Source organism: Phyllobates terribilis, unplaced genomic scaffold (assembly GCF_046119375.1).
Source record: "Phyllobates terribilis strain yellow unplaced genomic scaffold, ASM4611937v1 Scaffold_211__1_contigs__length_3443825, whole genome shotgun sequence".
Taxonomy (NCBI): Eukaryota; Metazoa; Chordata; class Amphibia; order Anura; family Dendrobatidae; genus Phyllobates; species Phyllobates terribilis.
Genome location: NW_027362971.1, coordinates 2,192,114 through 2,243,710, shown reverse-complemented (window position 1 = coordinate 2,243,710; position 51,597 = coordinate 2,192,114). Strand labels below are relative to the sequence as shown.

General features: G+C 44.9%; 1 protein-coding gene across 3 annotated transcripts; it reads right to left on the bottom strand.

Annotated features, from left to right (window-relative positions):
• Window positions 1-13,371: 13,371 nt before the first annotated feature.
• LOC141213740 (RNA-binding protein 14-like) lies at window positions 13,372-29,696 on the bottom strand. Of its 3 annotated transcripts, XM_073665343.1 has the most exons (3): window positions 29,173-29,696; window positions 20,773-21,730; window positions 14,142-15,567 (listed from the first exon to the last, which is right to left on the bottom strand). In XM_073665343.1, the coding sequence occupies exons 1-3, from the start codon at window positions 29,513-29,515 to the stop codon at window positions 15,363-15,365; spliced, it is 1,506 nt and encodes a 501-aa protein (XP_073521444.1). In that variant the 5' UTR covers window positions 29,516-29,696; the 3' UTR covers window positions 14,142-15,362. The 3 variants fall into 3 exon arrangements, with proteins under 3 accessions (XP_073521446.1, XP_073521444.1, XP_073521445.1); XM_073665345.1 differs by lacking the exons at window positions 14,142-15,567; window positions 20,773-21,730 and adding an exon at window positions 13,372-13,891 and having other exon boundaries at window positions 29,173-29,691; XM_073665344.1 differs by lacking the exon at window positions 20,773-21,730 and having other exon boundaries at window positions 15,386-15,567; window positions 29,173-29,688.
• Window positions 29,697-51,597: the final 21,901 nt, after the last annotated feature.

Here is a 51,597-nt window from a genome sequence, read left to right as displayed (position 1 = left end):
TTTAAAGAGACGGTGCATGAAAACACTAATATTTTTTTTAATAAATCCTTTACACTAAATGACAAGTACAGTAACCAACACTGTCACTGTACTTCATATATATGCGACTGACATGTTTCTATCTATCTAATCTATGTGTGATGCTCTATTCCTTCTTGTCTAAATTGTCGGGTACCGGTATATGCCGCTGCTGAATTGCCGGCCGGCTTTTTTAAAGAGAGCGTCTTCTGAGCAGTTTGTCAGCTTTTGGACACCTTTGAAGGTGTTTTCTATGTGTTTATATGTGTTTTTGTTTGCCTGCCATTGGTTTTAACGGTGTTCGATGGTGTTCTAAGGTGTTCGACGAACAGTTCCTCGAACATCCCGGTGTTCGACGAACCGAACCCGAACACTACGGGGGTGGCTCAACACTAGTGGTGACACCCGCTGACACTGGTCGTGGACCCTGGGGTTCACCCCACAAAGTCGGGTGCTTTGCTGCCATGTGCCTGATCATGCTGGTGGTGGTCAGGCTGGTAGTTTTGTCACCCCTGCTGATGCTGGCATGGCAGGTGGTACAAATGGCCTTTTTGGGGTTATCAGCAGAGTCTTTAAAAAAATTCCAGACTCTGGAAGACCTACAGGTTGTACTGGCAACGTCCCTCGTGTTGGTGTTACGGGGAACTGTTGCCTGCCTTCTGTGTGCGGCCACCACACTGCTTCTTCCTGCTTGTTGGGGTAGACTGCCTCCCTCACCCTGTGTGCTGCTGGCCTCGCTCTGCATGTCCTCCTGCCACGTTGGGTCAGTTACTAGATCATCCACCACCTCCTCCTCTTCCACTTGCGCACCACGATCCTCCTCACTTCCTGGCAATTGTGTCTCGTCATCGTCCACCTCTTGTGACAAATTGCCAGCATCGACGTCCTGTGGCCGTGGCTGTTCAAATATTTGGGCATCGCTACATGGGATCTCCTCTTCCACCACTTCAAGCGGAGCAGGCGAGGGGCACAAATCTGGAAATGGACCAGTGAACAGCTCTTCAGAGTGTCCAAGTGTGGGATCAGTTGCTGTCTAACGACACTCGGCATGGTGGGAGGAAGGAGCATCAGGGTGAGGAGGAGTATGCGGTCGAGACTCACGGCTACTAAGATTTGACCGTGTGGAAGACAGACCAGAGGTGGTGGTGCCCAGGTAACTGGAAGTATTATCTGCTATCCAGTTAATAACCTGTTCACACTGATCAGTTCGTAATACTGGTGTTGTTCTGTGCTTCCTTAGTAATTTGGTCAAGAAGTCCCTTGCCCATTGTAAAGGAAGTAAAATAGCTTACATTCGCACTATCAATGGAAAAAGGGTAAGAAAAAGTAGATTAGAACCGTGGAAGAGGAAAACCACAGTTCTATTTCTCTGGCCTACACCCGACTCTTTTAAACAATCTGAACAATCAGGGAGAAACTAATACTGTTTTTCTTTACGGAAAAAATACCAAAAGCTGAATAATAGAGATTTTTTACCGTGGAATGGCAAAACCACAGTTATTGTTTACTGGGGTATACCAGACAATTTTAAATAGATATATTTGCGGCTGAACAGTGAGCGACACACTCAAACTGTTTTTTTTTAGGTAAAAATGGCCCAAAAGTGGATAATACAGAGGTTTGAACCGTGGAACTGTAAAACCACACTTCTATTTCTCTGGCCTACACCAGACTATTTTCAACAAATATATTTGTGTCTGAACAATCAGGAGACACTATTACTGTTTTTCTTTACGGCAAAAAATGGCAAAAGCAGGATAATACAGAGATTTGACCCGTGGAACTGCAAAACCACAGTTCTATTTCTCGGGCCTACATCAGACTATTTTCAACAGATATATTTGTGTCTGAACAATCAGGAGACACTATTACTGTTTTTCTTTATGGAAAAAATACCAAAAGCTGGATAAAAGAGATTTTTTACCGTGGAATGGCAAAACCACAGTTATAATTTACTGGTGTATACCAGACTTTTTTAAATAGATATATTTGCGGCTGAACAGTGAGCGACACACTCAAACTGTTCTTTTTTAGGTAAAAATGGCCCAAAAGTGGATAATACAGAGGTTTGAACCGTGGAACGGCAAAACCACACTTCTATTTCTCTGGCCTACACCAGACTCTTTTAAAAAAATATATTTGTGTCTGAACTGTCACAGACACACTTTTTTTTTTTTTTTTTGGGGGGGGGGAGGAGGGGACACCAAAAGGTTAATAAGATGGGTATTTGTACAGTGTGAAGGAGGAAAAAAAAAGAGGCTTTAGATGAAAAAAAAAGGATTTTTCCTGGCCCCCCAGACCTGGAGCTAAGTCCAGCAATTTCAGCAACAGGAGCACACAGGACTGTAATGCAGCGTTTGCTGGTATAACCACTGCGTCTCCTATATAGCCTGCCTGCCTGATATCTGGGATGGATAATAGTCCTGAGAAGGACTGTTTGTTTGATCTGGCAGCCTTTACAGACCCTACACTAACTATTTCGCAGTTTATATCTCTCCCTAAATCAGCAGCGCTGTCCCTACACTGTCTGATCCCAGCCGTCTGTGTCCAAGATGGCGGCGCCCGGTTTTAAATACTCGAGGTGACGCTGTGCGGCCAGCCAATCAATGTAATGCCCACAACCAACATGGCTGCGGCATTACAGTGACTGGCTGGCAATCCCTGCATGTTCATTGGCTCTGTAAAGAGCGCCAAACATGCAGGGCGGAGACCAGAGCTCCCGCCCGAGTAACGTGATGCTCGGGCGAGTACCGAGCAGTGTCGAACATTTTCGCTCAACACTATCTAACACCTAATCCGCTGAAGCCATTGTCACCAGTAATAAAACAAAAAAAAAACAACCGTATGCCTCACCTGTCCGCCATGATGAAACAATCCAGAGTGTCCCACGAAGATCTGGTTCACTTCTACAGCGGTAACATCAGCAATCACTGATGTGACTGTTGTAGAGGACAGTACTCTATACACTGACAGGAGTGTAATCACTCCTGTTTAGTGTATAGCGCCGAGTTGCCGGGACTGAGGTCACTTGAGTTCATCAGCTGAAAGCGAAAATTTTCAAGCAACACCGGTGCCGTGAGGTCACTGCAGCGCTCAGCTGATCTTCATTCAGCGATTGCGCTCCCGTCAGTGTATAGAGTGCTGCTGGGTGATTGGATTGCCGTGGGACACTCGTGATGGTGGCGGAGAGGTGAACATAAGGTGTTTTTTATTTTAATATCGATTTATTTTAACTCTTTTTTTTTTAACTCTGCGCACAGACGCCGGCTGAGGAGACTACTTCTCCCCTCAGCTGCGCCTGTTCCCGTTGTTAACAGAGGGAGTAGCTGTAGGATGATGGGAGTAGTCTCCTGCATGCAATTATGTGTGTTTTTGCTGCATTTTTGACTTATTGACTTGAATTGAGTCAGTCAAATACGCTGCAACAATCCGCAGAAAATCCGCAAATATTTTTAAACCTGCATTTTTTAACTGACTCAATTGAAGTCAATCGGTGAAAAACACTGCAAAAACGCAAAAAGAATGGATATGCTGCAGATTTAAACGCAATGACAATCCTGACAGGAAAATTCCTGATCATGTGCACAGCAGGATTCAGGATTGTCATTGCATTAGCTGGCACAAGGATTCCCTAGCGTTTTTGGCCCATTTCTGCACAGAAAAAAACGCCGCGAAATAGCACCAAAAACGCACATAGGCTAAGAGGAAACCAGAGCAAATACGGGGAGAACATAGAAACTCCTAGAGATTGATGCAGTATTTGGAGCGCGTCACATTCCTCATAATCATAACATGCAGATACCCAGGGTCGGTACAAGGGGTAGGAACCCGTCTAGGCTGCTAACTCCTGCATCCCCGAGGGGGGTGTACTTTGGGGAATAAAAAAAAACCTTGACATTGCAGAATACCTTCACCTTCCTTCGGCCGCAGGCATTCAGCACAGTGACGGCCGGGGAGCAGGCACACAGGGGAGCAGTGTAATATAAGTCACTCCCTGCACCCGGCCCTTGCTCCCTCTCTGATCGCTTTTTGTAGCCAGACAAGAGTCTTTCAGTTCTTGTTTGAGATATTTTCATCCATTCTTCCTTGGAAAATTCTCCCAGTTCTGTGAGATTCCTGGGTCGTCTTTTATGTACTGCTATTTTGGGGTCTAGCTACAGATTTTCAAGATGTTCAGATCAGGGGCTGTGAGGGCCATTGTAAAACCTTCAGCTTGCGCCTTTTGAGGAAGTTGTCACGTAAGGTGTGTAAAAGACTAAGTGCAACACAAAGGGAAGGGAGAAAGGGAGCCTAGATTCTAGGAAAATGGGGGAGTGGAGACCTCTTAGGCTGTCTCCACTAACGTCCCTATATTGGTTCCTCACCAATTGCCACACGTGAACCTAAACCCTCTATTTCCCTAGCCCTTAGCCCTGGATAGGGAAGGGGGGGATGAGCACTAGTCGATCCCCACTGACGACTAAAGACAACAAGGGAGACAAACACGGGGAAAGTAGCTTAGCTTTAGCCGACTTCAGAGAGATAACTCCAAGCGTCTTCCTAGCACCACAAAGGAAGATAGCAGTCTGAAAGCTCCAAGAATTCACAAGGAAACATGTGAGTATCACCGGCCCTTTCCTACTGCAAAGTGAAACAATTTAAACACCCAAGCCAGAGTGTCAATTAGCAGGAAGGAGGTAGCCGCTGGGTCCTAGAGTGAAACAGCTAAGGTGTCTGTAATGCCAAACGAATAGATCTTCTGCAACCAACTGCAGGGCGACTGTCTTTCACATCTGACACACCCGTGACATAAGTCTATTGTGGATTTTGATGTGTGTTAAGGATCATTATTAGGGATGAGCGAACATGCTCGGTGATACTCGGATATCACTCGAGTATCTGAGCGCTCGGATGTGCTCGCTACTCGTCAAGAATTGGGCGGTGCTCGATTTCAAACTCGAATCCCTGCCCCGCATGTTTACACCGGTTACAAAGCCAATACGCATGCAAGGATTGCCTGCGAGGCACTGTAATGCTGTAGCCATCTTGGTAGTGGCAGGGATCAGGGATTATAAAAGGACAGGCGCCGCCAGGCTCTGCACCCTGACGCCATTGCACAGATCTGTGACAGTTCATATTGGAAGGAGAGAGTGCTTGTCCAGGCGTGTGTGTGTGAGTATAATGAATCAGAGTCCTGTAGTGTTGATACTGGGGCTGAAGCTGAACCATCATACTAAGAGCCATTGTCAGGGCTAATTCTTTGCTGTTTGTATCACATACATTCTCCATTTAGTCAAGGGAGAGAGAGTTCCAGGTGCAGGGAGAGTGGCAGAATACGGTCTGTAGGCAGGGATTAGAGCTTCGCAAACCCTTGCAAAATATATAGCAGCGGCTTTTCTTTTTTGTGTGTGAAAAAATGTAATGCATCATGATCCATCGAGTAGTACGTGCTTTGTGGTACATTTTGGTACCATATAACATTCCAAAAAAGAGTTTACATTTTTTTCTGGACTAAATTACCCATAAAGTATTCTGTGGTCTGGGGAACATTTCGGTGATATGTAACACTGCAAAAAAAAATTGACATTTTTTTCTGGATTTAATTACCCATAGAATCATAGAATTACCCATAGAATTATTCTAACAGCTGACACCCGATACTATGTGCTAGGAGCTGTCCCGCACCGCTCCCGGGACATTAACCCCCCGAAATGCTGTGAACTAAGTCGATCACAGCATTTCCGGGACAGGCAGAGGTAAGAGCGCCCCTCTTACCTTGGATCGGAGACCCTGTGCTGTGAGCACGGGGTCATGATCGTTACCATGGGTGATCCAATGTCGTCATGATGACATATGGGTCACCAGACATCAGGAAGTTAGATCGTGCTAACTTGTGCCAGTGCAAAGCTGACAGCCTGCATAGCATAAGGATGCTGCTGCATCCCTATGCTATGCAAGCGATTAGCCTGCAAAAAATGAAAGTCCCATAGTAGGACAAAGTATAAAAGTGAAAGAACGTGTCAGAAAGTGAAAAAAAAAGTTATTTAAAAAATAATAATCCAAAAAATGAAAAATATACTGTACCCATAAATAAATATTATGAAAAAAACAAACAAACAATAAAAGTACACATATTTGCTATTGGCGCGTCCGGAACGACCTAACCTATAAAACTGTCCCACTAGTTAACCCCTTTAGTGAACAAGGTAAAAGAAATAAATAAAAAACGAAGCAAAAAAACGATGCTTTATCATCATACGCCAAACAAAAAATGTAATAAAATGCGATCAAAAAGACGAATGTAAATAAAAATGGTACCGCTGAAAACGTCATCTTGTCTCGCAAAAAACAAGCCACCATACAGCGCCATCAGCCAAAAAATAAAGTTACAGCTCTCAGAATAAAGCGATGCAATTTTTTTTTTTATATAAAATATTTTTTGTGTAAAATCGCCAAAACATAAAAAACTATATAAATGTGGTATCGCTGTAAATGTACTGACCCGAAGAATAAAGCTGCCTTATCAATTTTACCACACGCGGAACGGCATAAAAAAAAAAAAAAAAAAAAAACAATTCCTGAATTGTTGTTTTTTGTTTATTCGGACTCTCAAAAATCGGAATAGAAAGAGATCCAAAAATGAAAAATGTAATTTGCCCGAAAATGGTACCAGTAAAAACGTCAACTTGCCCAGCAAAAAACAAGCCTTACGTGACTGTCGGCCGAAATATGGAAAAATGATTGCAAAAACTAGTCTTTGAAATTAAAAGCATCTGTGTGTGACAGCTGCCAAACATAAAAACCAAATATGAATCTGATATCGCTGTAATCGCACCAACCCAAAGAATAAAGTCGTCTAATCACTTGTACTGCATGAGGAACAGCGTAAAAATAAACTTTAGGGTTAGGTTATGTTAGAGTTTTGCTAGGGTTAGGATTGTACTAAAGTTAGGGTTGTGCTAGGGTTGGGGTTGAATTAGGGTTGGGATTTTTTCAAAAGTTATGAAAAAAAAAAAAGATAATATTGCGACTAGTGTTGTGCGCAAGTGCTCACTACTTGAGTTTGCATCGGGTGCTCGAGTATGCACAAAGTATCGCAGGTGCTCGAGTGACATGCTCGAGTCTCCGTCCCATATGTTTTGCGGCTGTTATACAGCCAAACATGCAGGGATTGCCTGCCATACATGAGCAATCTCCGCATGTTTTATCCTGGGTGTCTAACAACCGTGAAACATGCGGGGCGGGGATTCAAGCATGTCACTCGAGCACCCGCGTTACATGGTGCATGCCCAAGTACCCAATGCAAACTCAAGTAGCGATGACTTGCGCTCAAGACTAATGACAACTTATTCAATATGATGACCTAATGTTATCAAATTCTGTGTGGTACCCCTGGGTTCAAAATGTTCACTATACCTCTTGATAAAATCCTTGAGGAGTCTAGTTTCCAAAATGGAGTCACTTGTGGGAAGTTTCCACTGTTTAGGCGCATCAGGGGCTCTCCAAACGCGACATGGCGTCCGCTCTCGATTCCAGCCAATTTTGCATTAAAAAAAGTCACACAGTGCTCTTTCCTCTCTGAACCTTGTCGCGCGCTCAAACAGTGTATTTTCCTCACATATGGGGTATCAGCGTACTCTGGAGAAATTGCACAAGTTTTTGTGGTCCATTTTCTCCTCTTACCCTTGTGAAAATAAAAAAATTGGGGCTAAAAGATTATTTTTGTGGAAAAAGTTTTTTTTTATTTTCACGGCTCAATGTTATAAACTTCTGTGAAGCACCTGGGGGTTCAAGGTGCTCACCACACATCTAGAGAAGTTCCTTGAGGGGTGTAGTTTCCAAAATGGTGTCACTTGGGAGTTTCCACTGTTTAGGCATGTCACGGGCTCCCCAAAAGTGACATGGATCCGCTAATTATTCAAGCAAATTTTACATTCAAAAAGTCAAATTGTGCTTCTTTCCTTCCGAGCCCTGCCGTATGCCCAACAGTGTTTTTCCCCCATATATGGGGTATCGGCGTGCACAGGAGAAATTGCACAACAAATTTTGTGGTCCATTTTTTCCTGTTACCCTTGCGAAAATAAAAACATTGGGTCTAAATTAACATTTTTGTGAAAAAAAAGTTAAATGTTCATTGTTTTCTTCCAAATTCAAAAAAATCCTGTGAAGCACCTGAAGGGTTAAAAAACTTCTTGAATGTGGTTTTGAGCTCCTTGAGGGGTGAAGTTTTTAGAATAATGTCACTTCTGGGTATTTTCTGTCATTAAGGCCCCTCAACGTAACTTCAAATGTGATGTGGTCCCTAAAAAGATAGTTTTGTAAATTTTGTTGGAAAAATGAGAAATCACTGGTCAACTTTTAACCCTTATAATTTCCTAACAAATAAAAATTTGATTCCAAAATTGTGCTGATGTAAAGTAGACATGTGGGAAATATTATTTATTAACTATTTTGTGAAACATATCTCTCTGATTTAAGGGCATGAAAATTCAAAGTTTAAAAATTGAAATTTTTTTGCCAAATTTCCGTTTTTTTTCACAAAGTAACGCATGTCATATTGAAGAAATTTTATCACTATCATGAAGTACAATATGTCACGATAAAAGAATTTCAGAATCAGTGGGATCCGTTGAAACGTTCCAGAGTTATTACTTCATAAAGTGACAGTAGTCAGAATTGTAAAAATTGGCCTGGTCATTAATGTGCAAACCACCTTCAGGGGTAAACTGAATGACTTGGGTGGTTTGGGATATCCTTCCACAAGCTTCTCACAATAGTTGGTCAGAATTTGGCCCATTCCTCCTGACAAAACTGGTGTAACTGATCCAGGTTTGTAGGTCTCCTTGCTCGCAGCCTTTTCAGCTTTGCCCATAAACTTTCAATAGGATTTAGATCAGGGCTTTGTGATGGCCACTTCAAAACATTGACTTTGTTATCCTTAAGCCACTTTGTTAACATTATGGCAGTATCCTTGGGTCATTGTCCATTTGGAAGACCCCTTTCCTCCCAAGCTTTAACTTCCTGGCCGATTGTCTTGAGATGTTGCTTCAATATTGCCACATAATCTACTTTTCTCATGATGCCATCTATTTTGTGAAGTGCACCAGTCCCTCCTGCAGCATAACAACCCCACAACATGATGCTGCCACCCCTGTGTTTAACAGTTGGGATGTTCTTAGGCTTCCAAGATTCTCCCTTTTTCCTCCAAACCTAACGATGGTCATTATGCCCAAAAAGTTAAATTTCAGTGCCATCAGACCACAGGACATATTTCCAAAAATTAAGGTCTTTGTTCCTGTGTGCATTTGCAAACATTAATCAGGCTTTTTTATGTTTCGTTTGGAGTAATGGCTTCTTCCTAGCAGAGTGGTCTTTCAACCCATGTTGATACAGTACTCGTTTCACTGTGGTTATTGACACAATGTTACCATCTTCCCCCATCATCTTCACAAAGTCTGTTGCTTTTGTCCTTGGGTTGATATGCACATGTCGGACCAAAGCACGTTCATCTCTGGGACACAGAACCTTGTCTCCGTATGGAGAGGGGGCAGCATAAAATGGGGGCACAGTATGGAGATTAGCATGGCAGGGAGACAGTGTGGAAATCTAGAGTGTAAAGCCCCCCGTCTCACATAGCGAGATCGCTAGCGAGATCGCTGCTGTGTCACGGTTTTGGTGACGCAACAGCCACCTCACCAGCGATGTCGCTGTGTGACACTTTGCAACGATCAGGCCCCTTCTGTGAGGTCGCTGATCGCTGCAAAGTGTCCTGGACCATTTTTTGGTCGTTGCTCTCCCGCGGGTCAGCACACATCGCTGTGTGTGACCAGCGGGAGCAGCGATCAGGCTGGTAACTATAGTAAACATCGGGTTACTAGGGGCACAAGCGCACCTAGTAACCCGCTGTTTATCATGGTTAAGAGCCTGCTAAAGTGAGAGGTAACCATGATAAACAACGGGTTACTAGGTGCGCGTGTGCCCCTAGTAACCCGATGTTTACCATAGTTACCAGCCTGCTCCTGCTTCAGCAGGCTCGTAACCAGGAGCAGGACATCGTGGAAAGATTCTTTCCACGATGTCGCTGCTCCCCTGATCGTTGGCGAGCCTGCCTGTTTGACAGCTCACCAGCGACCACATAGCGACGCAGCAACGATCCCTGACAGGTCATATCGTTGTCGGGATCGTTGCAGCGTCGCTAAGTGTGACGGGGCCTTAAGGGAAAACAGTGGAGAGGGCACAGCCATGGTATAGACCGTGGTTCATAAAGGCAGACGGTTATATCTGATAATGGTAGACATTGGGGTGGTAGTAGCGGATAATGGCACAGTGGGGTGGTTATAGATCATTAAGGCGGACATTGTGGAGACCATATACCATTGAAGGCTTATTTAGGGCATAGTATAGACAGATATTTTTATGAAGAGTACATTATAATGACACTTATTTTTATGGGCACTGCATCTGGATGTGCTGCAGAAAACTGGAGAAGAGAGAAGAGCGGTAAATGTGAAAAGTCATCATGGTGCCAGGACAAGATGGAGACGAAAAGAAACAACTCAATCAGAAAATGTCACCTATAAAGGTACCTGGATGTACATGATTCCTTGTTAATACTGACTACATCTCATCAGTACTGTGGTTCCTGTATGGTCCACATTTTGATAAAAACAGATAACTCCCAGCATTTCCTTACCATTGTAAAGGACATACTGGAGATTGTAGATTCATGAGATACAAATGTATATGGGCCGGGCTTGACATTAAAATTGATTGCTGTACTAAGCGTGGTTATGTATTCATGTAGTGATAGTGGTTCTGGTGACATATACATGTACTGGTGTATTTATTTACTGAAGGCGATTCTAGTGATGTATTCATGTACTGATAGTGGTTCTAGTAACTTATTTATCTGATAGTTCTGGTGCTGTTTTTATGTACTATTGATAGCTCTGGTGTTCTATTTATGTGCTGATGACTATTTTGGTTTCATATTCATGTACTGATGATAGTTCTGGTGTTGAATATAGCATCAGAACCATCGTCACTACATGAATACATCACCAAAGTCATCAATAGTGTATGAATACAGCACCAGAACAACCATCACTTCATTAATACATCACCAGAACAGGAATACAGCCCCACAACCACCATCAGTGCATGAATATGGCATCAGAACCAGTACCAGTTTTGTTGCAAACTGCATTTGTCGAAGGACAGACATAAAAAAACATATGTATCCCTTTATTTATAATTGGGTTTGTTTGGTTTCCACTAGGGTATCAGCCAAATGCCAGACACCTTAACCCCTCCTGGCCCAGGGCGTATTAGTCCGCCCCAGGCCATCACCCCCGGTTCAGTGAGGGCTCCGGCGCTGAGCCCGCACTGAACCGGGCACATGTCAGCTGATTATTACAGCTTACATGTGCCTGCAACAGCCACAGGTGGAATCGCGATCCACCCGCTGCTGTTAACATGTTAAATGCCGCTGTCAATCTCTGCCAGCGGCATTTAACATAGCCGCGCCGGAAGCGCGGCATTAGTCCTGCCCTTCTGTGACCCCGTCACGTGATCGCGGGTCACCGATGGGTGGTCATGACAACCCTGGGTCTGCGGCAGACCCCAGTGGTTGTCATGTAAAGATTACTATGAGCGCCACCTAGTGGTCGGCGCTCATAGTACAGGAGCATTTCTGCTACATAGAGGTGATCTGCTCATCGCCTCTATGTAGCAGAGGCGATCAGGTAATTGCTGCTTCTAGTCTCCTATGGAGACTATTGAAGCATGCAAAAAGTAAAAAAAAAATGTTTTTAAAAAAATATAAGAGTTTAAATCACCCCCTTTTGCCCCATTCAAAATAAAATAAAAAATAAACCCCACATACACATATTTATCGCTGCGTTCAGAATCGCCCGATTTATCAATATAAAAAAAAAAAAGTTAATCCGATCGGTAAACGGCGTAACGAGAAAAAAAATTCCAAACGCCAGAATTACGTTTTTTTGATTGCCGCTACATTGCAATAAAATGCAATAACGGGCGATCAAAACATCGTATCTACCCCAAAATGGTATTAATAAAGTCAGCTTGGCGCGCAAAAAATAAGCCCTCACCCAGCCCCAGATCCCAAAAAATGAAGACGCTACGGGTCTCGGAAAATGGCGCTATTTTTTTTTTATTTTGGCAAACTTTGGATTTTTTTTTCACCACTTAAATAAAAAAGAACCTACACATGTTTGGTGCCTACGAACTTGTAATGACATGGAGAATAATAATGGCAGGTCAGTTTTAGCATCCAGTGAACGTGGAAAGAAAAAAAAGAACTGTGGAATTGCAGTTTTTTGCAATTTCACCGCACTTGGAATTTTTTTCCTGTACACGATATGGTAAAACCAGTAATGGCGTTTAAAAGTACAACTCGTCCCGCAAAAAATAAGCCCTCACATGGCCACATTGCCCAAAAAATAAAAACGCTATGGCTCTGGGAACAAGGGGAGCAAAAACGGAAAATCCCAAGGTCGCAAAGGGGTTAAATCATACGTGCTAAATCTGGTGTGCAGGGTGGTTATATTTGGCCCACGACACCAGAATCGCCACACCTATGCAGGGCCATTATTCTGTATAGAGGACTATGTGGTGCCCTATACACTGTATACTGGTTGGCCCGTGACTTTGTCCAAGTTTTTCATTTTGTCCCTCTGTGTTTAAGTTTAACATCCCTGCCTAAAATGAAAGCAATTGGCCCCCATTGCAGTTAAGTTATATTAGTTTCCATAACTGTCCTTGGGTCTGACATACAAAATATAGGATGTCAGGGATTAATATCGCTGACAAAACCCCATGTGTCGTGTAAATGATTCCCAAATAATGAATGATTCTACATCTAACTTTGAAAATGCACTCTCTTGAGCCTCAGCCCTAAAGTACATCACTTTTTTTTATTATTACTGTTGATGGTATTATTTGGTGAAAAAGGTAACAATTCCAGTGGTAGCGGTCTTCAAAGATTGTTGCTTGACCCATCAGAATGGGAGGGCGGCTGAGTTATGGCTCCTTGTACTTTAGTCTTCAATCCATTCCTTTACTTAGGGGCTGAGCATTCATAGGAGGGGTGGCCATCTGCTTAATCTGTCTAGGGCACCAAAATACCTTGTCCAGGCCCTGCCTATAACCAATGGGAGTTAAAAACCCTCCATGCCCAGGATCATATTTTGGGCTGTAGATACTTAGGACCTGATTCACACCAAGCTGGAATTCCTATTTCCAGGTACAAAAAACCTTCAGGTCAGTACTTGGTTTTGGTTATATATCTAGCCCATATGCACAGATTCAGTAATTCCATAAAGTAGGTGGTTTTCTTATTATATAATTTTATTAATATAATAAAGATTGATCTCATAATCCAAAAATTGTAATAAAAATAAAACTATTGAACAATTCTCTATATTTTAATGTATGTGAATTTATACTTCTATTGACATGCGTACAATAGCACTCGCTTTTTATTACACAACATACATCTCAGCTAACATTACATGATTTTGATGTTTTTTATATCTGAATTCCTTCAATTCACTTATGTCATGTGATTTTGTAGTGACTACCTATAGATAATGCCTACGTTTTTTTACCCATGATTCACCATATCAGTTACCAGAAGGTCCTGTTATAAAACAGCACACTGTTCCACGCATACTCTTTTCCTAGTGGGTGGAGAAGGGGTACAGAAACTTGGATCAGTGTTTTTGATGATGATTACACAGCTCCAGTCACACAGATATAATGAAAATCCCAGTTCAGCTTCCATGACTGTTTATTTATGGTCTCTTAGCTTATTTGGAAGTATACGATAAACTGTATCATCCCAGGAGGTAGCAGATCATGTGATGCTGTGCTGATAAACAGAGGAAGAAAATCCTGGATGAAATAGAAAATCTAAAGTGAAGCATACAAGGCAAGTACACTTTACAGAACATGCAATACACCAAAGGTAATCAAGTGCCGGAATTTAGGGACCATAAAATGTGTATTTTCTAGACTGCTTCTTAAGTAGTCTGCATGTCACCAGCTTAAACATTAGCAAAGTGGCTGTGATCTGAAGAGAAAAATTGGATGTTAATTTAAGCAAATAATTCTAGAAAAAATAGAAACAAAAACAGGGAAAGTTTAATTGCATTTGTTTAGGAAAAATACAACAAGAGAGCGTCAAATTAAAATATTACCGATAAATGACCAGATAGTCTTGCATTAAAAATACAGTTAGCACTAAAATGATATAAGGATCACAATATGTAGCAATTACATAAAATATATATGATCCTTTGTTGGATGAAGAGAATGGGGCATCAGACTGCGCTGCTCACCTGTCAGAATTATGTACCAGAGGAATCCAAGTCGATGTAATGATGAAATAGACTTTATTTCTACGCGTTTCGTGGTGATCACACCACTTCCTCAGGACATAATTCTGACAGGCGAGCAGCACAGTCTGATGCCCCATTCTCTTTACCCAACAAAGGATCATTGCTTCAAGGTTTGCAGCAGCCGCCAATGCTAAGTACAGTGGTTGTGTCTTACACAACCCTAATAGGTGAATGAATTTGAATTATCTCTCACGAATATTCCTTTTATCTCAGATAAGACCCTATGTGCGCTCAATATTCCTTCTAGTTACCTTATAAAATATATATGCTAAGTTTGTGGCCAACGCAGATAATAAAAATGTGTCTCCTATTGCAGCAGGCAGCCGTTTGGTCTCAAGGGGTCAACAACTTCTTGGTTACATACAAGTTGGCTTTGTCTTGCACCACAAAAGGTGTGTTAAAAAAAAAGAAGTCAAACGTGGATCAAACACTATTTTCTTTTGATCAAAATATTTCATATCACTGGGGAACACTGCATAGTTGTATGCAATTGTTACCTGTTTCATGGTAAACCCTTCCCTCCTTTACACCATGTCAACTAACAGGCACAAGCTTAGAATATATAACTGTGTGAAGTAACATAAAAACACCCAAGCCCCCTAGATCTGACATGTGAAAATAAAGTGAGAGGTTTATTCTCATATAAAAGAAAAAACATTGAGAATTGATCAAGAATTCCTTAATGCCATATCCATACCTAGGTTGTTATGAAACAAAAGGATTTTTGGATTGCAGAAGTTATGTACACAAAGAAAGAAAAAGTCAAAGGGTTGTAACAAAACATGTCAGTGCCCATCAAAACTAATTAGATCACTTGAAACCTGACTGGTGGCAAAAGGCAACAGTGACTTTGTTAGAATATTCCGTACAGTTGAAGGACATTGCTTTAACAGTCACCCTATATTCTAAAAACACTTGTCCAACGTCACACCTGAAATGCTGTTACATATGTCGTGGATAATTGGGTGCTTGTGCCGCTCTTAGATAATCATTGTAAGCTGCATATTGAGGATACTCAGATTGTGTTTCGGCTGTGTGGTGAAAATCCATTTGTGCCTTGGGCGGCGATCGACGGAAGGAATCCTGTGGCTTCTGTGCTAAATGGCGATAATCAGATAGTTCAGAGCAACAGCGGTCAGGAGTGATCCTGCGGTCGAAACAAAGAGTTTTATTTAATACTACAAAAAAAAAAAAACACACACACCGTAAACTACACAAGTAGTAACTAGAAAAGAGGTCTATTAAAAATAAAAATGTGTACACTCCAAGGCCTTGTTTATTATACTTTCAGTATATGGTTAGTATTTTACACAAGTATTTGTAAGCCAAAACCAGGAACGAGTGCAAAATGCAGAAGTGGTGCACGAGTTTCTATTATACTTTTCCTCTGATTGTAAGCCAAAACTAGGAGTGAAACAAATACTGATGTAAAACACTGACCAAATACTGAACATGGCCTAAATATGTTTTCAGCATTGCTCCAGTCGTAATGTTACTACATGTGGCATTGTAACCAGGACAAAGTACAGAATCCAGAGGACTGAAATTACAACCCCTGGCAAAAATTATGAACTCACCGGGCTCGGAGGATGTTCATTCAGTTGTTTAATGTTGTTGAAAAAAAAGCAGATCACAGACATGGCACAAAACTAAAGTCATTTCAAATGGCAACTTTAGGGCTTTAAGAAACACTAAAAGAAATCAAGATTAAAAATGTGGTACTCAGTAAGGGTATTTTTTTTCAGACCAAGCAGAGGGAAAAAATTATGGAAGGTCTATAAAGATCTAAGCAGGCATTGCCTTGAATTAAGTGTGCGACACAGTAAACTTGGGGTCTCCATTGATCAACATTTTCCTGGAGACTGCTGGTGTTTTTATGACTCAGAGTGGAGAGGTTATGTCCTTACACTGCTGCTAATGCTCATTAAAAGCCCTCCTATACCATTGAAGTGTTTTAGCCTTTCGTCGGACACGGCAGTTGACAAACAACTAGTGTTAAGGGGGTTTTTTTTTAGTATAAATATCCGCCTCACATAACCCATTTTATTTAGAAAATAGGTGCAGATTAGTTCCTATATTTTTTGTAAGATGGCAGAGTTCATTTTTTCTACTACAGAGCTCCAAACTCCCAGCATATACAAAGATAATAGTGATGAGCAAACATGCTCGATACTCGAGATTTGGGAGGTTGGGGGTGTTTTCCGAGTATCTTTGGCGTGCTGGAATGTTATGTTAGTCACTGTGTGTGCATGATTTGCGACTGTTTGACAGCTTTAATACATGTGAGAAATGCCGGTTTGTTAGGCATTCCTTACATGTATTAAAGCTGTCAAACAGTCGCAAATCATGCACACACAGTGACTAACATATCATTCCAGCACGAAAGGATTAACAGAACAGGCTAGCTTATCACTAAAAGACAAGACATAATTCTGTCTGCCTGCAGCTACCACTAGGGGGAGCTTACTGCATACTGTTAAAAAAAAAAAAAGTACCGGACAACCCCTTTAATTTATTAAGTTGCCCAATGTATTCAGCATGTGGGCATAAGTATCTCTGTAAATACCTTGTGTTGCAGATCATGCCTGTGAGCGAAGCCATCACTGGCTGCTCACAGGCATCACGTGACCCCCAGCTGCAGCCGGAGCTGACATCCGCTGACGTCACGACAAGTCCAGGCTGCAGTCGAGGGTCCCTCTTCCGCATTCCACTGGTGGCTGCTGGGTTGTGGGAGGGGTTATTCCCCTGCGTCACACCCGGCACCCACCGCGCGCTCTCCCTCTCCCCATTCATTGGGAAAGCGTGTGGTGGATGCTGTGATACTTGTCGTGGATGCAAGGATACTTGTCATGACATCAGCGCGGGGTCACGTGATGCCTGTGAGCGGCGCTATCGGCAGCACAAGGTGTTTACAAATATACTTATTCCCACATGTTGAATACATTGGGCAATTTAAAGAAGTTGTCTGGTATTTTTTTTTTTTTTTTTTTTTTTTTAATGGTGCCTTCAGCAGCTTCATTTTGTCACATTAACGTGTAAGCCAAGCTCACACATCCTCTGCTGCACATAAACTGAAAAGTCCAGTAAACAATTTACTTTAATGGCCCTCATCCATAACTTTAGGCAATCGCTTTAGCCCTGGAAAAGATGTGTAGTTCTGTATTAAACTCAAAAATAAAAGCATGCGGTAAGCGTTAAAACGTTTCATATCGGTGGAGGTTCAGGCAGCCAGAACCGCTCATTTTTCACATAGTGGATATTAAATCTTTAATCTCATCACAAAATGTAAGATAAATATCACCCCACCACCGTCCCATCCACCCTCAATTCAGAACTTTATAGAAAAAAATTTTTCTGGTATTATCCCTAAAGTTAAAGGGGTATTCCAACTTCCAAAGACAGGAATATCTATCTCTATGTGCTGTTCACAGGAGGTGGGGACTCACAAAACAACTTGGCAGGCTGCACTACGCCATTTCTAAATCTCACATAAAAGAGAAAAATTATAGAAAGAGCATAGCACAGCCTGGTTGACTGTTTCCGGAGTTCCCATAGAGGCAGATATTCCCATCTCGGAATTGAATGGATTATTTGTGAATGACCATTTACTGGTTAAATAGTATTAGTAAGTTGGATAAGTCAATTTACCTATAAATGTGAAGGGGATTTGGAGCACTGTATGGCTGTGTGCCCACGTAGCGTTTTTCAAGCGTATATGCTGCGGAATTTCCGCAGCGTAAACGCTTGAAAAACGCATGTATATCCGCACCCCATGGTCCCCAATGGCATTCCGCAATGTCAATGCCCATGCTGAGGATTTTTCCGCAGCGTATATGCTGCAGTCAAAAATCCGCAGCATGTTCATTAATTTTGCGGAAGCGCAGCGGAATCAATGTGCGGATGGTACCCAAGTCTGGATGAGAGGAGACTCTCATCCAGACCTGGGTACCAAAGAACCTGTAAAAAAAAAGAATAAAATAAAGTTTATACTTATCTTCTGATGTTTTCCCTCCGTCGCGCTGTTGTCTGAAGGACCTGCCACGTCATTGAGTCATGTGACCCACCACATGACTCAATGACGTCACCGCAGGTCCTGCACACAACAGCGTGAGCCGCTCAAGACTCCGGACGGGGCAGAGGATGCATCAGAAGGTGAGTATAAAGTTTTTTTGGTTTTTTTAATCATTCTGAACAAGTTGTCAAGCACTTTTCCAAGTGATGCTTGGAGAAGTGCTTGATAACCCGCATGCGGAAATGCATGCAAAGACGCCTCACAAACGCTTCTACCTGGCGGGAAAACCGCATGTAATATCCGCATGCGATTTTCCCGCCAGGGAGAAGCGTAAAAAATATGCTTCAGGTCCGCAACGTGGGCACATAGCCTATCAGAAACATCGAGTTCCTGTGTCCTCCAAAGATATCAAAGAAGTTGTCCAGTACTTTATATTACCCCCCCAATATATCCCCCCGGGGCCCTTAAGGATTTCTGCAAATACCTTAAGGCCCCGTCACACTTAGCGACACTACAGCGATCCCGACAACGATACGACCTGTCAGAGATCGCTGCTGCGTCGCTATGTGATCGCTGGTGAGCTGTCAAACAGGCAGGCTCACCAGCGATCACAGGAGTCAACAATTCAATGTTTTCCACTAGACTGCAGCTAAATGATACTACACGGATTAGATGCTCGAAAATCAAGAAAAAAAAAGTGTAGTAAGCAGAGAAACAATAAAACATACATTTTATTTAGATTTCATTAAAAAGCATACATGAAAGAATAAAATAAGCAATAAAAAAATGGCAAAGTACACAGACACATGAAAGAAATGGTTGGTGAGCCTCTGACAAGGCATCTGTGTTGGGCACATGGTGTGTGAACCACTGCATTTCTTACATTGGTTGAATTTGCTGGTTATCAGGGTGATTTTATGGTTCACAGTGACCACTACTAATACGTATTAGTGTTCTCCTGTATTTACTCAAATAAAAATGTTTGCCAATATTCTTTGAATGGACAATATATACATTTTCACCAGCAGCTCCTTAGCCCAACATTCTATAATACAAATTGGGTTTTGATATTTACATGTATACATTCTATGGGTTATTTTTTTGCTCACCCATCATTTCTTTCATATGTCTGTGTACTTTGACAATTTTTTTATCGCTTATTTTATTCTTTTATGTATGCTTTTTAATGAGACCTAAATAAATTGTATGTGTTTTATTGAGTTACCCTGCTTACTGCACCTTTTTCTTGATTTCCATTATCTATTAAGAATAGTGGGACGAACCACAGCTTTTTAAGTGTTCTTACTGATTAGATGCTAGGTAACAAAGGTTGACAACATTCAACTTCCTAGCTGTGACTGAACAGCACTGAACAGATATACAGTGTACCAACTTTTGAGACTCCTGTCTCGCCACTCTTTGGTCACGTCACCCTCTACCACAATGACTTACTCCCTCCTCTAATAATTAAAAATAGAGCCTAAAACATACCAGCCACACAAAATGTCCCAAAATCCAACAATGCACTGAGCGGTGCATATTACTGCATGGATACTGAAGGAGCTAACCTTACAGATTTATACTACTTTCTGTATAGTAACAATGCACTAAGGAAATAATTACTTTCCTCCCTTTCAAATATCCAGTAGGCAGCTGTCCATAGAGAATGCACTGCAGAGGGACATCGGGTGTGAAAAAAAAAAAAAAAAGAAGAAGAAGGAGATGTTCGGGGAAAGTCTAACTCCTAAAAAGTTAGAAGTAGGGCAACCAGTTTTATGAGGGGATAAGACAACATGGGGGAAAAAAGGGGACTTGCTGTGGTCACTGGAGATGATGGAGGCAGTGTAGGGTAGTGGGGAAGAGGGGTACTGCTCATATTACCAAAGGGAGTTCTAGCCTGACTACATAGCAAGTGATGTGTAAACCCTTTCCCAGTTTTAGGCCACGGCCCCACTATCAATATTTGATCAGTGTTCAGTTAGTATTTTTTCTCAGGAGTGATAGCCAAAACCAGGTAACGAACAATCAGAGAAAAGGTATAATAGAAACAAGTCACCAATTCTGCATTTATCATCCACTCCTGAGAAAAAAATACTGACCAAATACGGATAGTGTGGCCGCGGCCTTAGTGTGAATCCAGCATATAGCATGTCACCGCAGGCTCCTAACTTTTGTAACTGGCTTCTAAACCTAGCATAATTTGGCTTGGGCCAGCCTAATAAAAGAACATAAAAATGCCCATTTCCTGCTAAGGGAAAAAAGAACACATTCCCGATTCACCTCTTCAGGTCTTATGTAATGGTAATTTCAACCCAGTCTAGCTCGCTTGATTTTACTTACCTTTTATAAGCATCCGACGTTTTCTTGAAGCCATCTGAGGTAGCGCTTCGTGGCGGTGAAAGACAGGCGCGCTCATATATGAGCGCATCATTTCTAGTCGGGAGGGATGAATAAGCAGCCTGCGTCCCGGTACCGGAGATTTGGGAGGGGTCATAGGCGGTACCTTGCTGTTGACGATATGCAGTAGCAGGCGCATAGGGAGTAGTGGTGGTAATGGATCCATAAGGGTTGGCTGCAGTCTGGGTTGTGTAGGACGCCGCCATGGCAGGAATCTGTGCAGCGTATCCTGTGGTTAGAGTAGGAACTTGTTGCCGATAAGCTGCAGCTGTCTGGGCATTATATGTAATGGTGTCTGCACCACATGTAGCAGTCTGGCTCTCATATCCCGTCTGATTCACAGCAGCAGCGGTACGAGCAGCATAGGCAGAAGACAACGCCGATGTCTGACTACTATAGGCGGACGACAATGATGGAGTAGTCGGGACCCCATAGGCGGATGACAATGAAGAATAGTCTGTCGCTGGAGTACAATACTTCTGTGCAAGTGCAGTGGAGGTCATTGCTTCCTCATAGTATGCTCTTGTGGGCGACCTCCGCAGGGGACTCCTGTCTCGCGAATAGTACATCAGGGAAGGTGGACGCACTCTGCTGTCGTAAGCATCATATCGCTCAGTATCTCCACCATTACGCTCGTATGGTGATTTCAGGGCACAGGATGCATAAGTCGCTTCGGTTGCTCTCCTGCTGTTATATGGCTCAGAGTGGCTCTGCGGTGCATCTCGGTATTCATGAGACCAACGTGAGCGACCGCTATGAGAGCTACCGTTATCGCCCATAGGCTTATTAGCCTTACTGCACATTTCCAATTTAATCCGTTTGCCTCTTAAATCTCTGACATTCAGGTTTTTGATAGCTTCCCTAGCGTCACTTTCATTTTCCATGTGAACGAACGCATAGTCTGATGAAGTAGCATACAAGGAGAGGAAAAAAAAAAATAAAAATGTTATACATCTTTCAGAATTTATTAAGTACCTACACTGTAATATTTTCAAATGTATGTCATAGGCCGTAGATCAAATGTCATTCAGAGAATGAAATAAAATGCACAATACTAAAGAAAGGATCTATAGTGTACAATCGCCAAGCCCCAAATTAACCAAGTAGTCGGACTGTATAATATCCTCCTACTCAATGTTAAGTGTAATTGTATAATGATATTACAGCATTAGATCTAATTGCTCTGATCATATCTGCATAGCCAGATCTGTCACATCAGATACTGGTGGCAACTCACAGACCCAACAGACATAAAATAGGGGCCACTGGGTTCTACTGTGGTATCAGTCGTGGTGGGGGGGAATATCAGCGCCGTGTACAGAGCTATTTTTTCCATCAGAATGGAGGCATCCAACAGAGCCAGCAATGCACTTTTGTAGAGACCAAGACTGGGTTTACACTACCCAACAGCTAGTTTGGACAGGCCGATCACATTAGATATGTTCCCAGAACAATCTGCAATAGATCGTTCAGTGCGGGTAGGCTCTCAATGTACTCCATAGCACATGTCCTGTTTACGTAGGGTTATGCGCTGCCGAGAATGATTATTTTTTCAGCAAACCAAAAGATTACTTCACCCAACAAATGAGTATTTGCTCGCTCGTTAGGGGATCAGAAGCCTGTTTACACTGCACAATCATCAGGATAGACAAATTGTGTTCCCCAATTCTCTTGTAACTGTAGATTAAAAAGAATTAAAGATGTCCAGTCCAATATTACAAGTCTGCAGTCCCTCTGAGACTGCAGACTTGTGAATACTCACAAGGCACGCACTGCATGCTGTGAGGATGCTCTGGTGCGGCTGTCATGTGACCGCAAGTATGCAATATGCATACTCCCGAATACATTCTGACTAGACTGTTTCATACACTTGCATTGAGCGAGGACTTAATGTAGCCAGGAGTATGCATATCATATACTTGAGGTCACATGACCGCAGTCAGAGAATCCGCACAGTGAGCGCATACAGTGATTGCAGACTTAGACCGGACAACCCCTTAAAGCTTTGCTTACAGGTGTCAAAGACTGACAGATTTGCCATGATTTATTAGGGTCAGGTTTTATTTTTATATTCCTTCATAATAATGGGTCTGTAAGTAGACTGGCAGGTGCATATTCTCAGGAAGCATACACCCGACAGTCTGGATGGATGCATGTATTAAGACATTGTATATTGCTAAGTGAACAAACTAAGTGATTTTCTGACCATCAAAAAGTAAATTAAAGAAATTAATGTGGACAGAGATTTTCCATTTAATACTGCAGGCAGATGTTGGCTGTAAAAAATGCTAAAATCTGCGCGTTTGTCTCAGCTTATATGGCGATTTCAGGACATAGCTTTCATACTCCTGTGACTATAGGCCACAGAACGGCTGTGATGCATCCTGGCATCTGAGAACTATGTGAGCGACTTATGAGAGCTACGGTCACTGCTGATGGTTTATTGGCCAATTTCACATTAATCCGTTCACCTCATATCTCTTCCTGTTTGTTCATCGCGTCCCTAGAGTCAATTTCATTTTGGATGTGAACAAATTGAACAACAAAAAACAACTACTATTGAAGCGGACAGAATTGTATAACATGCTGACTAACTTGTTACCCAGGGATTGTTCCACCTTCACCACAAAAGAAGAAGAGGTCATAAAAATATTTTTCTTAAAGCAAACCGGTCAGCAACAATTTACATAGACAATCAATACCTTTATGACCCTAAAGTGTTCTTCCAGCATTGAGACAACTTTTGAATGTATATGTAAATGAGGCTGCAGGTGCACTGAGGCGTGTCCATGTATTTCCAAAGCCTCAGTTTTCATCGCCTGGTGCCATCCTCCTCTGGATGATTGAGAGGTCGTTAGTTTGGCAGACACACAGATGTGAAAGTACTTCACAGGCACAATGAAAAGACCAAACTTACCATTTCCTGCACATAGACATGATGTAATACATCCTACAACCTGTCAACCAGAAGAGAGCGGCACAAGGCGAGGAATACATAGACCAGCCGAGATGTAGAAGTGCATCATCACACCCCAGTGCACTTGCAGCCTCATTTATACATGCCTACTAATTGTGATTTCTCATAATTGTCTTTTGTTTTAAAGTGCTACATTGTTGTATAAATAGTTTAGGGGCTGTGAGTAAAAGTTGCAGACACGCTGCCTTCATACGGGTTTTCCCTGCTCTGATATTTAGGCTATGTGCCCACGATGCAGAAATGAAGCAGAAAATTTCTGCAGCATTTCTGCATCTCCCTGGCAGAAAAAAACGCATGCAGATTGTGCATGCGTTTTTCCTGCAGAATACATGCGGATCCACATGCAGATTCACATGCGTTTCTGCATGCAGATTGACAAGGCGATAGCATCACTTGGAAAGTGCTTGACAACTAGGTCACACTGTATAAATCCATGCAAACGGCATAGATTTATACAGTGTGAACCGTAAAAATTAAAACAAATAAAGCTATACTCACCCCCGAGGCCCCGGCGTGGCTGCAGCGCTGCTTCCTGTCTGGTTCCTGGATGCCGGCATCTCGCGAGACAGAGCGGTGAAGGGCCTGCGGTCACATGACTGACGTCACCGCAGGTCCTCAAGCGATGCCGGCATTCAGAGACAAGCCGCCGGACAGGTGAATATAAACTTTATTTGTTATTTTATTCTTTTTTTACAGGTACAATGGTACCCAGGTCTGGATGAGAGTCTCCTCTCCTCCAGAACTGGGTACCATCCACACATAGAAGCCGCTTGTAAAAATGTACAGTCGCGGTTTCTATGCGTCTCAATGCAAGTCAATGGCGGGAGTTCCGCTGCGCTTCCGCAAAATTAAATGACATTCTGCGGATTTTTGTACGCAGCATAAACGCTGCGGAAAAATCCGCAGCATGTGCATAGAACATGCGGAATCCCCTTGGGGACCATGGGGTGCGGATTACCTAGCGTTTCACAAGCGTTTCCGCTGCGGAAATTCCGCAGCATAAACGCTTGAAAAACGCTACGTGGGCACACAGCCTTAAGATGTAGCCACAGGATATGGGAACTTCAGCGATAGCACATCACTATGCAATTTTCAGAATTCCCACGGAAGGGAACAGAACGCTGCGCAAGTGCAGAAAACTATCCATTCCCAATGGCTCGAGATAAGGTAACTGCAGATCCCATTTCTGCGACCTGCACCTATGAGGCATTTATAGCATATCCTGTAGACATACCGTGAATATCTGAGATGAGAAAACCACTTAGTGCCACTTCTTTGTGCCATGACCCCCAGCATGACATCTGGCCCAGAGAGATGCAAATGATCAAAAGTCGGCAAGTGCAATTATCAAGGCAATATTGGGGAAGGGGCTGCTAATACAGTGCCACTCTTAATATGAAACTCCAACAATACAAATATGTGTACAGAATATGTAACGCAAAATGCAGGTATTAAAGCTCTTTTCTAGAGATGAGCGAGTTGATTCACATGATCCTGGTTCAGTGGCAATGTGAGTAGTCTTTGACAACTGGACTGGAGACCTGCAACCCAGATCCTATCTGCCAGCATCCCCAGCTCCACTACTGGTTAGCAGGCCTGACAATCAAAGGAGGAGTCATGGATATCAGCAGGTAAGTGGAGGTTCTCAGGGTTCCCACCCAAAGGCCATGGACTAATGACACGTGCGCTGGAGCAAATCGATCTGCTCTACTCTATTTTTTACTCATCCTATTAGGCTGTGTTCAGATAAAAAGGTTTTGTTTGTAAGTGGCCAAAACCTTGCATTTTTCTGGTAGAAACTGCTTCAGGAAAAGTTGCATTTTTGGGGAAGTTTTTTCTTTTTATTTTAAATTTCAGCATTTTAATTTGATGTGTCAAGTTTTAAGCTGATTTCAAGAATATGCCTCAGAGATAATGTCACTTTTTTCCCCAAAGGGCGTTTCTCAATCTTAAAGGGAACCTGTCACCAGAAAAAAATGCTATTAACCTACAGATATGGGGTTAATCTGCAGGTTAATAGCATTATTATGCTGCCCGGCGCCTGCATGCAGCTGAACGCTGCGGGGAGAAAATGAACTTTATTCTCCCCAGAAATGTGCCCATCTCAGGCACGGGGACGGCGCAAGCGCGGCTTTAGGCACCACAGAGCGGCAGCTGAAACTACACCCCCGGCCCTAACACTAGCTCTGCATTAGGCTACGTTCCCACCATCCGAAGCCTGCTGCGGCATAGACGCTGAGGAAGAGCAGTCTACGGCTGCCGCTCATTTTATGCAAATGATCGGTGACCTTTTTTTTTTTCACATGCGGAGTTTCCTCATAGAGGTTAGGTCTATGGGGAAAGCCAGCATGCGGACCCGCAAGAGAAACTGACATGCTGCGGTCTGAAAAGATGCGCCGCATGTCAGTTTCTGCGGGTGTGTCACAGACGCATAGTGGACATGGGATTTCTACAAATCCCATCCACTATGCCGTAACATCTGGCCGCTGCGGGTTTGATGCTGCATAAGTCCGCAGCGTCAAACCCGCAGCGGCTCCAGATTGTGGGCACACAGCCTCAGGGTCAACCGTCAGTCAGAGCTGGGTGTGCGGTTAAAGCAGCTGCTCCGTATACTTAGAGTGTGTGACTGAACCAGAGTCGGCGTCGCCCGCATGACTGAAACAGGAACACTGCCGGGGAGCACAAAGTTAATTTTCTCCCTGCAGCATTGGGCTAAGTGCAGGCGCCGGAAAGCATAATAACACTATTTTTTGGAGACAGACTCCCTTTAAGAAAAAAAATTTATGAACGAAAGTTATTTACCATAGACGCAAAATAGGAAAAAAGTTTTCCAAGCATTTTTGAAGTGTGTCCACATACTCAAAAAAAAGAAAAAACAGCCTAAGGCCATTTTCACTCAGTTTCTGGAGAGGTTCTGCTCCAAAATCCTAAAAAACTGCTTCAAAAATCCTTGGAAAACACTTTCAATTTATTTCTATGGGAAATCCACTTCACTGTTCATGTGAGGGTTTTGGGAGTTTATTAAAGGGGTAGTCTAAAGTCAAAGTAAATTTCGTTCTCAATCCCTATCTATCTAGTGTCATAATATAAACCAATATACCTGCATTAAAAATTCCCTAACTACACTATTTAACAGGGGTCCCTGCCCCCTCCCTGAAACTAAGCAACATCAGTGACACTGGTTTCATGGGCTGGGCTAGTCCCTGTGCACAATGATAGCGCGCTATATAGCCGGCTCATATCACTACTGAAGAGTAGGCAACAGAGCGGTGCCACAATACCTGGTGTGCAGAGACAAGTGACGTCACCAGTGGGGGCATGGCTGGTCTCTGTACACCAGGTATCGTGACACTGCTCTGTTGCCGGCTTGTCACTGCTGATCTGAGCCAGCAGCACAGCGAACAGGAACTATCCCAGCCATTGAAAAGAGTGCCACTGTCACTTATTTTCAGGGCAGGGACAGGGGCTGCAGAACTGACTGCAGCTTCTGATGACGATTCTCAAGCGATGCATGAAATAAGGGGGAAAAAAAAAAGCTAAGGCTATGCGCCCACGATGCAGAAATGCTCCGGAGTTTTCCTGAATGTTTCTGCATCTCCCTGGCAGAAAAAACACATGCGGATTTTACATGCGTTTTTCCTGCCAGGGACAAGCGTAAGTGAAGCGTTTTGATCATGCGATTTCGCATGCGGGTTGTCAAGCACTTTCCAAGCGATTTTAGCATCACTTGGAAAGTGCTTGACAACTTGGTCACAACTATATAAATCCATGCAACCGGCGTGGATTTTATATAGTGTGACCAAGTTACTTAAAAAAAAAAAAAAAAAAAAAAGAATAAAAATGGTAAAAAATAATAAAAAAAATACATTATACTCACCTTCCGATGGCCCCCGGTCTCCCCGATGTCTCGCGGTTGTGTAAAAGGACCTTCCATGACGTCATTTAGTCACGTGACAGGTCACACGAAAACCGACATCAGCAGTCGCATGACTCATCACATGACTAAATGACGTCATGGCAGGTCCTTTTAGACCATCGCGAGCTGCCGGGGAGCCAGGACGCATCGCTATGAAGACCGGCGGCCATCAGAAGGTGAGTATAATGTATATATATTTTTTTTTATTTTTTTTTTTTTTTTTTTTTACAGGTACTATGGTACCCGGGTCTGGATGAGAGTCTCCTCATTGCAAGTCAATAGCGGCGAAAAAGCCACGATTACGCAAAGTAATTGGTAGTGCTGCGTATTTTTCCTCAATGATAATCCGCAGCAGAAGTTTCCGCAGCATGTGCACAGCACATACGGATTATCATTGGGGAACATGGCAGGCCTTCTACCAAGTGTTTTTTTAAGCGTTTCTGCAGCGGAATTGCCGCTGTGGAAATGCTTAAAAAGCGCATAGTGGGCACACAGCCTAACGGTAGGGAATTTTTAATGGATGAGTATTAGACAGTTTAGATTATGGCACTAAATGGATAGGGATTTGAGAAATTTACTTTGGACCACCCATTTAAGCCTCTTTCCTTAGTAGGTCCTGATAAAAGCCTTGTGAAGTGGGGATGCACATTACTTCTCTTAAATAGACCCCTACGGAATACAATTTAAATATATTATATATATATATACACACACACACACATATAACCTCTTCGGGAATAGAAAATTTCTTTAATAAGCGTTTCTCAAAAGGATTTTCTTCTTGAAAAAAAATTTTATATAAAAAAAAAAAAATCTGTATGAACATTGTCTTATTGATGATTGCAAACCTTCACCATTGGACTACTGCTCGCCCTGCACCAGTCGGGAACACTGGTGATCCATCTCACCTTGCAAAGAGAAGTAATGCAAAAAGTGCGAAGATAGACGAGAATGGGGAAATTAATGGCGCAGCTTCCCACATAGCAGTAATGAAAGGCAGAGGCGACTGCGACATCTCGCTATGTGCCCACAGATGTAGCCCGAATTAGATTAACGGCGATAAGGACGCATTACATAACGTTGAAATATGTCCTTATACACAGGATGACATTACACGTATCTCCAGAAACTGTATTAATGGCGATAATTTGATACGGACGCATTACACAACATCGACGCATCCCTACATGTGTTGCAACGACTAAATGACAGACGGATCTGTGATCAAGCAATACCGAAACAACAGGGCTTGTGTGTCCCTCAGCCATCTTCTTCTGGTCACAAGCCACACTAGAAGGGGTTGAATAAATGCAGCACTACAGAAACGCAGGGAGAAGAGGACTACAAACGCGACAGTATTCAGTCAGACAAGCGGGCACTAGCGGCCGCCATCTTAGGTCACCCATGTCAGTTTCCTCACACACGTCTTCCTTCCTCCGGTCGTTATTACCTTTCACCACATCGCACTCCATCACCTTCCCATACTTTTCGAACAAGTTGCGGAGCTCGGAGGCGTCGCAGTCGGTGCCGACATTGCCTATGAATATCTTCCAGGTGTTCTGGGGTCGGGGCTTCGATAGCTCCACCACCAATTTCCTGCCGCGGAACTCGCGGCCGTTCAGCTCTTCAATCGCCTTCTTAGCGCTCTCCAACACCTTCATGTGAACGAAAGCGTATTGATTCATGAGGGCGCAGCTCACCACCATGCCGTACCTCTGGAAGAGCTCAGTCAGCTCCTGCTGCGTGGTCCGGTATTCCACGTTACCGACGAAAATCTTAATGGCGTCCTTCATTTTTGACGTAAGGAGAGAGCAGGTACTCGGCGATCGCTGCTACGGTCCGATGTGGACGCTGCAGGACGACGTCCGCGCATCCGGGAGGCGGTTAGTCCTGGCTGTGTGTTATCGCGATTTGTGCACTACTCTTCCTGTCCCGTGACGACATATTCCCTCACACGTGGGTTGGGAAAAAAAAACACGACTGAAATTTTTCTCGTCAGTCATCGTCCCTCAGCTGCGTCCCTGTAACTGACAGATGGCGGATATCACCTCATGTCATTGCATCCTATTATTGCGTACATATACGGCTGTACTATAGAGAAATGGCAGGTTGTTTCCATGTTATATCAGCTGACTATAGGTGAACTTTTAATTGTATGGGAAATTTAGCTTTACCAGTGTATATATATATATATATATATATATATATATATATATATATATATATTCTTTAATCTTGTTCTCCCAATTTTTTTCCATGATTTTCATAGGTCCAATAATCCATTATGGGGATTACCTTCCCGATCACCCTCCCGAACAGATTTTAGGGTAAAAGGTGCATTGGGGACACACTGAGGAACAACCAGAAAACTCTATTGGGACGTCACCATCTATCGTGTATTCGGATGTTTGTTTTGTACCTAGTTTTTACTGAAAGTATTTACACGTTTGATTCCAGCTGTTCGTTCATCATTTTTTTACCATTGATTTTCCCACTGGACGTTTGTATGATTTATGTGGAAATTTTTTTTTTTTTACAGTCCATCACAGTGACGTCACTCATAACAGGATTCGAGATTTATTTATTTTACTCACTTATATAGCGCCATTAATTCCACAGCGCTGTACAGACATTATCATCGCTGTCCCCATTGGGGCTCACAATCCAGTTTCCCTATCAGTATGTCTTTGGAGTGTGGGAGGAACCCGGAGTACCCAGAGAAATCCACGCAAACACAGGGAGAACATACAAACTCTTTGCAGATGTTGTCCTTGGAGATTCAGGCAGTATTTGGAGCACGCCATATTTCTCATCATCCTAACAAGCATATACCCAGGGTCAGGACAAGGGGTAGGCACCCGCCTAGCGAGTTTCCTCCTGCCTCCCTGAGGAGGGCGTACTTTGGGTAATATAAAAAAGCAACTGACTTTGCTGAATGCCTTCACCTTCCTCCGGCCACAGGCATTCAGCACAGTGACGGCCAGGGCGCGGGCACACAGGGGAGCAGTATCAGTCACTGCCTGCGCCCCGGCCTTTGTTCCCTCCCTGCTCTCAATTTTATTTGCATCTGTCAGATGTGAATACAATTGCAGTGAGCGGTGCCACCCGGAACAGGAGTAGAGGAGTTGTAATTAGCTCCTTGCTCTGCCAGGAACTCCAGCAGAACGCAGACTACTTTCGGCCTGCGCCCTGTTGGAGACCGCGCACACAGGGGACGTCGGATGGCGCAATGCAGTGACGTCATCGCGCCATTCAGCGCACACTGCTGTACATCATAGGAGAAGAGGAGTCAGAGTTGCACTGCACAGGTGCCTGGATTAGGTGAGGTATATGTTTTTTTTATTGGTACTGGCTGTGGATGTATTACAAAAGGGGCTGGTTATGGGGACATACATGGGGCTGACTATGGGGACATACAGGGGGGGCTGGCTGTGGGGATATTACAAGAGGGACTGGCTGTGGGCACATACAGTGGCATGTAAACGTTTGGGCACCCCTGGTCAAAATTACTGTTATTGTGAACAGTTAAGCAAGTTGAAGATGGAATGAACTCTAGATGGCCTAAAGTTAAAGATGACACTTTTCCTTTTGTATTTTAGGCAAAAAATATATATATTTATATTTTCATCTTTTATATTTTAAAAATTACAAAAAGGAAAATGGGCCAATGCTAAAGTTTAGGCAGCCTGCATGGTTAGTACCCAGTAGCACCCCGTTTTCAAAGTATCACAGCTTGTAAACGCTTTTTGTAGCCAGCCATTAGTCTTTCAGTTCTTGTTTGAGGGATTTCGTCCATTCTTCCTTTGGAAAATTCTTCCAGTTCTGTGAGATTTGAGGGTTGTCTTGCATGCACTGCTATTTTGAGGTCTAGCTACAGATTTTCAATGATGTTCAGATCAGGGGACTGTGAGGGCCATTGTAAAACCTTCTGCTTGCGCCTTTTGAGTTAGTCTATTGTGGATGTGTGTTTAGGATAATTTTTTGGGATGAGCGAACGTGCTCTGTGATACTCAGATATCACTCGAGTATCTGGGTGCTCGGATGTGCTCGTTACTTGACGAGAATTGGGCTGTGCTCAATTTCAAATTCGAATCCCTACCCCGCATGTTTGGCACCTGTTACACAGCCAATAAGCATGTAGGGATTGCCTGCAAGTCACTATAATGCCGTAGCTGTCTTGGTAGTGGCATTACTGTGATTGGCTAGTCATATAACATCATCAGGGATTATAAAAGGAGAGTTGCCGCCAGGCTCGGCACACTGATGCCATTGCACAGCTATGTGACAGTTCGTATTAGAGAGTGCTTGTCCTGGCGTGTGTGTGCACAGTATAATGAATCAGTCCTGTAGTGTTGAAGCTGAACCATCATACTAAGGGACACACGACCGACCGTATAACTGGCCGGCACCTCTTCTCACCTGAGCGTGGCAGCATGATGGATTTCTATGCAGCTGTCAAGCTCAGGTCAGAAGAGGTGTCAGCCAACACAAGGTTTACCATGCGATCCTCGGATGAGAAATACAACAGTGTTTTCCTTCCCTAAGAGCCATTGTCAGGGCTAATCCTTTGCTCTGCTGTTTATATCACATACATTCTGCATTTAGTCTAGGGAGAGAGAGTTGCAGGAGCAGGGAGAGTGGCAGAATACGATCTGTAGGCAGGGATTAAGCCTTTGCAATCCCTTGCAGAAATATATAGCTGTGGATTTTTTTGTGTGAAAAAATGTAATATATCGTGATTAGTGTTGAGCGATACCTTCCGATATCAGGAAATATCGTATCGGATTGGATCGGACCGATACTCAAAAAGTATCGGATATCGCCGATTCCGATACCGGAAACCAATGCAAGTCAATGGGACAGAAATATCGGAATGAAAATAAACCCTTTCTTTCCTTGTAGGTTAATTCTACATGAAGTAAAACAACTAAGAATAATGTAGAATGTATTATGCGAAAAGCCGGCAATTCATCAGCGCATACACCGGTACCCGACAATTTACAACAGAAAGAATAGAGCTTCACACATAGATTAGATAGATAGAAACATGTCAGTCACATATATATGAAGTACAGTGACAGTGTTGCTTAATGTACTTGTCATTTAGTGCAAAGGATTTATTTAAAAAAATATTAGTGTTTTCATGCACCGTCTCTTTAAAAAAGCCGGCCGGCAATTCAGCAGCGGTACCCGACAATTTATAACAGACAGAATAGAGCTTCACACATAGATTAGATAGAAACATGTCAGTCACATATATATGAAGTACAGTGACAGTGTTGCTTACTGTACTTGTCATTTAGTGTAAAGGATTTATTTAAAAAAATAATAGTGTTTTAATGCACCGTCTCTTTAAGAAAGCCGGCCGGCAATTCAGCATCTGTACCCGACAATTTAGAATAGAAGGAATAGAGAATCATACATAGATTAGATAGATAGAAACATGTCAGTCACATATATATGAAGTACAGTGACAGTGTTGCTTACTGTACTTGTCATTTAGTGTAAAGGATTTATTTAAAAAAATAATAGTGTTTTAATGCACCGTCTCTTTAAGAAAGCCGGCCGGCAATTCAGCATCTGTACCCGACAATTTAGAATAGAAGGAATAGAGAATCATACATAGATTAGATAGATAGAAACATGTCAGTCACATATATATGAAGTACAGTGACAGTGTTGCTTACTGTACTTGTCATTTAGTGTTAAAATAAAGGATTTATTTTAAAAAAATTGGCGTGGGGTTCCCCTTAATTTTAGTCTCTAGCGGAGGTTAAGCAGACAGCTGGGGCAGATGTTTGAAGCCTGGGAAGGGGGTAATACCCACGGAGCTTCCCAGGCTGCTAATATCAGCCCCCAGCGGAATACTTAGCCTTTACTAGCTATTAAAATGGGGGACCCCCCCCCCCAAAAAATGACGTGGGGCCCCCCTAATTTAATAGCTAGCAAAGGCTAGGCAGACAGCTGGGGGCTGATATTAATAGCCCAGGAAGGGTGCCATGAATATTGGCCCCCTCCCAGGCTAGAAACACCAGCCGTCAGCCGCCCCAGAAATGGCGCATCCATAGGATGCGCCAACTCTGGCACTTAGCCTCGCTCTTCCCACTGCCCTGTAGCGGTGGCAGTTGGGTAATAGGGTTGGGGTTGATGTCAGCTTATAATACCAGCTGACATCAAGCCCAGGTTAGTAATGGAGAGGCGTCTATAAGACACCCCCATTACTAACCCCATAGTCAAAGTTAAAAAAAAACACAAACACCCAGAATAAAGTCCTTTAATTGAAATAAACACACAATTCTTTATTGTTCTAAATTAAACCATACTTACCGTCACGCCCATTCCAGCTGAAACCAATGATCTCCTGCAATAAAAGAAAAATAATAAAGCAACCTCATCCTTACCTTTCCATGGTTCCCACGATGGCTCCAGCTCTGCTACATCGAGATGACAGGCTGGACCGCAGGAGAAAGCTGCCATCCAGTCTGTCATCCCGCAGACACTGAGAAGCGCAGGCATGCTTGCGCTCCTCAGTGTCTCTCTGTGACGGCATCCAGATGAGCCGACAATGAACTCAGCTCACCTCATGCACGTCACTGACAGCGTGGGAAAATTCTCCTGCACTCAGCGCTTCAGCGTGAGAATTTTCCCACGCTGTCAGTGACGTGCATGAGGTGAGCTGAGTTCATTGGACATGAACTCTGCTCATCTGGATGACGTCACAGAGAGACACTGAGGAGCGCAAGCATGCCTGTGCTTCTCAGTGTCTGCGGGATGACAGGCTGGATGGCAGCGTTCTGCTGCGGTCCAGCCTGTCATCTCGATGTAGCAGAGCTGAAGCTGTCGTGGGATCCATGGGAAGGTAAGGATGAGGTTGGTTTATTATTTTTCTTTTATTGCAGGAGATCGTTGGCTTCAGCTGGAATGGGCGTGATGGTAAGTATAGTTTAATTTAGAACAATAAAGAATTGTGTCTTTATTTCAATTAAAGGACTTTTTTCTGGGTGTTGTGTTTTTTTAAATACTTTACTAGAAATTCATGGTGGTCATGTCTAATATTGGCGTGACCCCATGAATTTCGGGCTTAGGGCCAGCTGATAATGCCAAGCTGGCCTTAACCCCTTTATTACCCAGTGAGCCACCGCACCAGGGCCCTGGATGAGTTGGGTACAGCGCCAGAAGATGGCGCTTCTATGAATGCGCCATTTTCCGGGGCGGCTGCGTACTGCAATTTGCAGCGGGTGGGGCCTAGAAAGCTTAGGCCTCCCTGCGCTGCAGATTCCAGCCCCCAGCTGCCTAGTTGTACCTGACTGGACACAAAAATAGGGCGAAGCTCAACGTATTTTTTTTTTTAATTATTTCATGAAATTCATGAAATAATTAAGAAAAAAAGGGCTTCCCTATATTGTTGTGTCCGGCCAGGTACAAATAGGCAGCTGGTGGTTGGGGGCAGTCCGTTCCTGCCTGCTGTACCTGGCTGGACACAAATATAGTGCGAAGCCCCACGTCAATTTTTTTTTAATTATTTCATGAATTTCCTGAAATAATTTAAAAAAAATTGACGTGGGGCTTCGCACTATATTTGTGTCCAGCCAGGTACAGCAGGCAGGAACGGGCTGCCCCCAACCACCAGCTGCCTATTTGTACCTGGCCGGACACAACAATATCGGGAAGCCCTTTTTTAAAAAAAATATTTCATGAAATAATTTAAAAAAAAAATACGTGGGGCTTCTCCCTATTTTTGTGTCCAGCCAGGTACAACTAGGCAGCTGGGGGGTGGAATCTGCAGCGCAGGGAGACCCAAGCTTTCTGGGCCTCCCCCCCACTGCAAATTACAGTCCGCAGCCACCCCAGAAAATGGCGCGTTCATAGAAGCTGGATGCTGTACCTGGCTGGCATACAAAAATATGGCAAAGCCCACGTCAACATTTTTGGGAAAAATTAATTAAAAAATAAATAATAATTTAGGGACTGCATCTTTATTAACTCCTCAAATGTCATTTAGTGTTAAAATAAAGGATTTATTTAAAAAAAAAATTGGCGTGGGATGCCCCATAATTTTAGTCTCTAGCAGAGGTTAAGCAGACGGCTGGGGCAGATGTTTGAAGCCTGGGAAGGGGGTAATACCCACGGAGCTTCCCAGACTACTAATATCAGCCCCCAGCTGAATACCTAGCCTTTACTAGCTATTAAAATGGGGGACCCCCCCCCAAAAAATGACGTGGGGTCCCCCCTATTTTAATAGCTAGCAAAGGCTAGGCAGACAGCTGGGGGCTGATATTAATAGCCCAGGAAGGGTGCCATGAATATTGGCTCCCTCCCAGGCTAGAAACACCAGCCGTCAGCCGCCCCAGAAATGGCGCATCCATAGGATGCGCCAATTCTGGCACTTAGCCTCGGTCTTCCACGCTGCCCTGGTGCGGTGGCAGGGGGTAATGGGGCTGGGGTTCATGTCAGCGCCAGCTGCCATGAAGCCCAGGTTAGTAATGATGGGCGTCTATAAGACACCCCCATTACTAACCTACAAAGTGTTAAAAATAAAAAAACACACTACACCCAGAAAAAAATAATTTATTTGAAATAAAACACACCATTTTATTTAATTCTTAGTTTACTAAAAAAAAATAGTTACCTGTCCACGTTCCTGCGCTGATCTCCCATGCACAGCTGTCACATCTGGAGATGGTGACAGCTGTGCATGGCTGCTGTAAGCTCACACTGCCGGGAACACGTCCGCTCCCGGCAGCGTGAGCCCCTGACTGAGGTCACCGGAGTGCATTCAGGCAGCGCAGCTCCCGAGACCTCCTTTACGGCAATGCTGTACCGTGGGAATTTCTCACGATACAGCAGGGCCATAAAGGAGCTGACCGGAGCAGCGCTGCCTGAACTCCGGCGAACCCGCTTATGCAATGACGGGGCTGCTTTACGGCCCCATCATTCTAGCGGCGGCAGCGGTTCAGAGCGGTCACATTCTATGTGGCTGCTCTGAACTGGAGATCATCGTGGGACACTCGTGGACTACTACGGAGGGGTAAGGATATGGTTGTGGTTTATTATTTTATATTTTATTACAGGAGATCGATGGCTTCGGGGAATTAGGTGTCTAGGTGAGTATAGGTGTAGTTTTTTATTTTTTACTTTATTTTAGGTGGCGATCGGCGGGGACAGGTAATGTATGAACTAATTTATTGTAGGTAACCACTGGCCACCAATGACATGTATTTAAAATTTATTGGGGACACAGTAGGGCAATTTAAATAGCAGGATCAGGCTGATGGGAACTACTGCTCCCATCGAGCTGATCCTGCTGGCACGAGTGGACGGGGGACAGACATAGGCCGATGGGAGTAGTAGTGTCACATCGGCCTATGTCTGCCTGCACGCACAGACACCGCACACACTCGCAGACATCGCACAGACACCGCACACACTCGCAGACATCGCACAGACACCGCACACACCCGCAGACACCGCACAGACACCGCACACACCCGCAGACACCGCACAGACACCCCACACACCGCGCACACCCGCACAGACACCCACACACACCAATCATGACCGGTCTGGGAGGTGTGGCTGACCTGTGCGACCGTGGGAAATTTCATTTCAGTTCATGCAGTCAAGCATGAACTCACATGAACCCTCCGAGGGCACCGCGGCGACTTCAAATGAGCAGCTGATCGGCATCACCTGATACCTCAGCTGTTCATTTGAAATAACCAGCGGGAAAGCGCAGCACAGAACGGGAAAGCCGGCGGTGAAGTCTTTTCACTGCCGGCTTCCCCGCCCGGGTTCTTCGCTCCCCGCTCCTTGGTGCTGCGCTCCCCGCCCGGTCCTAACTTACGATCGGGATGGGAGGTGGCGAGGGGAGCGGAGGATCGGGATGGGAGGCTGCGGGGAAGCAGTATGGGGCTGTGTGATTGTTTGAAAGCCGGCGGCTTTTTACCGCACGCCGGCTTTTAAACAATCAGGAGAATTCTCCCACGCTGGGATGGCATTCTGATGACAGGCTGGATCGCAGCTGAGCGCTGCCATCTAGCTTGTCATCCTTCAGAGACACTGCAGAGCGCAGGCATTATGGGAACTTCCGATTCCGGTATTCGATATTGTAAAAGTATCGGAATTCCGATACCGCGAATATCGGCCGATACCCGATATTTCAGTATCGGAATGCTCAACACTAATCGTGATCCATTGAGTAGTACGTGCTTTGAGGTTCATTTTGGTGCCATATAGCACTCCAAAAGAGCGTTTTTTCTGGATTAAATTACTCACGCCTACAGTTGTCTGGGGTATATTTTTTTGATATATAACATTCCAAAAAAGCATTAAAAAATGTTGCTGGGTGAAATTACTCACCCATAAAGTATTCCGGGGTCTGGGGTAAATTTTTGTGATTTATAACACTCCAAAAAAGCATTGAAAAAATTAGCTGGGTGAAATAACTCACCAATAGAGTATTCCTTGGTCTGGGGTACATTTCTGTGAAGATTAAAACCCCCAAAAAAGCATTAAAAAATTTTGCTGGGAGCAATTATTCACTCCTAATGTATTCCATGCTCTGGGATACATTTCTTTGCCATATAACACTCCAAAAAAGCATAGGAATTTTTTTCTGGATTAAATTACTCACTCATCAAGTATTCTGTGGTCTGGGGTTCATTTCTCCCCAGCCTACACACTGGATCACTTAATCCTCACCCTTATCCTCCTTCCTCCCACCATGTTGAGTCCCAGGAGACTAGTGATCCCACACTAGGACACTCCAAAGAGCTCTTTACAACATAATTTCTTGATTGTGGCCTCTCAACCTGTATGTTCCAAGAGGGAAAGGGGGACATGCTGTTTAGTGAGGCACAAAACTTAGAGCAGTCACGGCCACAAGAAGATAACGGTGGGAAACCGCAAATTTTGTCTAAGGAATAAGATGATGAGACAGTTGCTGCTCAGTCTTGTTGTTAAATCAGGAAGACCAGGGTGCTGCAGTGGAAGACGATGTGGTTGATGATAAAGTCACCGACCCAACCCGGGAAGCTGGCATGCAGAGCGAGGCCAGCAGCGCCTAGGGGGAGGGATCGGCAGCACGGGAAGAGGCAGTGGGGTGACTAGAACGAGAAGACGGCAACTGTTCTGCATAGCACTGACACTCATGAATTTCTCTGTTAAAGAGTTAGGTGTTCCCCAGTCAGGGACTTTTTTAAAGAGAGTTCTGAGGCAAACAAAATGGTCATTTACAATCTCTGCCAGGCCAAGATCAGGGGCCTGACCACTAAGAGCCTAACCACCACCAGCATAATCAGGTGGATCGAACAGCTGGGTCCACGATTGGTGCCAGCGGGTGACACCACTGTCTCTTCCCATGTGCTAGGTGCTTCCCATTCCCTTGTCCAGGACACTGGCGCAGATGCCTCTTTCCCTGCATCTCTCCTTGCACATCCTGATGCACCATCATCAGGCACTTCCAAATCCTTGTCCCAGCACATCGTTCAGCTGTCCCTACCCCAGGCCTTGGAATAAAAGAGAAAGTTTCCAGCCACTCACCCACAGGCCCAAATGCTAAATGGGCACATTTCCACGCTTCTTTAATGGAAATGTTGCCATTCAGGCTTGTTGACACAAAAGATTTCTGCCGACTCATGGCAGCAGGCGTCCATTGGTACTAGGTGTCCAGCAGCCACTTTTTCTCCCGTTGTGGCGTCCCCGCCTTGTACCAGCACGTGTCCAGGAACATCACCTGTGCTATTACCAACGCACTTACTGATATTAACGACTGACACATTGACAAGCGCTTGTCGTTAGGGATGCTACATTTCCCAGACAGCACACTGGGTAAACATTGTGGAGGCTGGGGCCAAGTCACACCCTGGCACGGCACATGTGCTCCCAGTGCTGAGGATTGCTGGCCCTACTTCTATCAGGGTTTCCTCCACCTCCTACATCAGTTGCTGCACCCCATCCTGTTCATCCTCCATCTCCGATGTGCTATCTCAGAGCATGTCGTCCAAATCAGCTGGAAGCTCTACAGCACTGCCTCAGTGGAGTGGCACCAGGGCTCTGCTGAAGATAAATTGTCTAAGAGACAAACGGCGCACTGCGGCAAAGTTACTTAAAGGAATAACAAACCAGACAGATCTGTGGTTTTTGCCGCTAAACCTCCAACCAGGCATGGTCGTGTGTGATAATGGGTGTAACTTGGTGACAGCTATGAAGCTTGGCAAGCTTACACATGTACCATACTTGGCACAAGTGCTCAACTTGGAAGTTTCTGAAAACATACCTAGATTTACTAGAGCTTCTGGTCAAGGTACGCTGTGTCAGCGCCCATTTCCGTGGATTGGCTACAGCTGCCGCCGCTCTGGCAGTGCTGCAGCAGGGCATGCAAGTGCCAGCTCAACCACTGGTGTGCAACATGCCCATGCGCTGGAACTTCACACTGCACATGCTGGCAAGGATTTGTGAGCAGCAGAGACCAGTTGCGGAGAACCATCTCCAACACGCCCGTCGATATTCTGGTCAGCCTCCGCACATAACAACTGAAGAGTGGGCATGGATGTGTGACATTTGCATGGTTCTCCAAGACTCCACAAAGATGGTGAGCGGTCATGACGCCATAGTCAGCGCAACAATACAGGTTCTGTGCCTACTTAAACAGTCACTGCTCACAAATATGAAGCTATGCATGCGGACCAGGTGGAGATGGAGGAAGACATGAGACAGAGAGATACTACCCAGCTTCATCTCATCTGCTCAGCGTGGATTGGGTAACAATGAGGAGGTGGACACTGAGGAAGAGGACGAACATTAGCTGGTGGCTAGCACAACAGAGGCTAGTATCCACACAACCATCGTCCCTGTCTCTCCTAGATGGATTGGCTGAGAATGGTAATGAGGCGAAAGAGAGGGAGGAGATGTCATGATGGAGACAGGGAAGTGTTGGCTGTAGGGAGCTTGGCACATATGGGCGACTTTATGTACCGCCTTTCCCGTGACCCTTGCGTTACATTCATCTTGGACCAAAAAAAAGTACTGGTTGTTCACCCTGCTAGACCCATTTTATAAGGAAAACTTTGCATCTCTTCTTCCTCAAGCGGAGAGGTCTTCTAAAATGGTGCTATACCAAAAGGCCATTGTGGAAATTATTTTGTGACACCAGCCCAGCGTCCAAGGCCCAATGACCAGGTACTAAGTCTTTCCCACAACTTATAATGTTTTAATGGCTTTGCACTTTGTGCAAAGCCTATGAGTGTGGAAGTACAGCAGCTACACTTTAAAAATATTTGAATGAGGTCTGCCAGTTGTTGCTTTTCAGGGGTTTATGGATGACCGGAAACATTCCTTATAATTTTTCCCTGGCTTTGCACTTTCTGCAAGTGTAGTGTAGAAGTACATCAAGTACGCTTTAAAAATCTTTCTAATTTTTTTTCTGAATTCAATGACTCATCCATTCAGTTTAACGCGGTTATTGTTACATTACGGTGGTATGTAAAACTCACAAAAAACGTTGAAAAATATTTCTGGATTTGATTAGTTATCCATAGAGGATTACATCCTTTCTGTCACATTTCGGTGGTATATAACACTCCAAAAAAAGCGTTCAAATATTTTGCTGGGTGAAATAACTCACCCATATGGTATTCCATGGTCTGGGGTACATTTCTGTGATATATAACACTCCAAAAAAGCGTTCAAAAATTTATCGGTATTATATTGCTCATCCATAGAATATTACGTGTTCTTGGGTACAATTCGGTGGTACAGTTGTGCTCAAAAGTTTACATACCCCAGCAGAATTTTTCCTTTCTTGGCCTTGTTTTAGAGAATATGAATGATAACAAAAAAAGCTTTTTCTCCACTCATGATTATTGACAGCTTGAACTATTTTGTGGTAGTTGTGGATGAGGTTCTTTATTTTCTCAGATGGTAAAGCTTTCCCCGTAACTCACAATCCAGAAACGTCAGTGGCTGTGTTACGGATCCGGGGGTGGAACGTCTGTGCTGTGACACAAGGAGGGACCAGAGGGGCGTAACTGCCTACCCGGACCCACCCTGGCCACACGGTGGCTTAGTCGACTCCGTGAACCAAGGAGGGACCGGGATGGTGAACCAGGTGCCACTCTGGGACCGACCTTGTGTGAGAGCAGGCGACTCCCACGGGACTGATTGACGAGGCCGACAGGCACAGCAGATGAGCACGGCTGGTAGACAGGCAGGTGATGTGGGTAGACAAGCAGGCGTGCACGGCTGATAGGCAGGCAGGCGGGCACGGCTAATAGGCTGGCGGGCACAGCTGATAGGCTGGTGGTCACGGTTGATAGGCAGGTGGGCACGGCTGATAGGCAGGCTGGCGGGCACTGGAACCTGAGGACTGAGGAGAGTGTTAACACACAAACATCAATCTTGCACAGGCACCTCCATTTGGAGGAGGTGTCTTATATAAGAGCAGTCCTTCGGCCATTGGTCGGGGATTCTTTAGGACGGCGCGTGTGGCCCCTTTAAGAGGGAGGGAGCGTGCGCGCCCTAAGTACAGTGCCCGGGGAACTGCACGCTGTGCGCGCACCCCGGGCAGACGCAGGAGGGAAGCCGGAGGACGCCAGACCGGGACCACGGCGATGAGGGGATCGGCGTCTCTTCCAGGCAGGAGGCAGAGACGCCAAGGCTACAGTACCCCCCCTTTACGCCCCCTCTTTTTTAGGCCCGCAAGAAATCTTTCTAAAAGACGAGGAGCATGAATGTTCTCCCTGGGCTCCCAAGACCTCTCCTCAGGACCAAACCCCTTCCAATCCACAAGAAAGAAAGTCTTTCCTCTTACCCTCTTGATGGCCAAAATATTCTCTACCTCAAAGACGTCCTCAGCGGAGACTGGAGCTGGAATGGTACCTGGATCATCAGAGAAAGGATTAAGGACAACAGGCTTGAGGAGAGAAACATGAAAGGAATTGGGAATCCGTAAGGAGGCAGGGAGTTTCAGCTTGTATGCCACTGGATTTATTTGGTTCAAAATCTCGAAAGGACCGATGAACCGCGGGCCAAACTTGTATGATGGTATCTTGAAACGGACATATTTGGAGGAAAGCCAGACCTTGTCTCCCAGACGAAATAGAGGCGGATCCAGACGTCTCTTATCAGCATGCTTCTTCATCCGCTCGGGGGACTGAAGAAGCGCAGATCTAGTGTCTTCCCAAATCACTGAAAAGTCACTGATGAGAGACTCCGCGGCAGGATTGTCCACTGAAGAAGAGAGAGGAAACGGAATTCGGGGGTGTCGACCGTAAACTACAAAGAACAGGGACTTAGCAGAGGACTCACTCACATGGTTGTTATAAGAAAACTCGGCCCAAGGCAGAAGTTCTACCCAATCGCTATGGTGAGCGTTGACAAAGTGCCAAAGAAAACTGGTAAGGATTTGATTAATACATTCCACCTGACCATTGGACTGAGGATGATAGGCCGAACAAAAATCCAAAGTGACATCCAGTAGCTTGCACGTGGCTCTCCAGAAGTGAGAAGCGAACTGAACTCCTCTGTCCGAGACAATGTGGAGGGGTAAGCCGTGGAGACGAAAGATGTGACAGATGAAGTCCTTAGCCAGCACAGGTGCGGACGGAAGACCAGGCGAAGGAATGAAGTGAGCCATCTTGGAGAAGCGGTCAGTGACCACCCATATGACGGTAGAACCCGCAGATACCGGAAGATCAGTGATGAAGTCCATAGCAATGTACTGCCAAGGAGCAGAAGGCATGGGGAGAGGAAGAAGACGACCAGCTGGAAGGTGCCTAGGTATCTTGTTACGGGCACAGGAGGAACAAGCCACGACAAAATCCCCAACATCCTTGCGCAGGGTGGGCCACCAATACACTGTGTTCCAAATTATTATGCAAATAATATTTTCTCAGATTTTCCCAAATTACCTATATGAATTGCAGTCATTGTAATTTTCCAGTCAAATAACTATTAGAGTACAATTGAAAGGTTTTTGTACAAACTGCCTATGATAACAGTATATTTTTTTAAAAAATAAAAAACTCAAACTGCACTCAAAATGCATGTTCCAAGTTATTATGCACAGCAGAGTTTTCAACCTTTTCATTTTAATAAAGAACAAAAAAATGGTCATTTTTGAAATTATAAGCATTAGCAGGTTATTACAAACTGAAATCAAACAGTTTTCAACTCAAAACTTTATTCTAGGTGATGTTACATTTGCACATAGGACCGCTTGTTCAAAAGGAGCTTCTGAACTCTCTCGTCCATTGAATTTGTCAGGTTTTGGATGGATTCTGCTTTAATTGTTTTGCATGAGGACAGAATACCCTCCCAGAGCTGTTGTTTAGATGTGAACTGCCTCCCACCATCATAGACACTCCTTTTGATGATGCTCCAGAGGTTCTCAATGGGGTTGAGGTCAGGGGAGCATGGGTGCCACACCATAAGTTTGTCCCCTTTTATGCCCATAGCAGCCAGAGATGCAGATGTGTTATGTGCACCATGAGATGGGGCATTATCATGCATGAAATGATCTCGATGGTCCAGATGGATGGAGTGGAGGATGGCTGGTTTATGGACACCCCATGCAAACACGGCTACGGCGCTAACAAGGAGGAGGTGGAGTAATGTTTTGGGCTGGAATCATGGGGAGAGAGATTGTCCGCCCTTTTAGGATCCCTGAAGGAGTAAAGATGAACTCCATAATGTATGTTGAGTTTCTCAAACAGCACTTCCTTCCATGGTTCAAGAAGAAGAACCGTGCATTCCGCAGCAAGATCATTTTCATGCATGATAATGCACCGTCTCATGCTGTACATAACACATCTGCATCTCTGGCTGCTATGGGCATAAAAGGGGACAAACTTATGGTGTGGCACCCATGCTCCCCTGACCTCAACCCCATTGAGAACCTCTGGAGCATCATCAAAAGGAGTGTCTATGATGGCCCAAAGCTCTGGGGGCCCATGGCCAGATTGCCCTCATCACACGCGGCAGGCAGGGAGCGATCCCTGCAGCTCCGCTGCTGACAGGAGAAAATGGCAGCAGAGCTGGAGAGATCTGTCCTCTGCTTCCTGCCCGGCGCTTCCTCCCTGACACAGACGCGCGCAGCTTGATGACGTCATCATGCAGCACGCGCCTGGGTCAGGGAGAAAGTTGCTGGGAACGAGGATGCTGCAGGGGAGTGGGGTGAGAGGTAAGTTTCTATTTTTTTTTTACTGGAACAGGAGAATGAGGGGAGGTGGGGGAGAGCAATGATGGGGATGGTGGCGATGGGGACGGCAATGGGGAGAGCAATGATGGGGCTGGGGAGAGCAATGATGGGAATGGTGGCGATGCGGACAGCAATTATGGGGATGGTAGCGATGGGGAGAGCAATGATGTTGATGGTGGGACTGGGGAGAGCAATGATGGGGATGGTGGGGCTGGGGAGAGCAATGATGGGGATGGTGGGGCTGGGGAGAGCAATGGTGGGGCTGAGGAGAGCAATGATGGGGATGGTGGCGATGGGGAGAGCAATGATGGGGATGGGGATGATGGCGATGGGGAGAGCAATGATGGGGAAAGCAATGATGGGGATGGTGGCAATGGGGAGAGCAATGATGGGGATGGTGGCAATGGGGAAAGCAATGATGGGGATGGTGGCGATGGGGAAAGCAATGATGGGACTGGGGAGAGCAATGATGGGGCTGGGGAGAGTAATGATGGGGAGAGCAATGATGGGGATGGGGAGAGAGCAATGATGGGTTGTTGGGAGAGTAATGACGGGGGGATGGGGAGAGCAATGATGGGGCTGCTGGGAGAGAGCAATGATGGAGGTGCTGGAAGAGAGGAATGACGGGGGTGCTGGGACAGAGCAATGATGGGGGTACTGGGAGAGAGCAATGATGGGGTTGCTGGAAGAGAGCAATGATGGGGGTGCTGGGAGAGAGCAATTATAGGGGTGCAGGGAGAGAGCAATTATTGGGCTTTAATTTTGCTTGTACTGTAAAGCCTTGTATATTTTCCGTGTGCACATAGCCTTACAGTTAATTGGGGAGAGTCACAAAGACTGAGTAATTTATATTCTTGGCCGGTGGAGATTATAGTTAATGGGGGGCACAGTGCTGCTTATCACTTTATATTTTGATTACTAAGTGGTTAATAGTATATTAATGATGGAGTACATATCTGTAGTCAGGAGCGCAGTGTGGGGGAGACACGTATATATACAACATATGTGACCTTGTTATTTCTAGGGCTGCACTGATCATCGTGACAAGACGAGTCGTGGCTGGGAGATGTCGACATGAAGGTCTGACCAGACTGAGAAGAAACAGCAGAAACCGTCTCTGATCAGATGAGACTTCAGCGGTAAGTGCCTGGATGTAAATATTATTCTACACTGCTCAAAAAAATAAAGGGAACACTTAAACAATAGAATATAACTCCAACTAAATCAAACTTCTGTGAAATCAAACTGTCCACTTAGGAAGCAACACTGATTGACAATCAATTTCACATGCTGTTGTGCAAATGGAATAGACAATAGATGGAAATTATTGGCAATTATCAAGACACCCTCAATAAAGGAGTGGTTCTGCAGGTGGGGACCGCAGACCACATCTCAGTACCAATGCTTTCTGGCTGATGTTTTTGTCACTTTTGAATGTTGTTTGTGCTTTCACATTTGTGGTAGCATGAGACGGACTCTACAACCCACAGAAGTTGCTCAGGTAGTGCAGCTCTTCTAGGATGGCACATAAATACAAGCTGTGGCAAGAAGGTTTGCTGTGTCTGTCAGCGTAGTGTCCAGAGGCTGGAGGCGCTACCAGGAGACAGGCCAGTACACCAGGAGACGTGGAGGGGGCTGTAGGAGGGCAACAACCTAGCAGCGGGACCGCTAGCTCCGCCTTTGTGCAAGGAGGAACAGGAGGAGCACTGCCAGAGCCCCGCAAAATGACCTCCAGCAGGCCATAAATGTGCATGTGTCTGCACAAACGGTTAGACACTGACTCCATTAGGGTGGTATGAGGTCCCGACGTCCACAGATGGGGGTTGTGCTCACAGCCCAACACCGTGCAGGACGCTTGGCATTTGCCACAGAACACCAGAATTGGCAAAGTCGCCACTGGTGCCCTGTGCTCTTCACAGATGAAAGCAGGTTCACACTGAGCACATGTGACAGACGTGACAGAGTCTGGAGACGCCGTGGAGAGCGATCTGCTGCCTGCAACATCCTTCTGCATGACCGGTTTGGCAGTGGGTCAGTAATGGTGTGGGATGGCATTTCTTTGGAGGGCCGCACAGCCCTCCATGTGCTCACCAGAGGTATCCTGACTGCCATTAGGTACCGAGATGAGATCCTCAGACCCCTTGTGAGATCATATGCTGGTGCGGTTGGCCCTGGGTTCCTCCTAATGCAGGACAATGCCAGACCTCATGTGGCTGGAGTGTGTCAGCAGTTCCTGCAAGATGAAGGCATTGAAGCTATGGACTGGCCCGCCCGTTCCCCAGACCTGAATCCGATTGAGCACATCTGGGACATCATGTCTTGCTCCATCCACCAACGTCACGTTGCACCACAGACTGTCCAGGAGTTGACGGATGCTTTAGTCCAGGTCTGGGAGGAGATCCCACAGGAGACCATCCGCAACCTCATCAGGAGCATGCCCAGGCATTGTAGGGAGGTCATGCAGGCACGTGAAGGCCACACACAATACTGAGCCTCATTTTGACTTGTTTCAAGGACATTACATCAAAGTTGGATCAGCCTGTAGTGTGTTTTTCCACTTTAATTTTTGGGGTGACTCCAAATCCAGGCCTCCATTGGTTAATAAATTTGATTTCCATTGATGATTTTTGTGTGATTTTGTTGTCAGCACACTCAACTTTGTACAGAACAAAGTATTCAATGAGAATATTTCATTCATTCAGATCTAGGATGTATTTATTTGAGTGTTCCCTTTATTTTTTTGAGCAGTGTATATCTGCACTGTGTGACTTGAAGTAATAATGTTATCTGTATAATCCCTTAGGCTGCATTCTCACATTTGTGTGAAGTGTCCTTGTGCTGCCAGATTTTTTTATCGGATGGTCCACGGACTCGTAGAGTTTTATAGATCCATTCACACATCCAGGAAAATCACGGATCTGAGATTGAGATCTGTGACGGTCAGAGAATGTTCCGATCCGATTTTGAGGATTAGAATAGGACATGCTCAATGCGTCTGTAAAACGGCAGCACACCGACACTGCACACAGATGCAGGAATGTAGCCTTATTATATATAGCACAGTCCCTTAGTATATAGTGTACTCACTTATTATGTATAGTCCTTAGTTATATAGTTTCATCTTTTATTATGTATAACACCCTCCTTTATGTACCATCCTCTCTAGCTCTAGGGGGTCACAGTTGGGGGATCATACTGTGTTGGGATCAGCATACTTTGCCTTGGGAGTTGAGGTTGAGGTGGGGCACAGTAGGGTCATTATTTATACATGTGGAGGAATTCACCATGGGGGTATCATACTGTGTTTGGGGGACACTTTTGTTGGCATCACACTTTATGGGGCAATGAAAGAGGAATCTAGGACTTCAGCAGGAGGAAAATTACTATGTAAAGGATGGAAAGTTGTGAGATCTGCTCTTCTGTGACCCTGACAATTATGTACATTTTTTTGGGGGGGTGCCCAATTAGAACTTCTGCTATGAGGCGCCATGATTCCTTTGTACGCCCCTGCTCCACCGCTGGGGTTTTTGCGGACTGCAGACTGGAGAGCCCAGGAATCAACAACTAGTGAGTGGACTACGGGGCCTAGACTGGTCGGAAGAGAGAAGGAGGCGAGCCAGGGCTGGAGAAATGCTAGCAAGCCCGCTAGCTGCAAGGTACCGGCAGTTGGCATCCTGGTTGAAGGTCGTTACATACTACCGGCAGCAGAGAAGGGGGTCCATCGAAGAGTTTGGGACCCGTCATCACATCTCGTTCCACCAGCGGGCAGTAGAGACAAAACACTTGCCTCGAAGGCTGCAAGAGTTAATGGCTGAAACCAGGGTCACATTCCTCAAAATGGAGGATCAACATCGCTGGTATGCGGTGTGTGATGCCAGAGAATGGGAGCATGATGAACCCTTCTTGAGAAATGAACAGGCCTGGGAGAGACTCCTCAAGGCGGCTCAAGAAGGGACTACCACCCCCGAAACTTCATACTGTCATTGTGGTTCCCCACCTCTTATGCGGGAGCAGACAATGGTGCAGGTGACACAGGGAGCTGTCGCCCATTTCTACATGTTTGGGACTCTGGCACTACCTGAAGCCAGGTCAATTACAGCCCAAGCATCTGGGAATCTGACTCCAGGAAGCAAGTGGAAGCAGTCCCACCAACCTCCCGAGGAAGGAGAAGGAGAGGTGTACACCGGAAGAGGATTACTGTATTACCCTCCTTTAATTTTTTCCTGGCTTAGTACTTTATGCAAAGCATTTAGGAGTGTAGGAGTACTTGAAGTACACTTTCAAAATATTTATGTTTAAAAAAAAATTCTGGATTCAATTAGTCATCCATACAGTTTAACGTTGTTATTGTTACATTACGGTGCTATAGAAAACTAAAAAAAAAAATTTCAAAATGTTTTATGGATTCAATTAGTCATCCATACAGTTTAACGTTCTTTGTGTAAAATTACAGTGGGTTAAAAATTTTAAAAACCACTTGTCCTGATTTTTGTTCCAAAAATTGACTATTGTCTCATATACTCTATAACTTGGTGTGAAATTTTGTTAGTTTGAAATAAAAAAACAAAATTGCCTGGTATAGGTGTACAAATTTGGTCCTTCGGTAGTCGGTCCCCAGCCGCCACTATTTCTCCTGTTGTGGCATCCCCGTCTTCTACCAGCACGTGTCCAGGAACATCAACCGTGCCCTTACCAACGCAGTTACTGTGATTGTCCACTTAACGATTAGAGACGCTACATTCCCCTGACAGCCCACTGGGTAAACATTGTGGAGGCTGGAGCTGAGTCCCACCCTGGCAGGGCACATGTGCTACCAACGCCGAGGAATGCTGGGCCTACTTCTATCAGGGTTTCCTCCACCTCCTACACCAGTTCCTGCACCCCTCCTGCTCATCATCCATCTCCAGTGTGCTATCTCAGAGCACGTTGTCCACATCATACGCAAGCTGAAAGCTCTGCAGCACTGCCTTAGCGAAGCGGCAAAGGGTTCTGCTGAAGCTAATTTGTCTAGGAAACAAACCGCACAACACGGCAGAGTTACTGAAAGGAATACCAGACCAGACAGATCTGTGGCTTTCACAGCTTAACCTCAAACTAGGCATGGTCGTGTGTGATAATGGCCTTAACCTTGTGGCGGCTGTGAAGCTTTGCAAGCTCACACATGTACCATGCTTGGCCAATGTGCTCAACTTGGTAGTTCTGTGGTTTATGAAAAGCTACTCAGAGCTGCCAGAGCTTCTGGTTAAGGTATGCCACGTCAGCACCCATTTCTGCAAGTCAGCTACAGCTTCCGCCGCTTTGGCAGTGCTGCAGCAGCACATGAAAGTGCCTGCTTACTTGTGATGAATGACAGCAGAGAGATCCTGCAGAATCCCATCGCTGCCACCACTTGTGACGAATGGCACCAGAGAGATCCCGCAGAATCCCACTGCTGCCACCAGATGTGAGATTCACACCTCGCCACCTTCCTGATGTCACAATTTTGTCAGACGGATCACGTGATACGGATCTGCCCTTTGCACCAACGTGACGTTCCACACCCCCTCGGGGACGCATAAGGCCAGATTGGTACAGTTCTACACAGACACCCCCTGTCCACACGGGTATAGGAAGGCACCGGGAGTGAGAAGAGGTGGCCCACTCAGTCACTGACGTGGCACCACACTAACATCCCTGACTGGCTGAGAGGCCCCTTCACTAAACCCCAGTGAAGCAGAACCTTGTTGGCCTGGTAGAGCTGCCACCAGTTCCTATAAAATATAATTCCAGCTAGGACCGGGGGATTATATAGGGCCAGGAACCAGCCCCGGTAGCATGTTCGTTGGACCGAGCAACGGGAGTGAGGATTCGTGGATCGAGATAAAAGAGCAGCCCAAGGTTAAATTATATATTTAATCGCCTTAAGGGCACACTAGACAATACACTATATACATAATGGTTATAAATACATAATGGTCAGAGATGCAAACACAGTAGTAGTGGTGCAAAAGATTTAAGCAGTTATTGAGAATCAGTTACAAGTCAGATGGAAGGCCTGGCTTGCGGGGGAGGGGCTACCACTTGGGAGGTTTGTGGTCCCCTTTGTTGCAGGACTTCTACCACACGATGTGTCGTCATGACCTCCCAGGGAAATAGACACTGAACTAGGACTGCTGGAGCTCTTAACCCCTCTGGGTTACTCCTGCCCCATGGCTGAACATAAATCTTCACCCATGGTCTTAGCTAAAAACTCCAAAAACTAAAATGGTCTATACTTCCTTAATGGACGGTCCTAGGGAGCCGGTTCTGGTGTCAATGGATCCAGCTGGGCCCCTGCTACGTGGGGAGACCAAACATAGTGGCCCTAGAGGTTTCCAAAAGGCTATGCCGTGTAACTCCCCATCCCCATGCGCTAGTGTCACGGGTGTGTTAGAAGTGACAGACAGTCGCCCTAAAGGTGGTTGCAGGTGATCTCTTCGTTTGGCATTACAGACATCTTCTTTAAACTGTCTCTCTAGGACCCAGCGGCTACCTTCCTCTGGCTAATTAACACCCTGGTCTGGGTGTATAAATACCGGCTGTGTGCCAGAGGGAGGTGCCGGCGATATTCACATTATCCCTTGTGAAGGCTTGAGCAAGAGCAGTACTTCTACCTCTCTGGTGCTAGAGGACATATGTGCATTTGTCTGGAGACATCTA

What these genes read in the sequence shown, in the direction of transcription:
- LOC141213740 (XM_073665343.1), bottom strand. Translation starts at nt 29,515, where the DNA reads ATGAAGGACGCCATTAAGATTTTCGTCGGTAACGTGGAATACCGGACC. An exon ending in GGAGTGCGATGTGGTGAAAG is followed by an intron (nt 21,731 to 29,172) that starts GTAATAACGACC and finishes CTACTTCATCAG; the next exon opens with ACTATGCGTTCGTTCACATG. An exon ending in ACGTCGGATGCTTATAAAAG is followed by an intron (nt 15,568 to 20,772) that starts GTAAGTAAAATC and finishes TTTCGACCGCAG; the next exon opens with GATCACTCCTGACCGCTGTT.